This window comes from Eptatretus burgeri, chromosome 7, assembly GCF_056783735.1.
Source record: "Eptatretus burgeri isolate ZD-2024b chromosome 7, Ebu_testis_v1, whole genome shotgun sequence".
In the NCBI taxonomy this organism is placed as follows: domain Eukaryota; kingdom Metazoa; phylum Chordata; class Myxini; order Myxiniformes; family Myxinidae; genus Eptatretus; species Eptatretus burgeri.
Window position 1 is genome coordinate 65,694,515 of NC_140967.1, and position 60,948 is coordinate 65,755,462.

The window sequence follows — 60,948 nt, forward strand, 5'->3', positions numbered from 1 at the left end:
GAGAGACCATTTATTTTGCTTTATTGCTATACCCTGACTTACGAGATGCTGGAATGCAAATGCTGTGGAAATAAACCAAGATAGTCTTTCGATAAATGTAGTAAATCACCAAGATGCGGTCTTCAATGCACATATTGCAATGCAAATCTGTTGGGGGAGGTCTTACAATGGAGAAAGGTCGAACCAGAGGGTTTTCACAGAACACATGAGTGGTCAATCGAGCTCTTCAACCTGAACGTGTCTCAACCTTAACGCCGAGCTTGGGTTAAAACTCAAATTAACGAATGGTAATCTGGGATGTCACGATGACGGAAACAACCAATGTCCCAATCAACCAGGGGTGGACTGACGGAATTCAAGACTCTCGAGCAAAATGGGTCTTTGAGCCACCGCGATAAAATTTTGGAATCAGACTTTGTGTGAAATAAAAGTTTCGGAAAACAAACATTTGTGACAGGTCGTGTTACAAAATAAACTCTTTGGATGATACTCAACTAAAATACTATATAGATTATATATATATATATATATATATATATATATATATATATATATATATATATATATATATATATATATATATATATATATATATATATATATATATATGTATAAACATACCATGGTGGATACTAACTGTATAGCAATGCATAGTATTGCATAATCACACCTTCCATGGATTGAGATATGAAAAATCATCCATTATTACAAAAAATTATATATATATATATATATATATATTTATATATATACAATGTCGAGGCTCGTATAAGAGCTAAAGAAAGTCATATAAACAAAATAAAGTCATGATGTCTTTTATCTGAAGATTTTGCCGAGAAAAACAAATGATCACTTTAGCCATCTATATATTACTAAAACTCTCAACTTGTACGTATATATGTGTGTATATATATATATATATATATATATATATATATATATATATATATATATGTGTGTATGTATGTATGTATGTATGTTCCTGTAATACAGTCAAAATGGTACACTATAGCACAAAAATTTTCGGGCCACCTTACTCACCATTCACCTGCGGTGTGCAGTATCAAGTTTCGCTCAAATCTGGCAACGAAAAACAATTATTAAAAAATCAATTCCCGATTCAGTCAAGTTTTGGTACGACGATGCAGAAAGCGCAAGGACAAACCATGGAGAATGTGTTGATATACCTCGAGAAACCGGTTGGCCGTTAGATGACTCCTTGGGCAAATGCTCAAATTTTCTTCAAGTTAAACTTTGACAACTAAATACTTTTTTTTTTCCATAAACCGCTGTCACAACGGGAACCCAACTGGTGGTTCACGGGTCGTCGAGTTTGATATAAATTTAATGAGATAGTGGGACGTTCGGACCGACCAGGTCAATTCGCACCCTCGTCTGCTGAACACTATTTCTCTGTAAGATTAATTATCAAAACATACGAGTGAAGATGGTTAATAATTTTTTGGGACAAAGAGGTTTCTTGTTTCCCAGTTTCTTGTAATGCACATTTATGGCTCATAACCATTTTCTGTAAAGTTTGAAACTGTAGTTTTAACAGTGGTAAATATTGTTTGTTTAAAGCAGGTAAAATATGATTAATATACAGTATTATGTTTAAATATCCGTTCTAAAATCACCTTCCCCTCCTATCTGAAAACAGAAACCTTTTTTTTGTACGGGGGTGGGGGGGGGGGGCTTGATGGCCTGGGCCCTCTGTTGATGTCCGAATGCTCAGTTTGTCCCTGCAAGAAAATATATATATATATATATATATATATATATATATATATATATATATATATATATATATATATATATATATATATATGAAAGTGGCTGAATTTCTCCATCTGTCTGTCCCACTGTTGTTGTTTCATATGTAGCTGTGGCTGCTGCTGCATCATTTCTGGAAGTACAGCTGTGCCGTTGATGCAATGCCCCTGTTACCAATAAGCTGGTACTCATTTTGCCAACCTCAGAAGGATGACAGGCTGACTTATTTCAACAGCACGACAGTGGCTCAAACTCAAGACCCTAAGACCTTAAGCCAGCCACCTTAACCCCTAAGCCAACACCAGGCTTGTCTGTCCCTCTCTCTGTCTGCCACGCTCTTTTCACTGGGAAGTCATTACGGCGTTATGTTTGGTACTAGGTTAGGCATCCATGGATGTGCACGTCATCCCGGCATCCAGCACTCAAGCCGTCCTGGCACTTCGCTGAACACCTTAACCCATTGACAGTATTTAACTCTATCTGATGTTCGCAGGCGACGGGCTGAATGCCAGACACTCGGCGTTGGGATGACAAATTCGGTAAGATGGCTTGACGTCTGGGATGCGTCTAACACGAGGTTAGGCCTTAATTACAGCAGTGTATTATTGATGACTCAAGGAGAAAACACGACTTCGAAATGATGGATGAATGCTAAATGAGGCCTCTTGCGCATGTGCAGTGTTTGTGATTTCAGTAACTCGGTTCTGCACTTTTAACCTGCCGTTTGCTTGTGCAAAATCTGTCATTCAAATCGTCTTTTAAAGATTTTCAGCATTTATAAACGGAAGAGTGGCAATTTCAAAATAGTTAACCATAATTGTTGTGTTCCAGAAAGCAAATTGGACTCGCGGAAATCCATAGAAATATCCATGGATGAGATGGAGAGGTGTTGGGTTCGAACCATTTCCTGTTAATACAATTATCTATTGGTAATAGTGGTTAAAGATACACACAAACACATACACACAAACACACACACACACACACACACACACACACACACACACACACAAACACACACACACACACACACACACCAATGGATGCTTCTCCTTTCAATAATAGATGTAAAAATCTAGTATAATTCTCTTGTGGCCCCAGAACCAAAGAAAAAATACATATTTATTACAGCCCTTACAGCTCCTAATCCCACCCCATCCTCCCAAACATGATTAACAGAAAATATCATCATTCTAAACTTACCCTGTGCGTTGACAAGCTCCAGGTGTGACCTTCCCATCAGAATTAAGAGGCACGAAGATTTGGGTAGAACACGCCAGGCTACGAACCTTTGGCTTTTCACTGGCCCACATCATCGGGTGTTCTTGCAGTACCGGCCACAAGATATCAACGTGTTGGACAAGTTTATCAGAAAGTTCTCCAAATCTTTCATTGTAGAGAGGCACACCCCTTTCTCGTAGGTACACCATATGGCAAAAAGTATGTGGACACCTGCTCGTCCAACATCTCATTCCAAAATCATGGGCATTAATATGGAGTTGGTTCCCCCTTTGCTACTATAACAGCCTCCACTCTTCTGGGAAGGCTTTCACTCGATGTTGGAACATTGCTATGGGGATTTGCTTCCATTCAGCCACAAGAGCATTTGTGAGGTCGGGCACTGAGGTTGTTCGATTAGGTCTGGCTCGCAGTCGGCGTTCCAATTCATCCCAAAGGTGTGCGATGGGGTTGAGGTCAGGGATCTGTGTAGGCCAGTCAAGTTCTTCCACACCGATTGAGACAAACCATTTCTGTATGGACCTCGCTTTTTGCATGGGGGGAGGGGGGGATTGTCATGCTGAAACAAGAAAGAACCTTCCCCAAACTGTTGCCACAAAGTTGGAAGCACAGAATCATCGAGAATGTCATTGTATGCTGGAATATTAAGATTTCCCTTCACTGGATCTAAGGGGTCGAGCCCAAACCATGAAAAACAGCCCCAGACCATTATTCCTCCTCCACCAAACTTTACAGTTGGCACTATGTATTTGGGCAGGTAGCATTCTTCTGGCATCTGCCAAACCCAGATTCGTCCGTTGGACTGCCAGATGGTGAAGCATGATTCATCACTCCAGAGAACATGTTTCCACAGCTCCAGAGTCCAATGGCGGTGAGCTTTACACCACTCCTGCTGAGGCTTGGCATTACACATGGTGATTTTAGGCTTGTGTGCGGCTGCTAGGCCATGGAAACCCATTTCATGAAGCTCTCGATGAACAGTGCTTGTGCTGATGTTGCTTCCAGCGTCAGTTTGGAACTCGGTCGTGAGTGTTGCAACAGACGGCAGACGATTTTTACGTGCTTCAGAACTCAGCGGTCCCATTCTGTGAGCTTATGTGACCTACTCCTTTGTGGCTGAGTTGTTCTTGCTCCTTGACGTTTCCACTTCACAATAACAGCACTTACAGTTGACCGGGGCAGCTCTAGCAGGGCAGAAATTTGATGAACTGACTTGGTGGAAAGGTGGCATCCTATGACGGTGCCACGTTGAAAGTCACCAAGCTCTTCAGTGCTGTCCATTTTACTGACAATGTTTATCGATGGAGATTGCATGGCTGTGTGCTTGATTTTATACACCTGTCAGCAAAGGTGTGGCTGAAATAGCCGAATCCACTCATTGGAAGGGGGTATCCGCATACTTTTGGCCATGTGGTGTATGTTTCCAAGTATTTTCGGATTAAAAAAAAGCTTTGTGAGCCGTTTCGTGTTACAATCCTTATCTGGCACACATGATATACGTCGAGGCCGCCTGATGGACCTCATTACGAAGGGTGTCTGCACATGCATGCCCAGCAATCTGGGGCTGATTACATCATTTCGAAAGTCACGAATTGCATTCCCCAAATTGAAGAAAAAAACCGATGTACCGTCTGATCCCTGAGAATATAAAATGAATTAATAACATTGTTTTTTGTTTAATACGTGTATGTATTACTAAAACTAATGCTGGATTGTTAGCAGTGAACAAAATATTTCTGGAATAAATAAAAATTGCAAATATTGACGAACAATAAACTGTATTACTGTCCTGTAACGTCCATAACTTATGTTGTTCAATGACCATCAACGAAGCGATGGGTTCAATGCTAAGGCCAAAAAAAAAAAAATGTTGCATTGGCGTAACCCGCCCGACCCTAAAAATTCCGCCGACCCTACGTTTTTTTTTGTTTTTTTGCTATCGAAAAATTTTGCCGACCCTATTTTATTGCTATTTTTGTTGTTTTGCTATCGTTTTCAAGTATCTTGTTGATTGCGATCGCAAAAACCCGGAAGTGTTTCGGACAGAACCCGCCGACAAAAAGGGTGGTACTCGAGCCGGGGGAGATTTTGGGAGGGATTTATTAGGAAAAAAAAAAAAAAAAAAAGATCCCGACCGACCTACCCTATTTTTCAGTGACCCGTTACGCCAATGCAACATTTTTTTTTTTTTTTGGCCTAATGGTTAATAAAAATATTTGATAATTCCTGTTTTCTGTTTTCCAATTAAGCCTGTGTTCTAAACAATTATATTGTTTAGAACACAGGTTTAATTGGCTATTATTTATTATTAGGCTTCCAAGCTGATAGCTGGGAAGCCTATTATTCTTGTTGTTATTACAGTATTATCATTCCTATATTATTTTATTGTCACGCCGATTCAACACTGACATTTAATGAGGTTGATGGAGTAACACAGAACTGAAAATTTACTCTGAACAGATCGCAACTCCACCACAAGGTGCTGCTGAAAGCAGCTCCCAAACCCAGGCAGCCATTTACAATTAGGCCAGGGTGCCACCACAACATGGTGTCGACTTTTTGAAAAGTATAACATGGGATCTTAAAAGCATTCACCAGAAAATGCGAAGCAAATATGATTTGCCGACTTCGAGTCCCCGAATTAGGACAGCGTCACTCATCGCGTAACATCTCGCCTGGGAAGCACGAAGTGACTCGGGTGATAAATTTGTAGTTAGACTGGGAATCAAACCCAGGAAACACGAAGTGATAACATATAGTCAGGCTGTGAGAGTCAAGCACAGATTAAAACACTCAAAGCCGAGTATGTTATTCAGCTTTGTTTCTAAGATTAAATAAGTGCACATGAATTATTCAACACAGTAGACAGTGATAGGACCAGGGGCCATGGCCTGAGAGCAAAGAAGAGGAGAGTTAAGATGGTAGTAAGGCAGGGGACTTTTACTCAGAGTACCTAATGCATGGAATGGCCTCCCTGGAAAGATAGCAGCAGCAGAAACAGTGGATACGTTTAAATTATAATTAGATGGATACCTGGAAATTATGGAGATAGAGGGGTATAGGGATGTTGGCAGGACTTTTAGGTAGCTTCAGCATTGATGGGTGATTGTGTGAATGTGTACAGTGTTGTTGGTGGGGGTCTCGTCAAGGGGTGTTGTGTGGTTGATGTTGTGTGTTTTTAACCAAGCCCAGGCCCCCTCACATGAGGAGGAAAATTTTTTTTTTACAAAAACTACAAAAACATAAAAAAAAACATAAAAATAAATAAATACATACATACAAAAACCCATGAAAACACAATTTAAATAATGATCAATTTTGTATTTTCTTCTTTGGATCTTGTGTTGATAAATTAGTGCGGTGTTGATGTCACGCAGCATGATGGGCTGAATGGCCTCCACCTGTGTCTGATTTCCTTGTATACCTGTAGCTACCTCTGGGCAAGCATGTCACCTGTCTCTGGGCTCTCAGCTACATTTAGGCTGACCTGTGAACTTCCTCTTGACAAACCTGTCAGCTACCTCTATCCAAGCCCATCAACCACCTCCAACCTAATCTCTCAGCTACCTTTGGACAAATCTATCAGACGGGCACAACAGTGTAAAACGTTTGTACTATTTTCCATTTTAATATATCCTCACATCGTTTAGGAACCAATAAAAAGGCAGCTACTGCCAAACATTCTCCTAACCTAACAGAAAAAATACCCGATTGTCGTTCTTTCAACACGTGTTCTTTAAGAAAATACAGATAAAAACAGGTGAAGGTTGTATGTGGATCTACTTTACAATTCAGGGCATTAAGTCTGCTTGTTTGTCATTTAAAACAATTCCATTTATTGCTCATCAACTTTATGCTGTGTGCTTACTTACAAATCAACTGTCTATGAGATGCAATGACTAGAACCTTTCAGTTTCGTTTCACAGTAAAATGATGAAATAGTACTACGACGCTGCTCTGGGTTTAACAAAACAGTAGTTGTAAATGTGCAGCCATACACAGAGCTATAAAATGGCAATGGTAACGTTTTATTTTATACAATATCATATAATATCAGAGATATCTCTCCACTTGGCTCTGTAATCTGTATTTTTGTCTGTCTGTCTTTAATTCCTTTCAGCCCTCCAGCATGTCTGTCTGACAAAGACAGGGTAATCAAAGTAAACAGACAGGTAAACAAGTAAATAAACTGACGAAATAAAGTATTTGCATAAATTAGCACGTTAATAACATCGAGGTTAAAATCATCATGGTGCCACCGTCATGGCAAAGAAGGAAGCATGAACTGGAAGCACTCGGTTAAAGTGCAAGGAGTCGATAGCAAAAATGAAGTGATGTATGGGATGAAAAGATCTATTCATTAAACTACTAATTGTACCATGAAACCTGGGGACCAGATGAAAATGGCTCTTATGGGGGCGGCAGGAATTGCGGTCTTGGGAGTTGTGGCTTTGTGAAATAAGAAAAGCTTGGGATGTCAGAAGTCAGGGTATGAGGAAACCAGAAACCTGGCAGGTAGAGAAAGTTTAATGCCATATAGGCAATGTAGAAACTTAGCATCTTCTCAGTTCAGTCTCTCCTTCATGCTCTTCTTCGTGCCTATTTTCTCCGCCCGTTCTTCCGGATGCTTCCCGCCATGGTAACAGATCATGGGGAGAGCGACGGAGAGTAAAAACATAATCTACAGTTGGAAAAAGGTCAGGCTCACTCGCTCCCCAGCTCCCAGTAGCGAGTGCGCGGCTGTCTGAACCAAGCCCCCAGTCTCCAACGCCTAGTCCTTGATTATCTGATGCCAGACCCCAGTCTCCAGGCCCTAACCCTCTGTTCTCAATCAAACCCCAACTTCCAGACCCAATTCCCCAGCCCCTCCTGTTCTGACCTCTATGCCCTCTTATACCAATACCACCTTGATTTGCTCCCCTATCTCGAACATAATTTAGAGCAGCAACAGCAACCAAGTTGAGGAACAGAAAAGCAGAGCCACAAGCAAGGGTGTAACTGAGACCCCAGCTTTCTCCTTTTTCATGCTCAGCCTCCAGCTCTCTTCCAGCCACTCGTTCACCCCAGTTCTCCTTTGATGCAGGAGCATGGGGTCCGCGAAAGCATGGCCGTGGATAATAACGCCGTGGGGAAGAACGGGTGTTGCCTGAATGAAGGAAGTAGGGAAATGGGGGAAGGCAGAAAAATAAAAGTTTCACTCTTAAGAAAAAGACCAGTCGATTGGCACAACTCCCAAGACCGTTCAGTTTATGTACAGTAAATTCAAAGTATGGAAATATTTTTGCTATGATATTTATTGTTTATTTACCATGTCTTCAAAGGTTTCCCTTTGCTACTTGTCCATTCAGATTACCACCACTCGAGTGATCATTAATGAGCCGGCTGGGTTTTTATCAACAATTTTCAGTTCTCGGTGTGCAGACAACGACTGCTCGGCTCCTGCAAAACTAAACCGACCGATTTTTCTAAGACTGTCTGTTCTAATTGTTAGTTTTTACAAAACGTAGAACATCTTTCTCTTAAGTGCTGCATTGAAGAGTCCCATATGTTTCCCTCCGCCACCGAACGTGAAGGAGGTTATGTTTTCATCCCTTTCTGTATGTTTGGCTGTTTGTCTGTGTGCAGGATATCTCGAAGGTTGTGGACAGATTCGGATGAAATTTTGTGGACAGGTTCGGTGTGCGACAAAGACGAACTGATCAGATTTTGGTGAAGATCTGGATCCGGATCCGACTACTAGAATTTTTTTAAGTGATTCTTCACCATTGAGAGATAGGGTTAAAAAACGATGTATAGCATGGTATCTCAAAAATGTATTGAGCCAGATATGTTATTGTGGATCAGGCATTACAGGGGGGAGGTTTGTGCTCTGTCAAGTACCCTTCTCGTTTCTTGTGTTGTTGGGGTTTTCTCAGTTGGCCAAGATGTTCAACCAGTCTCCTTCCTTGTTTTTCGTCCCCTTCTCGCTGCTCTCTTCGCTGATTCCTCACCCCAGAACTGTTCTTGAAACTTCGTAGGTTCATTGTGGTAATTGGTTTACCACATTCCTTAATCACACATTGTGTTGCATTAAGCATTCTTATTCCATGTGGTGCCTGGTGCTGGCTTAGTGGTTAGGGTGGTGGCTTGGGATCCTAGAGTGGTTAAGGTGGCGGCTTGGGATCCTAGAGTGGTTAGGGTGGTGGCTTGGGATCCTAGAGAGGTTAGGGTGGCGGCTTGGGATCCCAGAGAGGTTAGGGTGGCGGCTTGGGATCCTAGAGTGGTTAGGGTGGTGGCTTGGGATCCTAGAGTGGTTAGGGTGGCGGCTTGGGATCCTAGCGTGGTTAGGGTGGTGGCTTGGGATCCTGGAGTGGTTAGGGTGGTGGCTTGGGATCCTAGAGTGGTTAGGGTGGTGGCTTGGGATCCTAGAGTGGTTAGGGTGGCGGCTTGGGATCCTAGAGTGGTTAGGGTGGCGGCTTGGGATCCTAGGGTGGTTAGGGTGGCGGCTTGGGATCCTAGAGTGGTTAGGGTGGTGGCTTGGGATCCTAGAGTGGTAAGGGTGGTGGCTTGGGATCCTAGAGTGGTTAGGGTGGCGGCTTGGGATCCTAGAGTGGTTAGGGTGGCGGCTTGGGATCCTAGAGTGGTTAGGGTGGCGGCTTGGGATTCTAGGGTCCTGAGTTCAAGCCCCGTTGGCCGCTAAATGAAAATACAGCAGGAGGTTGACTCAACCTGTCATCTTTCTGAGGTCGGCAAAATGAGCACCAGTGTACTGCAGTACAGGCATTTTAGGAGAAATATTTGGTCAACCTCCCACAAATTGCAACAAAAGCAAACTCAACAGATTTTGATTCCTGGATATGTCCTCAGTGATAGAAAAAAAGTCTGAGGGGATCCTCCGGGGGGGAAAGTCCTGAAATCATGGAAATCCAATATGGCCGCCACCCGGCTTCGGGGAAAATGAGAAAATTGTAAAGATTGATATTTTAAGATGTAAATACATGTTTTTCTGCATTCTAATTGTTTATAGTTATGGTCAGTGTATTGATATACAAGAGTAATTATAAAAAAGTGAAATGTATTGAGGGTAAAATAAAAAATTATAGCTTTTTTGTCCAAAAATGTCAAATTTTTGTCCTGAAAAAATATTTTGAATTGAGAAAGTTTGTTCATGTAAGAACATATGTATCCCCAGGCATAGATACTATATATTTTCAGATACAGGGACATTAATACTATCCTCTGGTGAAAGAATTAACACACAATATTAATTTGTTAGCACATGCAATATTGACCGGTCAGGTCAGGTATGGGAGCATGTGCCAGAGCAGCACGTCGCTGCGTCCACTTTCCGCCGGTACTCCAGGGGCTTCCGTCTGGCCATCCCCCAGGCAGATGCCAGGCCCATCCCCATCTCCTTGGGATGATGGTCAACCTGCTGCAACCACGAGGCACGTGGTCGGCCCATTGGCCTCCTCCACTCACGAGACTCCCCCGCTGAGAGAATCTGGTGAGCAGGATCAGCGTCAGGAAAACGAGCCACATGTCCATACAGCCGCAACTGATGCTCACGGACTATGCAGGTAACAAATGTCATCAGAGTCTCTCTCAGCAACCACTCGTTGGACACAAAATCCGACCAGCAATAGCCAAGGATTCTCCGAAGAGACCTGGTACCAAAGGAATTAAGTCTCCGTCTCAGATCCTTGGTCAGAGTCCAAGTCTCGCATCAATAGAGCAAGACTGGAAGTACCAAGGACCTGAAGACTAGGACTTTCGTCCTCCCGCACAGGTACCGGCAGCGCCACTCCCCATGATCCAGTGAATCCATGACTCCCCAGGCCTGACCCAGACGTCTATTGACCTCTGACTCACAGCCAGCAGAGACATGAATATCACTGCAAAGGTAAGTGAATCTCTCCACGACCTCAACATCCTCACCACAAACAGACACAGACAGGACAGCAGCATCCAAGATGTCACCGAAAGCCTGGATCTTAGTTTTGACCCAAGAAACCCGTAATCCCAGCGGCTCCGACTCCTCATTCAGCACCTCGAGGGCCCTCAAAAGGATGTCTAAAGTCTCCGCAAAGATGACTGCATCATCTGCAAAATCAAGGTCCGAGATCTTGACATTCCCAAACGATGCACCGCAGCTTGATCTCTCTGACATCCTCACTAAAATCCAGTCCATACAAGTGCTGAAAAGTGTGGGGGCCAGTACACACCCCTTACGAACTCCAGTAACAACTGGAAATAAGTCAGAGATGGTTCCACCACACTTCACAGCACTCTCAGTACCAGAGTAGAGTTCAGACATCAGATCGATCAGTTTTGGTGGCACCCCACGAAGACCAAGAATCCTCCAGAGGGCATCCCGATTCACTGAATCAAATGCTTTACAGAGATCAACATAGGCTGCAAGCAGCCCCTGCCAAAACTCTCATCTGCGTTCGGTGAGGACACGAAGAGCAAGGATACGGTCAATCGTTGACCTCTTTGGTGTAAAGCCTGACTGCTCTGGATGCTGGTGCTCAAGCAGATGGTGACGAACCCTGTCAAGAATTATCCGAGCAAAGACCTTGCCCGCCACTGAGAGCAGCGTCACCCCTCGGTAGTTGTTGCAGTCTTGGCAATCACCCTTCCCTTTCCAGAGAGGAACAACAAGGCCCCTCTTCCAATCGGTTGGGATGATGCCTGTGTTCCAGGCAGAGCACAAAACTGCATGCAACGACACGAGGGCAGCATTTCAACCAGCCTTGAGAAGTTCAGCATCGATGCCACAGATCCCTGGAGCTTTGCCCAGTTTCAACCGGTTCACCGCAGCCCGTGTTTCCACAAGCGAAGATGGACCACATTTGATTCGAGGGTCAGCAACAGGGATTGTAACACCCTTGACGTCCAACTCGACAGCTGGGGGATCAGCCTCGTACAACCGCTCAGAGTAACCGGCTCAGCGGGCCTTCACTTCAGACTCCTCTGTCAAGAGCCTACCACTCTCTGCTCGAACTGCAGTGCTCTGAGGGATGGGCTTGGATGAACGCAATGCGCGAATTCCCCTGTAAGCGGGACGAGAATCCCCTGTCCACAGGTCATGCTCTCCTCACAGATTCTCGCACATAGGCCTCCTTGTCCACCCTCAGTGCACGTATAGTTTTACGCCTCAGCTCCCTGAACAACTCAGCTCTGCCATTCAGCCTGGCCCTGTGACTCTGGTCAATGGTATCCAGTGTCCCTTGAGAGACAAAATTCTTCTTTGCCCTGCGGTGAGTTCCTAGACATCCACCGGCAACATCAAGGATGGTGGTCTTGAAGGCGCTCCACAACTCTTCAGGACCCCCCAAAGCACCCAGATCCCCAAAGTGTCTACTCAGCCTGTTCGCAAACTCCTCAGCTACTCTCTCATCCCTGAGCTTGCCAACATCCACCCTAGGCTGGGATGGTACCATTCTCCAGGATTTAAGGTGCAGCTTTAGAGTTGCTACAACAAGCCTGTGGTCGGTATTGAGGAACTGAGCACTCCGGTAGACCCTGCAGTTCTGGATCATCCTCCAGCGACCGTCAATGAGGACATGGTCAATCTCCTTTGCCACACCGCCAGCGTTGGAATACCAAGTCCAGCGATGAGCTTGTGGGCGCTGAAACCATGAACCAGCCACCCTAAGTCCATGACTTCTTGCAAAGTCAAGGAACTTAGTGCTATTCTGGTTCATAGTTCCTGACCCATGGGGACCAACACACACCTCATAACCATCCCTATCAGTTCCAGTCGATGCATTGAAATCGCCCAAGACTAGAAGTGCATCTCGTCTGGGGCACTGATCAACCACAGATTCAAGCGTGGCGTAGAATGCATCATTCACGGTGAGATCACTCGCCTCAGTCGGAGCATAAACAGAGACCAGGGAAATGACACCTAAAGAGTGATGAATCCTTAATCTCATAATACGCTCGTTGACCGGTGTTACCTCAATTATCACTGGGGTCAGCTTATTGGACACAGCTACAGCAACTCCTTGGGTATGGTAACCATCAGAGCGACCAGACCAATAGTAGGTGTAACCACCCACCATTATCTCGCCGCAATCCGGTCTCCGAACCTCAGAGAGAGCTGCAATCCCGATGTCCAAACGCTTGAGCTCAGATGATAACAGAGACACGTGATCATCCTCTCTTAGGGATAGGACATTCCAAGCACCCACCCGAAGGGACCGCCTCAGGTTAACCCAAGGAGACTGCCGTCTGGTGGACGACACCTCAGCACCACTCCGACACACTCTCCCGCAATCTGACCCAGGGATGTTACCCCGTGGTTTCCCTCCTATCATCAAAGATTGGGGGTCCCGAAGGCTTTGCCCCAATCCCGTCATCCGGTGAGCTGCCCTGCGAAGGGAAGCTGCACAGGAGGTACTCCCACCGAGTGGGTTTTCACATTTTTTTGCGTTTTTGTGTTTTGCGGAATGAAGGGTTTTACGGTGGCCGGAGTGCAAATCCTGCCACCAACCTCCTAATAAAAAAGTAACCCAACTGCAGGAGGACGTCCGCAGACACAGTTGGGCACTAGATATGGATGGCCGTTGGCTCACAAGGAGCTCCTCCGCCCTTTGACAGGTTTTGTTTTTAATCCTGCTGGGTGTCCATATCCAAACACCCTCCTCACCAGAAAACCTGGTGGGGGAGACGGTTTAGTCGCCGACAACCCGACCATGGAACAGGTTGGTACAGGTTTACATGGTACCTGTAGCAGGTCACAGATCTAACCTGACCTGACAATATTGAGAGCACATGCATATTACTCGACCCTGATGTTTGTCAGTGAACATGCATGACGCCACGGTGTCACTGCAGTAATCACCTTTGATCATCAACTCGGAGCCTATGGGAAGTGATCTGAAAGGGATTGTCCTCCGCTTGGGTGGCTTCCACGCAAAGATGAGTTTCCTCGGATGTATTGGACACCTAATGGTGTCATCCGGGCTTCAAGAACTGATGGAGTTGATATATGCCCCCAATGCAATGATTCATATGTTTTGTGGCAAGGCCATTGCTCGCGCAGTTCGCGCACACCTAATTGTTGATGCAGCCCTCAATGCCTTGCTTATGACAAATGTGCTCAATGCGCCTCTACCATGCCAACCTGAAACATCAGACGGCAATGGGAATGAAGATCCGGACTTAGCCAAAGCAGCTGCAAGGCCGCTACATGACCAGCATACAGATCTAAGCAATAATCCAGACTTCAACGAAGCTTGTACCCTCTATGAGAAGCTGATGGCTGGGACACTGTCTGTGGAAGAAGTATGCAAGTCTGACGTCTTGAAATGAATCAAAGACCACCTTCAGAAGCATGCTGAGTCTGCAAAGATATCTTTTAGAACTTCAGCGCTCTGGGTTCAGTATATGGACATGCTAGACATTCTACGCAAATACATCGAGGCAGAGCACACTGGGAACTGGGCACTACATCTACAGGCCATCCAGGAAATGCTGCCTTACCTGGCGGCCTCGGGCCACAACCTGTATGCCAAATCTGCGAGGGTGTATCTGCAGCAGATGTCCAACCTCAAAACTCAACATCCCAATGTCCAACAACATTTTGATGAGGGGTTCCATGCGGTTCGACGAAGTGATCGCCTGTGGGCAGGTCTTTCATTTGACCTGATCATAGAACAAGTTCTGATGAGAAGTTTGAAGACCAGCGGGGGGCTCACATGAGGGCGAGGAATGACAGAGCAACAACGGCTGGTATGGCTACTATCAATGCCTGCCTGTGCAGAAATAAACCAGGCAATGCAGGAGCCCACAGGTGTGAACTAAAACACTGGAGAGCAGAAGAAGGACATGACCAAGGCAAGACAATCTCATGACTGGAAGGACACACTATCAGCTCTTCAGTATTTACAGAAACGGAATCCGTTCAGTAGTGATCCAAGTCTGAGGAACATTGCCACTGGAGTTCATGCACACCCCACCGTCAACGTCGATACAGCCCATGCTGTAGGAGCCAAAATATTGAAATCTATGGATGGGAAAACACCTGCTGAGTACACATTTTAGAGGAAAGACCAAGTTGTCACCCTCGGCATGAAGTCATCTGTCAAGATTGATGGAGAGCAAGTCCAGGTTGACCCACAACTCCTCTTCCAGAGACTGATCACTGTTGCACAGACAGCAGAAGAACTGGAATCGGCCTTCAAATATGAACTGTGCAGCTATCCACCAGCCCTCTTTGATTCCTCTCTTCAGCTCCGAGAAGCTCACAAGCCAGTCTTTGCTGATGCCATCTGGGATCTGGTTGGATCCGATGTACCAGCCGATACCCCCAATGATGGGCAACAGCATGTTTTGGATGGCGGGGCACTTGTTCAATGCATTCCATGGTCTCGTGGATCTACATACAGAGACATATGCCACCAGTACACTGATTATGTAACGAAGAAGTACGGAGATGCCATAGTCATGTTTGATGGTTATGAGAGTACCAACACGAAGGACATGACACATCAGAGACGGTCTCAAGGGAATGCTGGCACTACTGTGACATTTACAGCTGACATGCGTCTCACAATGAATAAGGAACCGTTTCTTGCCAATAGGCAGAATAAACAGCGATTCATTTTTATGTTGAGTGAAGAGCTTCAGAAGAAGAACTGTGAGAAACACCATGCCTCAGGGGATGCTGATCTCCTGATTGTACTGAAGGCCATGTAGTCTGCAACTGTCACCAACACTGTGTTAGTTGGTGATGACACAGACCTCCTCGTCCTCCTATGCTACCATGCAAGCTTAGAATCCCATGACCTCTTCTTTTGTCCCGAGCCAAAGAAGAACACGAAGAAGCCTCGCATCTGGAACATCAAGGCTACAAAGAAAATGATTGGTACAGACATATGCAAGCACATACTGTTTCTACATGCAGTTCTTGGGTGCGACACGACATCTCGTCTTCATGGGATTGGAAAGGGAGCTTCCCTCAAAAAGTTCAAAGCAAACAACACATTCCGTGAGCAGGCCAAGGTTTTTGATACATATCCAGCTTCCATATGTGATGTGGCAGATGCAGAAGAAAAAACATTGGTGATATCTACAACGGAAAGTCAATTGACACCCTGGACACCCTCCGGTATCAGCGGTACTGGGACAAGGTGGCTTGGAGCTCCTCTCACATGCAAACACAGACGTTACCACCAACATCAGAAGCAGCAAAGTATCACAGCCTCCGCGTGTATCTGCAAGTCCAAGAATGGAAGGGATGTGCAGATGAACTTCTTCCGACAGACTGGGGTTGGCAGAAGTGTGACGAGGGTTTTGTGTCACTTCAGACATCAATAGCTCCAGCTCCTGAAAATATGTTACGTGTCATTAGGTGCAACTGGCAGGCTGAATGTAGCACCATGAGATGGACATGCAAGAAGCACAACATTGAGTGCACTCCAGCTTGTGGAAACTGCAGGGGCTCTGGCTGCACAAACACTCCATGTGACAATGATAAGGATGATGACGACATTGTCGAGTTCTAACTTTAATACGCTTGATTTTTCTCAACATGTATAGTAAGTTTATAATGGATGTAGTTTCTGAGTTTAATGCGAATTTTCATTTTCATTTTGAAACCTTCGTCAGGCAGATGTGATTGCCCCGAGTGGATTTGTGAATTTTGTCATGTTTCCATGATTTACATTATTATATTGTATTGCCATAGACTTGATTTTATCTTGTGTCTTCAACGTTTCTTATTTTTTTTGTCCAGGAGCCAAAATAAGTATCAGGTAAATTGTTTGTTTTTTTCGGGACAAAAAATTGACATTTTTTAACAAAAAAGCTATAATTTTTTATTTTACCCTCAAGACATTTCACTTTTTTATAATTATTCTTGTATATCAATATACTGACCATAACTAGAAACAATTAGAATGGAGAAAAACATATATTTACATTTTAAAATATCAATCTTTACAATTATCTCATTTTCCCCGAAGCCGGGTGGCGGCCATATTGGATTTCCATGATTTCAGGACTTTCCCCCCCCAGAGGATCACTTAGGACTTTTTTTTCTGTCACTGAGGACATATCCAGGAATCAAAATCTGTTGAGTTTGCTTTTGTTGCAATTTGTGGGAGGTCATCCGACATTTTGCCTGCACTACTGGTAAGGGGGGACACTGCATCAGCGGCATAGCCGCATCCCAACCAATGATGCAACCTGCAGCCACAGGCTGCACTCGACAGAGGAAGACATTCCATGTTGTCTGGATTCTTCTGATCAACATCTCTGTTCACCTGCCTCTAACTCCTATCTTGTACTCTCAACAAATAATTTTTTTTAACCCTTTGAACCAGAGTGGACGTTTTATCACCTGCTATTCAAACCTCCATATACCCGAGTGGCCGGTTTACCAACCGCTATTCAAACCTCCATACACCCGATTGGGCGGTTGACCAGTCACTATTCAAACCTCCTTATACCTGAGTGGCCGGTTTACTAGCCGCTATTCAAACCTCCATTTGCCTGAGTGGCCGGTTTACTAGCCGCTATTCAAACCTCCATATGCCTGACTGGCCGGTTTACTGGCCGCTATTCAAACCTTCATATGCCTGAGTGGCCGGTTTACTAGCCGCGATTCAAACCTCCATTTGCCTGAGTGGCCGGTTTACTGGCTGCTATTCAAACCTTCATATGCCTGAGTGGCCGGTTTACTGGCCGCGATTCAAACCTCCATTTGCCTGAGTGGCCGGTTTACTGGCCGCTATTCAAACCTCCATTTGCCTGACTGGCCGGTTTACTGGCCGCTATTCAAACCTTCATATGCTTGAGTGGCCGGTTTACTGGCCGCTATTCAAACCTTCATATGCTTGAGTGGCCGGTTTACTGGCCGCTATTCAAACCTTCATATGCTTGAGTGGCCGGTTTACTAGCCACTATTCAAACCTTCATATGCCTGAGTGGCCGGTTTACTGGCGCTATTCAAACCTTCATATGCCTGAGTGGCCGGTTTACTGGCGCTATTCAAACCTCCATTTGCCTGAGTGGCCGGTTTACTGGCCGCTATTCAAACCTCCATTTGCCTGAGTGGCCTGTTTACTGGCCGCTATTCAAACCTTCATATGCCTGAGTGGCCTGTTTACTAGCCGCTATTCAAACCTCCATATGCCTGAGTGGCCGGTTTACTGGCCGCTATTCAAACCTCCATATGCCTGAGTGGCCGGTTTACTGGCCGCTATTCAAACCTCCATATGCCTGAGTGGCCTGTTTACTAGCCGCTATTCAAACCTCCATATGCCTGAGTGGCCGGTTTACTGGCCGCTATTCAAACCTCCATATGCCTGAGTGGCCGGTTTACTAGCCGCTATTCAAACCTTCATATGCCTGAGTGGCCGGTTTACTGGCCGCTATTCAAACCTCCATATGCCTGAGTGGCCGGTTTACTAGCCGCTATTCAAACCTCCATTTGCCTGACTGGCCGGTTTACTGGCCGCTATTCAAATCTCCATATGCCTGAGTGGCCGGTTTACTGGCCGCTATTCAAACCTCCATTTGCCTGACTGGCCGGTTTACTGGCCGCTATTCAAACCTTCATATGCTTGAGTGGCCGGTTTACTAGCTGCTATTCAAACCTTCATATGCTTGAGTGGCCGGTTTACTGGCCGCTATTCAAACCTCCATATGCCTGAGTGGCCGGTTTACTAGCCGCTATTCAAACCTCCATTTGCCTGACTGGCCGGTTTACTGGCCGCTATTCAAATCTCCATATGCCTGAGTGGCCGGTTTACTGGCCGCTATTCAAACCTCCATTTGCCTGACTGGCCGGTTTACTGGCCGCTATTCAAACCTTCATATGCTTGAGTGGCCGGTTTACTGGCCGCTATTCAAACCTTCATATGCTTGAGTGGCCTGTTTACTGGCCGCTATTCAAACCTTCATATGCTTGAGTGGCCGGTTTACTAGCTGCTATTCAAACCTTCATATGCTTGAGTGGCCGGTTTACTGGCCGCTATTCAAACCTCCATTTGCCTGAGTGGCCTGTTTACTGGCCGCTATTCAAACCTCCATTTGCCTGAGTGGCCTGTTTACTGGCCGCTATTCAAACCTCCATTTGCCTGAGTGGCCTGTTTACTGGCCGCTATTCAAACCTCCATATGCTTGAGTGGCCGGTTTACTAGCTGCTATTCAAACCTCCATATACCCGAGTGGCCGGTTTAGTGGCCGGTTTACTGGCCGATATCCAAACCTCCATATACCCGAGTGGCCGGTTTAGTGGCCGGTTTACTGGCCGATATCCAAACCTCCATATACCCGAGTGGCCGGTTTAGTGGCCGGTTTAGTGGCCGGTTTACTGGCCGATATCCAAACCTCCATATACCCGAGTGGCCGGTTTAGTGGCCACTATTCAAACCTCCATATACCCGAGTGGCCAGTTTAGTGGCCGGTTTACTGGCCGATATCCAAACCTCCATATACCCGAGTGGCCGGTTTAGTGGCCGGTTTACTGGCCGATATCCAAACCTCCATATACCTGAGTGGCCGGTTTACTGGCCACTATTCAAACCTCCATATACCCGAGTGGCCGGTTTAGTGGCCGGTTTAGTGGCCGATATCCAAACTTCCATATACCCGAGTGGCCGGTTTAGTGGCCGGTTTACTGGCCGATATCCAAACCTCCATATACCTGAGTGGCCGGTTAACTGGCCACTATTCAAACCTCCATATACCCGAGTGGCCGGTTTAGTGGCCGGTTTAGTGGCCGATATCCAAACCTCCATATACCCGAGTGGCCGGTTTAGTGGCCGGTTTAGTGGCCGGTTTAGTGGCCGATATCCAAACTTCCATATACCCGAGTGGCCGGTTTAGTGGCCGGTTTAGTGGCCGATATCCAAACTTCCATATACCCGAGTGGCCGGTTTAGTGGCCGATATCCAAACCTCCATATACCCGAGTGGCCGGTTTAGTGGCCGGTTTAGTGGCCGATATCCAAACCTCCATATACCCGAGTGGCCGGTTTAGTGGCCGGTTTAGTGGCCGATATCCAAACTTCCATATACCCGAGTGGCCGGTTTAGTGGCCGGTTTAGTGGCCGATATCCAAACTTCCATATACCCGAGTGGCCGGTTTAGTGGCCGGTTTAGTGGCCGATATCCAAACTTCCATATACCCGAGTGGCCGGTTTAGTGGCCGATATCCAAACCTCCATATACCCGAGTGGCCGGTTTTTCTCCAGGGAGCCCAGAGTTGGCAGCTGAAAGTAAATGGATTTCAGGATTGAAACGTTAAACACCAAAGAAAAACCATTTGAATATTTCCAAACTTACTTTTCTTGCTCCTCAATCTCAAGTTGCTCGTTCTCTTTTTGTCACCTCAACCACCGAAGGGGAACGTTTTGTTTTCACCCCTTTCTCTCTGTTTGTCTGTTTGTTTTTTTGTTTGTGTGGCAGGATATCTCAAAAAGTTGTGGACGGATCCGGATGAAACTTGGTGGACCGGTTGAGTTTGTGAGGACGAATTGATTCGATTTTGGTGAAGATCCGAATCCGGATCTTGAGGCGAAAATTATTTAATTTTATAAGTGTTTCTTCACCATTGAGAGATGGGATCAAAAACGATATAGTTCTGTATCGCTTGATATTTCAACAATGTATTGGGCCCGATATGTTCTCATGGATCAGGCATGACGTGGTGGAGGTATGCACTCTGCCAAGTGTCCTTCGAGTTCCTCATGTGCTTCCCTGTGTAATTGGGATTCCATTTACTTCTGTGTAATTATGAGCTTTATGTGGTAATTATGATGTAATTAGTAATTAGGAATGTCACATCCTGGTCTCCTTCTAGTTTTCCTTCCCCCCTCCCCCACCCCCACCTTCTTACCTTCCCCCTGTCCAATTCTCTAATCTCCACTGCCTTTGTGCTCCTTCCCATTTTCCTTTTGTCCTTCCTGGTCAGCACCAAGAGCCAAATCTTGTGCATAATTTGAAAGATGCAGCATTGCTTTCTAACGGGTATTAAAAATCTACGTTTTCAGCCTGGCCACCTGTATTGTTTGTGATTGTGAGTTTACTTAGTTGCAGAGCTCAAAAGATATGGATAAGATTGCAATAAATGCTTGAAAGCCAAACCCACTTTCTACATCAGTGTATTACCCCTTCCCACACCTCTCGTACCACTCCCACATTTTCAGCCTTTCCCCCTCAGCCTCATAGGTTACTATCCACAGTGTTACAGACAAAGCCCTCCTCACACCCCTCTTGCCCCTCATCTGTCTTCCAACATTCCTTCCTCCCGTACTCATACTCCTTTCACTCACCCCAACCATCTGTATTCCCCTCTTCCCCCTCCACCTCATTCCCAACACCATCCAAATACTCCAATCTGCAAGTTTCTATTGTTGCTCCTTCCCTCAATCTGTGGGTTTCTAATGTCAGAGAGCTTGAAATACTTCTCAGATCTATCCATCCAGGTCACGTCTGCATCTTCTGACATTATCTGTCCGGCAGAAACCTTTCTCACGCACAATGTTCCCGGTTCATCCATCTTGCTCCATGGCAACGTCATCCTGTGCTTCGATGGACCCATCTCCCATCCTCGTCGTGGTGTTGCTGTCGATGTTCAGAACTGCCTTCGCTGTAGTCATTGCATCTCGCCCCACCTCCTCCTCGTGCCCGTCGAGTAGTTCTGGTGCTGTGCCTCTATCTTCGTGAAACGACCTTTTGTTCTTGTGTGTGGCCGAACTTCCCTCCAGCTTTGATGACTCAATCTATGAGACTCTTTCCTCTTAAACCATAATGCTCTTCATCCGCTCCTCTCAGCCCTTCTGATTGTGCATTTGTAGAAGTGTTTGTCTTCTTGGCAGTCATCACAGAGCTGCCAAAGTGCTAGCTACCTCTGCCACCGAAGGTGAAGGAGGTTATGTTTTCACCCCTTCCTGTCTGTCTGTCTGTCTGTCTGTCTGTCTGTCTGTCTGTCAGTTTATCGCCTACAGTTCACAATTTTAAACCAATCTTCATGAAACTTCACCACATGGAAGAGTTTGTCATGAGGAAGAAGCCTATTTTGTTTGAGGTCAAAAGGTCAGCAGATGCCAAAGGTCAACATCTAAGGTGGTATTTCTTTAGGTGGTAATCAACATCTAAGGTGGTAATCAAATCCGATTGATTTGAAATTTGAAGAGGATTTATATTTCAGGTCACTGAATTCAACCAACCAATTATCTTTGAGTTCGAATTTGTTTTATGGATTTTGCAAGTATCGTGTGCTGCACGACGTCTTCTTTCTTGTTTGTTTGTTTGTCTCTTTGTTTGTTTATGTGTAGGTTATCTGAAAAAGTTTTAAACGGATTTGGATGAAACTTGGTGGACACGTTGGGTGTGTGACAAGGAAGAAATGATTCGATTTTGATGAAGATCCGAATCCGGATTTGGATACAAGAATTATTTAATTTTTAAAGTGATTCTTCACCATTGAGAGATCGAGCCAAAAACGACGTAGTACTGAATATCATGATATTACAAAAATGTATTGGGCCCAAAATGTTCTCGTGAACAAGGCATTACGTGGCAGAGGTATGTGCTATACCGAGAGCCATTCTAGTTTCTGATAGTTTTTGAACATGTGTCTTTCACGTTCAATATTTATATTTCTCTGTGTAGAGATCTACAGAAACGGTTAACTTGCCTTGCTTGATTATTTTGCAAGGTGAAGGATTCAATATCTCTTTGCGGTTAACTTCTATATTTTACAATGTTGAAAAGTTTTGATATTCCTTATTTAACTTACTTATACTTATTACTTGCGCGATATGAGACGGGTCTTGCCTATAACTCCCACCTTGTCGCAATATCTTCAAATATGCTTGTGTAATCCTATCTTTCTTGTGTAATCATTCCATTTATTATCTCTGCCACTGAAGGTGAAGGAGGTTATATTTTCACCCCTTTCTGTCTGTTTGCCTGTTTGTTTGTTTGTTTGTTTGTGTGCAGGATATCTGAAAACGTTGTGGACAGATCCGGATGAAATTTTGTGGACAGGTTGTGTGTGTGTGTGTGTGTGTGTGTGTGTGTGTGTGTGTGTGTGTGTGTGTGTGTGTGTGTGTGTGTGTGTGTGTGTGTGTGTGTGTGTGACAAAGAAGAATTGATTCGATTTTGGTGAAGATCTGAATCCGGATCTGGACACAAGAATTATTTCATCGTTAAAGTGATTCTTCATCATTGAGAGAGATGGACAAAAACGATATATAGCATGATATCTCAAAAATGTATTGGGCCCGATATGTTCTCGTGGATCAGGCATTGCGTGGCGGAGGTATGCGCTCTACCGAGTGCCCTTCTTGTATCAATTGTGAAGCTATTGTAAATACGTATGCAGGAATTAAATAATTTGATTTATTTTTTTTAATGGGATGTCTGCATCCTTCAATTTGCCATCCATGGCAGATAGTTCAGCGAATGTAAATTACATTTTCAGTGACAATTGCAAAGGCTTATTGCTTGGCTCTTCCTTGTGATTAAATCCCAGTGAGGAGGTCAGTTTGACCTTCAGCGCTGCAACGCATAAATCCTTTGTGATAGTCAAATGGATATCTGGGACAATGCCAAGACCCAGCTCATTCCCGGCTTAATTTCTCAGAAGCTTCTACATGACAATGGTAACACATCAAAGAAAGACTCTTAAATTATATTCTTGTGTAGTTACCATCCATCAGAGAAAAACAACTCTCCATCTACATGCAAAATAATCTCACTATTCTCGGAAAATTGTGTTGAGGCTCACGGACAAATCAGAATGTAACAGAGTGAAATGAAGACAACAAGACAAGGGGGGCAACAACAGGGAGGAGAGACAAAATAGGAGAAATAAGGGATGTGGGGAAAAATGAGGACAAGGGGAAGACACAGGGGGCGAGCAAGATGGATACAGCGACAAACTCTCAATCACAGAGGTGGAAGGAAAAACTGGAAATGATGGATCCAGCTACCAACCCAGAAAGAGGCAGCCTCGGGGAGAGTTAATGGGGAGGTAGAAAATATCATGGTTGTGGGCAGGGCGTGACCTGAGATTGTGGTGAACAGCTAACTAGAAGCCCAGGAGTGGAAGAATTAGATTGAAGATGCTGGGGAAGTTGGTTCCACAGGTGGTGACAAACGAGGAACAAATGAGTGGAGGTGAGCAGTGAGTCTGGATTTTGGGAATTTTACCAGAAGGGGGATCCTGGCAGACCACTTGTACCCTGCAGATATCTGGAGTAGGGGAGGAGGGTGGGAGCAGAGCACAGAAAGGGCAGATGGTATAATACTGTAAATGAATCAGTAGAAGACAGAGAGATCACTGACGTGTAAGTGATGTTAAAGTGATAGGCCCAGAGTCTCAGCTTCATCGCAGGAGCTTCCAATGATATTAAGGACCTTGGTTTCCATGGCGTCGAGCTGAGCAAGGTGTGAGGCAGGGGCGCCAGTCCAGAGGTGAGAGCAGTATTCCATCAAGCTACAGAGGAAGGCCTTATCGGTAGATAAAGGTTCAGGTGTGTGAAGGAAAGACATTGCTTGATGGAGGATGCCCAGTTGGCGACTGGTTTTGAGGCCAACTTAAATACGCGGTTTGCCCAAGAAATATCATTGCTAATAAGTGAGGCCCAAAACTACGAGGGACTGAAGTTCTCAAAGAGGTTTGGCAAGAAAGTTCTGTCGATGGGAGGGTTCACCAGATGATCCTTTTCAGAAAAAGAGAGAGAGGGAGATTTATGAGGAATGAAATACATATTCCAAGTGTTTGACCAGTTCCTGATTTTATCAAGGTCTGCAGAGAGGGAAGAGGCTGCCTATGTGAAGGATGAGGGAGGTTAGGGCAGTGAGTGGAGTCATCAGCAAAAAGATGAGGAGGATTCTCCTGAGAGTCAGAGAGATCATTAATGAAGATTGGCAATAGGACTGGGCCCAAAACACTGCCTTGGGCCTTGACAGGGAGAGGAGATGAGATTATACCATTGGGCAGGGGTACCGATGGGGGGGGGGGGCAAGCAAGTTAACTACCCTTGGCCCCGGACTTAATAGGGCCCAGTAATTATTCCTTCAATTCTTCGTTTAATATAATTATTGTTTGTGATGATAAAACACCGGGGGCAGCTTTATTTGGAGTCTCCGTCAATGCCACTCAGGACGATTCCTCGGCACCCTCCCTCATAAAATAAATGATTGTGGGAACAACTTGCATCATGATAATCGTGGTAATGACGTAATGACACAAATGAACACAGGAGTGTTGGCCACACTCCATCTGAATGTAATGGGTTAAGAAATGAATCTGCATATAGGAATAAGTGAATAACAGCCCAATTTCCGTCAAACACAACATCTGCTAATGACGATGAAAATACGGAAACCTCCGCATACGTTGTTTTTAAAAAAAAAAGTATTGAAGGGTCCTGATGAAGGGGGCCCAGGTGGCCATTCTGGCTCTCGGCGGCCTTGCCATTGGGAGCAGCACATTGGCTATAAGAGTAGAGGAAGTCAGCAAGCCGTGTGTGGAGGAGGCCTTGGATGCCAAAGGCAGAGAGTTTGGATGGGAAGACGGGGTGCCAGATTGTATTGAATGCTTTGTAGAGTGATCTGAGATTGCCTTCGGTCAGATTTGCTTTCAAGGAGGAGAAGACAAGTTGTTTGAAGGCAAATTCTTTACTGCAGGATGTACCATAGGCTGGAGGAAGGGAATGATAACTGAAGATGAGATGGGATGAATCTGTGCATAAGATGGAACAGATTTCTACGTAAGAATATTCCAAGGCCGGGTTAATCTCAAGGGTGGCATATATAGGAGACCAGTCCTGTCGAGCGATGGCTGCTTGCAGTCCCTGCCAGTCAGCCTAAGTGAACTGTTAGACTCGCTGTTGCTAAGGCAGCTCTCTGTCAATAGCCAGAGAGATGTTGTCTCCCACCAGCATATGATCAGATTAACCAATTGGAGCAGAGAAAGAACAGGAAACATAAGCAGTGAAGTTGTTCATTACCATGTGCAGAAGGGAGGTTTTTGCCATCGGCAGAAATCCAGGTCAGAAAGTTTACAGATTGAGTTAGTCCCATGGAGTCACAGAAGTTCTTTGCTGAAGTATCATGGCTGGTGAGAGAAGTACCAACACTCAGCCAATTGACATAGTGACATTTCAGATCACCACATGCTGGAGAGAGAGAGAGAGAGAGAGAGAGAGAGAGAGAGAGAGAGAGAGAGACAGAGAGAGAGAGAGAGAGAGAGAGAGAGAGACACAGAGAGAGACACAGAGAGAGACACAGAGAGAGACACAGAGAGAGACACAGAGAGAGACACAGAGAGAGACACAGAGAGAGACAGAGAGAGAGAGAGAGAGAGAGAGAGAGAGAGAGAGAGAGAGAGAGAGAGAGAGAGAGAGAGAGAGACACAGAGAGAGACACAGAGAGAGACACAGAGAGAGACACAGAGAGAGACACAGAGAGAGACACAGAGAGAGACACAGAGAGAGACACAGAGAGAGACACAGAGAGAGAGACAGAGACAGAGACAGAGACAGAGACAGAGACAGAGACAGAGACAGAGACAGAGACAGAGACAGAGAGAGAGAGAGAGAGAGAGAGAGAGAGAGAGAGAGAGAGAGAGAGAGAGAGAGAGAGAGAGAGAGAGATGAGTCGTTAGACGTTGGTCCATGTGTGCTGGGAGAGAGAGAGATGTAAGTGGAGTCATCACTGTTAGGAAGGCAGTATAATTCATAGACAAAGAAGATGTGGGAGTAGAGGGGAAATTGTTGCCAAAGGTACTCCTGGGGCTTTGGAGCTATAAGAGAAGTACATGGATGGTGATTGATGTAAAGTGTAACTCCACCGCCATGACGGGGTTCAAGCCTCTCGAAATGGAGGAGGCAATAGCCAGGAAGAGATACAAAAGAGTCAGGAACTTCCATGGGAGGAAAGATTCTGTTAAGCAGATGATGTCTGGTTTATCAGCAGTGGCCTGGATTGAGAGATGTATCAGATTGGAGCAGAGGCCTCAAAAGTGTTTAAGGTCCACGCAATTATGGACAGAGGAGGAGGTGCTGTTGGCTGGGGGCAGGAATGTGGAGATGGGGTGGGGGAACTTGGAGAGGGGGTGAGGCAGGGAGTTCAGCTGGGGAAGCTGGGAGGGCATGGGGCAGGGAGGAACCTGGGATATGGTAGGGTGAGGGGAAGCTGGAAGAAGTGAGGGGGAGATGGGAGAGGGTATGGTGAGGGGGACAATGTGGTGATGCAGAATATGGGAGGGGCAGGGAGATGGAGAAGCTGTGAGGGGTTGAGTTGAGGGGATAGCACAAGGGGAAGGGCAAGAGGTGGAGGGATACTGAGGAGGGGAATATAGAGAATGGGTGGGGTTGGGAGGAAGTGGCCATGTAGAAGATGAGGAAGGGGGGGTGCTGACTTTGAGGAGTTTGAGACACTGTTTATGGAGGAGTTGATGAAAGGGGAGTTGATGATGGTGTGCAGACAACCTCTGCAAAGTGGACTTCTCATGATTCCCAGGTTAGATATATGGAGACAGACATCATGGGAACATCATGGGAGCAGTGAAATGAATGGTTGCTGAAGCCATGGTGAAAAGTAATGCTGTAGGTACAGGTAGGGTGTGAGCGAGGTAAAGAAGAAGAGGAAGAGACAGTGTTGAGGAAGAATGCAAAATGTGTTTGTGATGGAGAAATAAGGCAAGTGGAGCATTTTAAAATGGTATTAAAATATTTTAAAGTAAGAACCAAATTAATTCAAATATGAGGAATGTTCATCCAATTGGGAGGTATTGAGAAGGAAGAGACAAGGAATGAATGAAGGGAAGAAATACAAGCAGAATGAGTTTGTAATTTTCTTTGAGGGCAAAAAAACTGAAGCAAGGAGAAGGAATGAGTTAAAGTTGAGGAGAGTGAAAGGACAACACTTGGGATAAAGAAAGTGGAACAAGGCATGCAGGTAGCATCAGAGCAGACAGAGAAAATTTCCATGCCCACTAGCTGAGGCATTGGCGAATAGGCCCCATATTTATCGGGACACAAATTCAACAATACACCACAACGAGGTATGGTTAAACATGGAAAATCGGATGGAAACACAACCAACAACACAGAGACAAAACTAGAAAGGTGCTCGTTTGAGCGCACACCTCCGCCAGGCTGAACAGTTTACATTTCATATCACACGGATAGGTCGGACCTGAATCCAGACCTTAACCACAATCGAATTGGTTTGTTCTTGTCACCTACCCAACTCATCCACCTAATTTTATCGGAACTCTTCCACAACTTTTTGAATCTGGGATATCGGATATCGTTTTTGATATGGATATCGTTTTTGGCCCCATCTCTCAATTGTGAAGAATCACTTTTAACATTGTCGTGTCTGAATACGGATATGGATCATCAACCAAGATCGAATCAATACGTCCTTGGCACACATCCAACCTGTGCACCAAGCTACGTGGGAATCCGTCCACAACTTTTTGAGATATCATGCTACACATCATTTTTGGCCCTTCCTCTCAATGGTGAAGAATCAATTTACAAGTTTAAAAAAATTCTCGTATCCGGATCCAGATCCTTACCAAAATCCAATCAATTCATCCTTGTCACACACCCAACCTGTCCACTGTTTCGTCCGTATCCGTCCATAACCTTTTTGAGATATCCTGCTCACAAACAGACAAGACAGGGGTGAAAACATAACTTCCATTCACCTTAGTTGGTGGAGGTAAAGATAACAGAAAGACAACACAGATCTGGTGCAGAAAAATGTTGCTTTGATGAACTGGAAGGAGGCACGACATGAGCCAATGTCCAACCTGGAACATAGTCGAGAATATTTTGCATCCACATTATTGAAGATGAAGAGATGTTTTTTTTTTCTTCCTGAATGATGGTACACGACACCAGACTATGCTTCCTGCTGGATAAACCACCCTTTTGGCTCGAGGTTGTGCATTATGTACCAATAAAATATCTCCTGTTTTCCCCCTACTTAGTCTTACCTACGATTACCTTCCTTACCCTTGGCCTTACCAACACTCACAAACACATTATCTTCCCTTAAATACTCACAAACACAGTATCTATTTCTGCTCCACCTTTCTGTGTTTGTGCAAGCACTAACTCGTTAAAAAAAAATTTCCCATCTCCCTACTTATTATTTCGTATGCACCAAGATCCCATTCTTACTTACCAGTAGCCATTAGCACCGGCACAAGCCGGGACCAGAAGGCAAGGCGTGTTGCTCGCAGATTGAACCGAACTCTAATTCGAGAGCCCAAAGTCAAGTACCGGCGCCTGGATGTTGAAAATCGTGGCCAGAGTGGTTCAAAGTGACGAGGAGGGTCAGACTTTTTGGCCCAATTTCCATCGTCAAGCAAGGAAGGCTTTAAACCCTGAGTCACAAGGGGCACATTTGGGTAAAGTTCAGATGAGGTTTGATCGAGGATTGCTGGTTGGAAATTTGTCCTCTTTTCATGACCAAGTATCTTGGAATTTTCCAAATGAACATCAATGCCCACTTTGGAATTTTCCATTTGAAGGTCGACATCCGCTTTCTGTTCTGTGAACACCTCTCCAGCAGAATCTGTGAGTGGAACTCTGAGGTTTGGATTTCTATGGGGAGAAGGGAAAATATAGGACAACGAGAGAATGCATGGGAGAGGAGAGAGAAGTGATAGTGGCAGGATAATTAAGTACAGTGGAAATATGACAGAGTGGGGCACAAAACAGCACGGTAGAGCACCGTTTTCTGTTACACTCGGATTTATTGCAGGTGATGTTAATACTGCACAATGTTGTCGTGCAGATAACTTTTTTTTTAATGTCATTGCATTTGCACTTACCCTGTTTTCACAAAGTTGGTCCAATACATCATGATAAGGAAACTCAGCTCTGCATCTCGCTCTCCATAGCTGCATCCCCCACCGATTCCACTCGGCTGCCCATATTCCTTGCTGCTTCCACCACCACCCTCTCTAATTTTGCTTCGTTTCCATGATAGCCAAGGTAGTCCAAACATATAAGCCAATTCGTCTCCATGTCCAGCTTCTCTCCAGCTCTTGCGGTCTCTCTCCCACCGAATATCATTGTCCCTCTCCACCTCTCGACGCTCTCTCTCAGACACTTCTCTCCTCAACCTCCTACTCTTCACTCTGCGAGTTTTGCTTTGATTGCACCTACTTGTTGTCATTATAAGCTTTTCCTGCTGCATTTCCTTCTCCCTTTTGTCTTTACTTCTCTTCCTTGCTCTTACTTTGTGCACAATGTGTTTCTTTCTTTCTCTTTCATCGTTTTCATCCTCATTTCTTTGTGTTGTCCTTCCACCATCTTTTTCTATATTTTGTTTCTCACTCTCCGAATTATCCCTTTTAAACCCCTCTTCACTCCTCACTTTTATCCTTCTCAGTCCTTTTCTCTTTTCAATCCTCTCCCTCCATCTCTCATTGATTGCAGTCATTATTTTATCCCAATTACCCATTTCTCCCTTTTTACTCCATTGCTTCGTCTTTCTTTGGTGTCCCTCTCTTTCTTGTAGTGGTAGTTTCATACTCGCCATTGTCTTGTTCACCTTTTTCTCTTCTATCCCACGTTTTTTCCTTCTGTTTGGCTTCTCACCATGCCTTCCACCTCCACAACTCCCAGTCAAGGCATAGAGATATATAACAGAGCCAAATCGTGCTCGAAGTTCAGCTTCTGCCATTGCTGGTGAAAGGAAAAGGGCGTCTGACAGTAACGCAATGGTTTGCTCTCTCCATCGACTCATCCTTACTCGAGATTTTTCCTTTTCTTTGGTTGTCCTTGAATGCTCCCTATCAGCTTTCTTCTTGTCCCACTGTGTTACTTTCTTCCTTTCTTTCTCCCTCTCTATACCTTCCTCCACTAACTTACCACTCCTTTTCTTGAAGGTGTCACTCTCTCCATTATTCTCACGCTCCATATTTGTCTGACCTATTCTTTCCTCCTGACTATTCATCTCCCCACTCCAAGTCCCTCCTTCTCCAGCAGCTGCCCAGTCTGTATACATAAATCTGACTGCTGCTCCCAGTGCAGTTCCCGCTGCAGACTGACCAGAACCACTGTGTCTCCGAGTCACCCATTGGACAGCAGCCTCAAACCGCACTCCCCATGGATCATGTGGATCAGGTACAGGGGGCGATGGAGGTCGAGAAACAAGACGGCAGTGGAGGGATGGAGGAAGAGAAGCAGTAAGTGGCGCGGAGAGTGGTGCAGGAATCTGGGGAGATAGTAGTGCTGAGTGAGCCACAGAGAGAGCAGTGGGTTGCTGCCGAGGCACGGAGATGGTTGTGGTAAAAGAAGCAGTCAGAGGTGCTTGAGGATTTGTGCCAAAATTTGAAGTGAGGGAGTTAGGAAGAACAAGTGAGTTTTCAGTGGAGGCAAAGTGTTGGCTGGAACCAGCATCAGGCAGAGATGATGGTGGTATATTTTTCAGTCCAATGCCAGGTAAAGTAGAAAGTGCAGCATCCTGTAAGATGTTGTTTTCTTCGAAATCTGGTTCGAAACCTTGAAGGATATCAAAGCCTTGGCGGATTTCGTGATCTGGTTCTTCTAAGTTCTTCGTGATTTGTCGCCGAAGTCGTGGTCGAGACAAATCTGAAGGTGGAGCCAAGCGAGCGGCTTCGCTTGTGGTTACACCCATCAGCACCTCGTGGTTCAAAAACTCACCACTTTGAAGCAAACCCTGAAAAATACCATACATCACAGTGCACAATAATTAACTACAGTAAGCTGTACTCGAAAGGGTGTCTCAAAAAAATATACAACTTTTAAAATGCTTCGTTTGATCCTAAAAAAGCAGTAATTTTGTCAGTAATGCTTCATTTCTTGTTGCAGAGACCCTGAAGTTTATTTCGATACCAAGCAAGCGCCAGAAAAATGCCAAGACTGACTGTACAACAACGGCCGAAAATTGTTGAACTTTGGCACCAGATGAAAAGTATCATACAGGTGCAACGTCTTTACTCGAGACATTTCGGTATCCACTTGCACCAGGCACCAAACTTTCGGACAACAAAGTGCACCATCGCAAAGTTTACCAATGTGGGAACCATCTGTGACCTTCACAAGGGTCACAGTGGTCGGAAGAGGACAGGTCGTCGTGAAGAAAATGTGGAAATGGTGAGACAGGCGGTCGTTCAGAATCCAAAAAAATCGATTCGATGACTTTCTGCGGAGACAAACATTCATAAGAGCACCGCTCAGAGGATCCTTCGCCAAGACATTCATGCCTTTCCATAGAAAATTCAAACAGAAACGGTGCTTACTGATCAACAGAAACGCAAACGACTAGACTTTGCAAATTGGCTCTCAGGAGAGTTGGAGGAAGATGCAGACTTCCTCAAAAAACTTCACATGACGGACGAATGCCATCCTCGCTTGTCCGGGGAGGTAAACAAGCAAAACTTTCGGTACTGGGGAAGTGAAAATCCTGGCAATGCATCAACTGAACTGGTGCCTCGATCTGTTCTCAGTCACCATGTGGGCGGCGGTTGGTTGTTATGGGATAATTGGTCCATACTTCTTTGAAGATGACCAGGGACGCACTTTCACGGTAAACCAGAGGAACTATCGCGAAATGATTAAGGAATTCTATCTGCCTGAGCTACGTACTCAGGCCCGTAGGAGAAACAACCTGATCCAGATGAGAACCCAGTGGTCCCAGCAGGATGGGGCACCGCCCCATACAGCCAGGGAAACAAGGCGTTTTCTCAACCAACATTTTGAGGGCCGCTTTATCTCCCTCTACGAAGACGTTGAGTGGCCACCGTATTCCCCTGATCTTACTCCTCCAGACTTCTTCATGTGGGGGTATCTCAAGGACAGGATCTATGGAAACCCTAGGCTTCAGACTCTTGATCAGCTGAAGGAAAACATCCACCGAGAAATCCAGAACATTCCTCAGGAAACGTTTCCCAAAGTGATGGAGAACATGACAACGCGTTTGGAGGCAGTGATCGGACAACGTGGAGCCTACGTCGAACATGTGGTCTAAAAGAAAACGACGATTCTACACCAAAATATAAATTTTGGTGGCAATTTTGACATTGGTCCAATAAACTTCAACCTTTCAGCTTTCTCTCCAGCCATATATCTTTTTTAAAATATATATGTTATGACCATCCTCTTTGCAGATGAAAAGTTGTATATTTTTTTGGGACACCCTGTAAAGACACAAAAGGATTATTATTGTTAATGCAGTATACATTGTGAAGTGAAAGAGTACACAGGGTTAAAAGTGGAGAAAAATTCCATCTGAAATATACATATAAAAACATGGATTTCATATCACATGCTATTTCATATCGCATCCATACTCATGATCTTTTCTGCCATCATTAACCTTCCCCAAGCTCATCTCTTTCTATGTTTCCAGGTTATTTGGTCCCCTCTCCCGACCTCTGCTGCCTTTCCCCCCTGTTTCGATTTTTCTAAATACATTTTTATGTTCCATTTCTGCTTTTTCCACAGTTTTCCTTTCGATTTCTGTGATTGAGAGTTTGCACATGTATTCGAGTTGTTCACCCCCATTGTCCTCCTCCTCCTCTTCCCCTCCCCTTGTTCACCCCCTCAGCCTGGCATTGGCTTATCGGTTAGGGTGGCTGGCTTAGGATCTTAGGGTCCTGAGTTCGAGAACGTGTCGGCCGTTGAATTAATACCAGGTGGGGTTGACGGTCTGTCATCCTTCTGAGGTCAGCGAAATGAGCACCAGCGGATTGGTATAGGGGCGCTGCATCAGCGGCATAGCCGCGTCCATAACCAATGATGTAACCAGCAGTCTCAAGGCTGCACATGAGTGTTCACCTCCTGGGTCCTCCTTTCCCTCCCCTAGCTCCCATTCTCCCTCGTGTCCTTCCTTCCAGGTCTCATTCAACTTTGTCCCTCTACTCTGCTGTTGGTATTCCCCCCACCCCTAGTTCCACTGTCCTTTGCGTTCTCGCTCCTCCATGAGCCTCGAATCTGTATACAAGAAAAACCACATCGTCCATGTGTCTGTTTCACCTCAATTTTCGCATCATACTCCCGAAATAGGTTAAGCAAGCACATCTATGTCTGTACATGCATGCTCAGAGACAGACTTTCTAATTAAAATTTAATAACTTAAGCCTCATGGTGAAAGATTATTGCAAAGGAAATGCATTACAAAGAGAAATATTGTTTCAGAGTGATATCATTGGGTCATGTGACTCATTAGTAAACTTCTCAGTGGGAGTTGGTCCTGGGTGATGCTGTCTGGCATGAATAATTGCTCTGATGAAACATGCAGAGAGTTTTTTGTGATGACATTATTTTATAATTACCTTTTGCTTTTACTTTCTAAACAATATAGCTTTGGCTATGACATCAGAAGTTGTCCCAAAAGGCATCTTATTCCAAAGCCTGGCAATTGCATCATTGATGTACGAGGTACAGACAAATTGAAAGAAATAGAAATCTTTGCAAGAGTAAGTAATGGTTGCAGGTAAAAAATGCAAAGGGAAAAAACAAGAAGTAATTGACACAGGGATAATCATAAATTACAACTACCTTGGGTGAGGATCCCAGGAAAGCAAAATCGATGGTTGGCTGGAACGTTGTCAGCGGAAACTGTGCAGCAGCCAGTGCAACATCACGAGCCGGTGCTCGACGGAGGCAGAGCAGCACCGGGCCATGGAGAGGACAAGAGAGAGAGACTGCAAGACGCTCAACGAGGGAGTACAATGTAGATCGGCGTGGAGCGGGTGAAGGAGATGGAGAAGGAGACCAGAGAGAGAGTGCTCCACCGGACTGCAGTATTAGTCGGCTAATGAGGCCTATCAAAGAGACAGAAGGAAGGCATTAAGGGGAGAGAGAAGGGTGGCATGGAAATTATAAAACAAATTTAAAATGGAAGAAACTGAGAAAGATGTTTTTTGAACCCAACTTGCATTGACAGATGCTCAAAATTAATTTCAATTTGATTGTATTTGTATTGGAGGACAGGAAAAGTCGTGAAGAATCAAATATTTTGGCAGTGAAAGAGGAGAGGTTGAAAGTTTTGGGTGTTGTTGAAGTTCCTTCTGAGTTTGTACAACTTTTTTTTTTTTAACAAAAACTGTGAAGGAAATTTAAACGAATTTACTGTTGCCAATCATCAGCATCAACCTCATGAAGGAGTTGAACATATTTTTTACCCTCTGTTTGTTGGGAGAGAGAAAGCAGGGAAGCAGCTGTAGCTCCAGCCCCCCAGCCTGCAAGAGTTACCCCCTCCCCAGGGTCAAAAGTTCCTCCACGAGTGCGTCTCGTCCCACTTGATACTTTCACTCCACTCCTGCCTCCGCGACCCCCAAAATGCGGAAGGTTTTGATGGACCCAACGCAATGCAGCCGCAATATCATGGAGACCCGCATTCCCTCTTGCTTCCCCCTCAGGAAGGAAACCTATGGAATGGTAAGTAGAAAAGGTCCGAAATAGTAAATATTAACAAATCACAACCAACCACAACTACCAAATGTGTTGTGCATTCTGGGGTGTGTTCCATGACCAAGCAGTTTGCTATCGCTTGCCAAGCCAGCCGTTCCTTACCAACCGTTTCAACTCAGTGCTTTTGAGCCACTTGGCGAGCGCTCTGCAAGCTCATTGGTAATGGAACACACACGCCGGGTCAATGGAGTTTGCCAAATCTAAAATCAATAACCCGTCTTGGATACGTTGTCACACTTGGTGGCTTTCAGCACAACATGATGTGTAATACACGAGCTAGCTATCGTGTGCAGCCTGTGGCTGCTGGTTGCATCATTTATCATTTTTGTGGGCGTGGCTATGCCACTGGTACTCATTTCGCCAATCTCGGAAGGATGACAGGTTGCGTCAACCCCACCTGGAGTTAATTCAACGGCGGGCAAGGGCTCAAATTCAAGCTCCTAACTTCTTAAGCCAGCCACCCTAACTGTTAAGCCAACACCAGGCTTTATAATACTCGAATTCAAATCAATCAGATACATAAAGGGCTATCATTATCTTTTAATCCACTGAATTTAGTACAAGTGCAAATCTATTTGGGTCACGTGATGAAGCCATGGTAATTGTGGCGATCTGTGATGCAGTTCTCCTACTTATACCAACCAAAGGGCCCCAGTCGGTAGTTCAAGGTGACAACGATGATGTCTCCAACGGTGGCAAGGATCGAGGGGTCAAAGGCCCGTGCTGAGCCCGTCACGAAACCCCCACCATGGAGGAACACCATGCAATCTCGTGGAGGACCTGGAAGAAGAAATGTGACTTCCTTTTGTGTTTTCAGCTTGAATTTCAATTCCTTTTGGAGGCAGATTTTCTGAGTACAATGTTATTGTATTTCAATATCACTGCAGACTGAACTAGTATGAAGAGCTAGACAACATGAACAAAGCTTTCTCGTTCGAAAAGTTTCCAATGCAGTGTTTGTGCATTGACAGCGGTCAAAGGTCAAGAGGTCTGATACCATGTTCCATGCAATTTTGTGGTTCAGAGTCATTGTAATATTAATTTATTTGATGCATAATGGAGGTGGCAGGATATTCCATTTAATTAATACACCAGTGTACTTTGGGTTTGACTGTCTGGTCCCTAATTACATTAATCTCACAGACAGATCCACCTAAAGCTGCAGATTGGTGCAATTCCACGAAGCAACGCCGCATCATACGGAGCATGACATTCTTTAAATATATCATCAAGTCCACCGTCAACTCTACAATTTACACTCAAAAGGGTTGCTATTCGAAATGGTACCCTGGCCGACGTCTTTATACTTTGTCGGAATATAACAAAACAACAACAACAAAAAAAGAAGACATTTTTGTGTACATAATCGAGGTTTGTGGAAGAGCTAGCGCATCGTGGAAGGGAACGAAATGGAAAGGAGGAAACACCAACAACGAACAAAGTAGAAGTGAGAGAAGGAGAGAGATCAAGTGGAGATCAGAGAGGACCACATGGGGTGAACAAACTGCACACAAACTGAATGAAACACAGCAAGAAGGTGAAGGTGTGGATGAAACAGGAAAGGAACTAAACAACTGCCAACGAACTAATTTGAATCACGTACTTCATCACGCATCACAGTAATGGACCCAGTAGCCTCACATTCAGGGATAAGATCATGCTCTGAATCAGTGTATCAAATAAACTTTGGTAAATATAAGGGTCAACATACTGGACTATGTATAAATGGTTGCAAAAGGCAAATAGCTCGAGTTTGTAGCAATTGCAATGAAATGCTGAATGTGTAAGTAAGAAATGACAAACTAACTCCATACAATTTAATTTTTTTTTTTTCAATCAACTCTAAAAGAAATGTCATCACATTGACTCTACCGCAGTAAGTGCTCTCGACCTCTTGGGACCTGATTTTGTCAAAAAAAAACAAAAAACATTTCAATGGAGGGATCTTTAAACAGATGAAACATGATCATTGTACCGGCTGTTGCAGGTGCATATATGTTGAGGTACAAACAATCTTCATCGCCTTCCCAATCTTCATCGCTCTCCTTTTCATCCTCGGTGTTATTCTCTGCACCTTGTGCTCTACCCCATGGACCCTCCCCCCCTCCATCTCTTTCCAAGACCTCTCCTTTTGGGAGCTGCATGCACGGGGCAGAAAGAACTGTGGCGTTTCGGACACCCATCCAGGGCGAGATATTACGTGGAAGCGTGAACCTTAAGTCACCCAGAGGTGGGGATGCATAAGGGACCGATAAAAACCGAATAATAGGGGAAATAGCCAGAGCTGAGGGAAGGGAAAAGAAAGAAGGGGATGGGAGAGCAGACAACAAAACAGGACATTGATGAATAATTAAACATCACATCCAAGAAGGGAAAGAATATATATATATATATATATATATATATATATATATATATTTTTTTTTTTTTAAAGAATGCATTTAAAGTCTGGATATTTAACAAAATATTGGTGGCAAAGTCAAAGATAAACAGCAGGAATAGGAATAAAATTTGAAGTCAAGTTGTACACAGAATTATTCACAGAGCTAAACAGATATGATTATACAATCCACAAGACATGTAAGGTACATGCTTACTATGACTTGATGAAACGTGCAAATGTTTCATTGAATCTAAACTAATCTAAAGAAAAATAACATGTGATGAATGATGACAGCTAATGCACCATCACATCTATTGCACAAGGTTCTGCAAAGCCGATGATGATATTACTGTCTGGGAGGATAGCTCAAGGGTACCTGGTGCTATTATTACCTCCAAGAAGCCACGTTTTAGACTCTATCCCGAGCAAGCTCGCATCCAACACTAAACCTGGTCGAGTATTCAAATTTAAGGCTCATGGAAGAGCAAGGTGACAGTGGGGCTATTGTTGGATACAAAAAGCAAGGGAATTAACCAACAGAATAGGAAAAAGAGGAGGAAAGGAAACATAGTAACCTGCAAGTAAGACTGGTAAGTTAGGAAGGGTTAAAGAGGATAGAAAATATTGTGGATAGGGGTGAGGGCATGAAATGAGATGGTAGTGCCCTGTTTGTTTGAAGCCCTGGAGGGAGAAATGTAAACGAACCGTCTCTGGAAGGCAGTTACACAAGCACGAGAAAATAAGAGACAAAACCCTGGATTTGGGGATTCAAACTAGCAGGGGTTACTGTAATAAGGCATCTATCCTGGAGGAGATGGGGATGGTCAAAGGTCTGAGAGCAGAGGCGGATAGACGGGAAAAGAGATGGTACAAAGTAGAGAGGCTGCTGACCTGCCGGCAATGTGACAGCAACATGCCTTGTGCTCGGCCTCATCCCGAGAGATGCCAATAATGAGAGTTCATCTGAGGATCCTTTTGGAATGACAGGACAAGACTGAGATTTTCCTGGATTTAAACACATATTCCAATTCTAAGATGAGCATCTCTTCAATTTGGATAAGACAGTGACTCAGCTGCTGTCTGCCTGTCAATTGAATGGTGTACTATCGACACAATGTGGAGTCATCTGTGGAAAGGAAGAGATTTTTCTTCCAGAGCTTGAAAGAGATTGTTTATGGAGATGACGAACAAGACATGGCCAAAAACGCTGCCTTGTGGCACTCCGGCTTCTACTAGGAGAGGAGAGGGTTCCATTAATGCCAGATTATGCCGAATGCCTGAGAAATGGTCTTAACCTCTCGTTTGAAATATATGACCTCCAACCATTGGTGAGAGAGGAGGAGAAATATGCGCGCCGTTGAGTGACTGGGATGGAATACAAAGAGTCAAAGATCAGGTTGTTTGAAAAGAGAAAATACTTGGTGTCAGCTGCAATGATGGATTCCATGACTGTTTGTTATGCTAAGTTGCCCCACAAGTGGGGCAACTTAGCTAAATATAGCATAACAATTGTGCATTTTGTGAGGAAAGCACCAAATTTGGCATACTAGTAGCCTATCATATTATGAACAGATTTGGATATTGGGCCATCTCAAATTCAGCCGCGGATGGCGGCACTGAAGAATGTTTATTTATTGTCATGTATGCTCACATATCTTTGTTCAATCCTGACTGGGTGTTTGTTTGGCAACAGCCACCTTTGCGGTTGTGATTTTAACCCAATATGGAAACCTCCAACCAGGTTTTCTACTCCTGGTACGTCCCTCCCTCCTGGACCAAGTAATGACTAACTTTCAATCCAATCTCCATTGTTCATCTTCTGTCTCTATTATTTTTTCTGATCACTTTTGAGTCAAGGCCCATCTCTCACTGGCTATTGTAAAGAAGCAACTTCATGAACACAGGCCAATGAGCAGGAATATCAATCTGCGCTCACACAAATGGATTAGACCACCATCTCCACAGTCCCTGATATTGATTCCCCCTTGAAATAGTTTCACAAAAGTCTACTTTCTCTAATACAATCACAATCAGCATCACAATCAGCAAACATGCATAGAAATCAGCAAACTGCCCTGCATAAAAAAGGTGCAAAAACAGATCCCTGCAACTACAGACCAATCAGCCTTCTCCCAATCATCAGCAAGGTTATGGAATCCATCATCGCTTCAGACATTAAATCCTTCCTCTTCTCCAATGGCTTGATTTCCGATCATCAATTTGGTTTCAGACCAGGTCACTCTACCCTGGATATTCTGCTTCTGCTCTCCCAACAATGGATGGAGGTCCTCAATGCCAGACATGAAATCCGAGCCGTATCCCTGGACATACCACGTGCTTTTGACATGGTCTGGCACCCTGCACTACTCACCAAACTCTCGTCCCATGGTATCCAAGGCCATCTCCACTCATGGCTCGCAGACTTCCTCTCCTGTCGCAGTCAACGTGTGGCCCTAAATGGAGTTCTTTCATCCCCTCTTCCTGTTCAGGCTGGAGTTCCTCAAGGTAGCATTCTGGGCCCTGTTCTTTTTCTGGTTTTCATCAATGATCTCTCAGACTCCCTGGAAAATCCTCTTTATCTCTTTGCTGATGACTCCACCCTCTGCCGTACCATCGGTCATCCCTCAGACCGACAAACAGCAGCTTCTTCGCTCACTGCAGATCTGGATAAAATCACAAACTGGTCCAACACGTGGAACATCTTTCAATCCGGACAAATCTCACACTCTCACTATGTCTCTCCCAAAGGACCGTTTAGAACACCCCCCCCGCCCCATCCACTTTCTCAACAATCCTTTGGAAGAAGTCCTTTCTTTCAAGCTTCTGGGTCTCACTATCTGCCATGACCTTTCCTGGGAAAGCCACATTTCAAACCTCGCCTCCAAAGCCAGTCGCCGACTGGGAATCCTCCGTCGTGCAAAGTCCTTCCTCGACCCACCTGAGCTCCTGACCACTTACAAGGTTTTCGTCCGCAGCCTGATGGAGTACTGCTCTCCCCTTCGGGGTGGTGCACCTGCCTCCCACCTTCTCGGCTTCACGCTGTGGAAACCAAGGCATTTCGGATCATTGGCATCTCCCTCGATGAGGCTGAGTCTTTGGGCCTCTAACTCTCTCACCACAGACTGGATGGTGGTCTTTCTGTCTTCTTCCATCTCATCTCAAGCCTCCCCCCCCTGCTCTCTCTCTCTGTGATTTGTCCCCACCACATTTCCACAGGGCGCTCAAGGTCCGCCAACAACCCCCTTCTGGTAAAACTACCAAAATCACGAATCACTGCTCATCTTCACTCTTTCATTCCTCTTTTTTCCCGCCTTTGAAATAAACTCCTCAATCTAATCAATCCCATTCTTCCCTCCATGCCTTCAAAACAGCTGTTCACCACCACCTCTTATCATCCCCCATCCAAATCCTCGCTCTTTTCTACCCCCGATAATCCTCCCCAAGCCCAACTCCTTAAAATTCCCTGCTTTCCCTCCTGAAAGTCCCTTTAATGTCCATCTTGTATACCCCGTGTTACCCGCCCCATCCCTCTCCCTTCCACAGATCTCCTAATGTCTCTGTTCCCCACTGTTTTGTCCTTCCCACTCCCGCCCCTCTTGTCTCATGCCCCCCTTGCTGTGCGTTGTGTGTTACCTCTTACACGAGCCTTGACAAGGTATACAAAAAAACCCTAAAAATACACCGGTTTATCCCATCCAGCCAGAGGCTTTCTATCCATCCTCTTGACCCAGCAAACTGAAGCCTGTGGGGAGGAGGTTGAAGTAAAGCAGCTTGCTTTCTCAACATGGAAATTCATTCCAAAGGTTCGCAACAATTGTTTGTCCATCCTGAGGCAAGCCAGAAAACATAATCGTACAAATATCAAGGCTCAACTCTCCAACCAGTCTCCTTCCTCCAAGTCATGGTGGCACCTTGTCAAGCCTGTCTCTAATGTATTGGTTAGGGTTAGGATTGGTTCCACCATCCCATCTCTCACCTCAAATGGCGTTACTGTAGACTCTGCCCGAGATAAGAGAGAATGTCTAAACTTTATTTTTGCCTCCAAATCTTGTGCCCATCTCTTCCATTTTCGTGTGTTTTCTTTGCATATCTTACAATGACATACCCACTGTCTTATGAACTCTGTGTCCTTCAAGTCTGTGTCCGTGTTACACAGTCGAAATTATGAAGTGTAGAGAAAGGGGTTACGGTTACCCAGCCATGAATTTTTATACTCCCCAATTGTAACGTCCCAACCACTGAATCAAATCACCGACACTAACAAGTCAAACACAATCGAGAAGAAATACCACGTATAAAACCAATTGATCCCATTCCATTAATTAATCACAAACAAGTTAGCAGATCCCTGGATATGACCCACAACGATGCGTAAGTGTGTGTGAGGTTACCAGTCACTGAACAGTTAATATTGAGCAGTTCTTGATCAAAATCCAAAGTCTTCAAAAAACCAACAGCACAATCCTCGACTGTCACTAGTTGTGGATGTTGAGGGCAGGAATCCACAAAAATGTCCACAACAGCAGAAGACAAACCACAGGAAGTTTGCAAGAGAGACAGCCTCTGCTCTTGGCTCATGGTAATGGCTCGGGTGTAACAGTTAGTGTAAAGGCAATGACTAAGGATCCAGAATGTGAGAGATGACAGACCATACCAGCATCGCCACCCAAAAGAGGCAAGCCACACAACAATGCAAGGTACCAACGGTGGAGAGAGAGAGAGAGAGAGAGAGAGAGAGAGAGAGAGAGAGAGAGAGAGAGAGAGAGAGAGAGAGAGAGAGAGAGAGAGAGAGAGAGAGAGAGAGAGAGAGAGAGAGAGAGAGAGAGAGAGAGAGAGAGAGAGAGAGAGAGAGAGAGAGAGAGAGAGAGAGAGAGAGAGAGAGAGAGAGAGAGAGAGAGAGAGAGAGAGAGAGAGAGAGAGAGAGAGAGAGAGAGAGAGAGAGAGAGAGAGAGAGAGAGAGAGAGAGAGAGAGAGAGAGAGAGAGAGAGAGAGAGAGAGAGAGAGAGAGAGAGAGAGAGAGAGAGAGAGAGAGAGAGAGAGAGAGAGAGAGAGAGAGAGAGAGAGAGAGAGAGAGAGAGAGAGAGAGAGAGAGAGAGAGAGAGAGAGAGAGAGAGAGAGAGAGAGAGAGAGAGAGAGAGAGAGAGAGAGAGAGAGAGAGAGAGAGAGAGAGAGAGAGAGAGAGAGAGAGAGAGAGAGAGAGAGAGAGAGAGAGAGAGAGAGAGAGAGAGAGAGAGAGAGAGAGAGAGAGAGAGAGAGAGAGAGAGAGAGAGAGAGAGAGAGAGAGAGAGAGAGAGAGAGAGAGAGAGAGAGAGAGAGAGAGAGAGAGAGAGAGAGAGAGAGAGAGAGAGAGAGAGAGAGAGAGAGAGAGAGAGAGAGAGGAGAGAGAGAGAGAGAGAGAGAGAGAGAGAGAGAGAGAGAGAGAGAGAGAGAGAGAGAGAGAGAGAGAGAGAGAGAGAGAATGATTGCAGCTGGTTAACATTGCAAGGTTCCTCTGAGGCATGTCCCAGGTTCTTGCAACCTGTTTTCCATGGCCTGTTTTGCAGTCACCAATCCATCCACTCTAGTGTGTCTCTTTTTCCCAAGTAATGACAGTGGATCACAAGAGACTCCTTTCTCCATGTGACGGAAGGTGATGTCTAGCTTCAGGAAAAGACAAAAACGGGACAGTGAAAAGCTGAACCTCCATCTTAGCATTCTCCATACTTGTTTTATACACAGATCTACATTCCTCAGTCCATCTGCACAATCCGCTGCCACCCAGTCCTTTCAGTCCCAGTCGAGGTTTGGCACCTTGGCTTGACTTCTCTTTCAACATATCTCTCCCACCATGAAAAATTCTTCTTTTTATAATCCAGGTCATGTGACCTCACTCATGTGGCTGTTGATGCCAAATTGGTCAGCCAATCAACCATAATGTAACCAACCACAAACAAGTTCATAATATTTGTTCTTGTTATTGATATTCACAGAATTGTTGACCATTTTTCCTTAATTCTTTACCATTCGGTAGGTTTGGTCCAATTTATCATGTCATTTACATTGGTAGTTCATAGGCATATCAATACAAGCCTTAGCTTCTGAATTCAGGTATTGTAATGTACTCGATAGACAGGGCCGAAGGCTCTGAAGTGGGAACAACAGCTTCAATTCGGACATGGGCATAAGCACAGGATCGGAACATGGGCGGGTCACATGACTCTGCTTAACCACACCCCGGTGCACCCATGTGTGCATGCATTATCATAAACTACTGATACATCTCATCTCCCTCCCCCTTTTTATTTTTTATTTTTTTACAAATCAAGACACTCAGGAGAGTTACAGACACGAGCTGATCTTTTAAGAGCTAGTGGAGGGCTGTCCTTGCTTGCAACTGCTGTGGGCTTCTCAATAAGGGGTACAGGGTCAGGAAGGAGTTCAGGTACATTGATGGGTGAGAAGCTTTAATGAGGAAACACCTCAGGTTCAAACACAGGTGGTGTTGATACAGGAGTGGGTGACAAAGGAACTTGAGCCGGTTCAATGTTTGGCTCCCCATGACGTAACCTGAGTTGGTCAACGTGTTTACACATGTATCTACCATAACAAAACTTCACAAGAAACATCATTCAACCAATGTTATCGATAATGATGCCAGATAACCAATTGGTTCCACAACCGGAGTTCAACACATATACAGGATCATTGATCTGGAAGTTTCGGTATTAAGACGTTTGGTCGTGATTACGTTTCTGTTGATACTTGTTATTCTCGACCTCGACCGTTAGGTCCGGGTGCACTAATGATAACCGTGTTGTTAATTCACGACCCCTAAGAAGCTTGGCAGGTGAGCGACCGGTGGTTTGATGTGGTCTGGTGCGGTAGTTGAGCAACACACGAGCTAGATCAGATTGAATGGAGCCTTCCTTGATGCGGCTTCAACCATTGTTGATGATCTGAACAGCACGTTCAGCTTGACCATTACTGGCAGGTTTGTAGGGGGCAGATGTGTAGTGCTTAATGCCATTCATTTTACAAAAGTTCTGAAACTCTGAATTCGGAAATGATGATCCATTATCTGATTCCATGGAGTTTGGAATACCATATTGCGTGAACATGGTACGTAGAGCTTCAATTGTTACAGCAGAGGATGAGGATGCAAAGGATTCAGGCAAACAAGAGCTTCAATCCATTTGGAGTGGGCACCAACTAGAATAAGGAAAAGCTTCCCTTGAAATGGACCAGCATGGTCGATGTGGAGTCTGGACCATGGTTTTGATGGCCATGACCACAAGGCCAATGGAGACTGTGGCGGTGTCTTGGCATGGGCTTGATAAGTGTAACAATGGTGGATACTGGACTCAGTGTCACTGTCCAAACCAAGCCACCAAACATGGGCTTGGACAATAGCCTTCATGGTGACTATGCCTGGATGAGCATTGTGGAGTTCACTGATAATTTTCCCAGGGAGTTTTGGCGGAATTATCACTCGGCTACCCAAAAGCAGGCAGTATGCATCAATAGAGACCCCATCCCTCCGGATGAGGTATGGTTTCGCCCCTTCTGGTAGTGATGCCCAATTACCTGACATAGCACAGCGTTTCATTTGTGACAAATCTGGATTGCTACTGGCAGCAAAAGCAATCTGCTTTGAGGTTACTGGTGCCTCATCGTTAATGACGTTAGACATGAGATGAATGATATCGCCAGATTGTGGAGGTTCTGGGATGGTTAAGGGAAGCGGCAAGTGACTGAGCCTGTCAGCACAGTACATTTCCTTACCTGGGCAGTAAACCAATGAATAGTCATAACCAGCATGGGTTAACACCAAACGTTGTACACAACCTAATGAAGTGGGCAGAATGGCTCTGGATTCTTCCAGGAGACCTAATAAGGGTTTGTGATCAGTCTCAATGGTAATCTGTCTTCCAAAGACATACTGGAGCATCTTTAAGGTGCCACAGACACACGCTATCACCTCTCGTTCTACTTGAGCATAGCGACGTTCAGTGTCAGATAATGGTTCGTGATGCATACACAACAGGCTGCAGATTACCGGTTCCATTTGTTTGCAACAACGCACACCCAATGCCATATGAAGAGCTATCACAACTGAGAACAAGTTCCTTGAATGGGTCATAATGGACAAGTCACGGCGAAGAGGATAGCATGGTTTTAGCGGCCTTGAGCGCTCTTGTTTGGGTAGCTTCTCAGGTATTCAATTTCACATACCATAAAGGTACACTTCTCACACCTGAGGCATAACCCAGCTTGTGACAGCTGATTGAGGACTTTGTTTCGGTTCTCTAGGTGTTCATGTTGTGACTTGCCAGTCACTGGTATGTTGTCCTGAAATACAATTGTCTTTGGTACAGTTTTCAAGAATGTCTCCATCTTGCGTTGGAAGGTTGGTGCAGCAGAGCATATGCCAAATGGGTATGTGTTTTCCATGTAGAGTCCTCGATGAGTGTTGATGCATATATAGGGCTTGGAATCATCATCCAGTTCCATTTGAGCAGAGGCATTGGTCAAATCAAGCTAAGTGAATGTATGGCCACCCATGAGAGTGATGAACAGGTCCTCTGCTTTGGGAAAAGGGTAGCCATCCAGCTTTGAATAGCAGTTGATCATTATTCCGTAGTCCCCACAAATGCGCACTGTTCCCTCTACTTTGAGTATTAGAACGATAGGTGCTGCCCCAGTCGGAGTACTCGGCTGGTGAGATGATTGAGAGTACTCGGCTCCACTCTGCAGGCGGTCAAGCTCACATTCGGTCATTGATTGCATCATGTTGGGCACAGGTCTCGCCTTATGGAACAATGGCTGAGCATCTGCAGAAACATGAATCCTCACTTTGGGTCCTGAAAAGGTGCCAACACCATCACTGAACAGGCCAAGGTACTTGTTGAGCATGGTATCGTATCCAGCATCAGAGTTGGAGAATCTGTTTACGTCACTCCAATTAAGTCTGATTATTCTAAACCAATCTCGGCCTTAGAGGGTTCGTCCTTCTCCATGCACTATCAGTAGTGGGAGGACATGAGTGCTGTTTCCATATCCTTCAGTTACGTTAGCTGAGCCAACTACAGGAACCACCTCCTTGGTGTATGTTCTCAAGTCGGTAGATACAGACCGGAGTGCAGGAGCCTTTCTCGGAGGGTAGATGGAGGTGAACTCGCTCTCGCTCATAATTGATCTGGAAGCGCCGGTATCAACATTCATCCTCACCGGGACCATATCGATTGTTACATCAACTATAATTGGAGCATCAGAGCTCTTTGTTTCAACAGAGAAAACCTCATAAAGTTCCTCCCTTGACTCTCGGCTGCAGAGTGAGGGCATCATCTCACCAGTCGAGTACTCCGACTGGGCCGCACCTATCGTTCGCTGCATCAGGGTTCATAAACATTATCATCATTATCATTATCATAAACTACTGAAACAGATCAGGTATGCCTCCATATTTGTTTCTGTATGTGTTATTTTGAATGTATCCTTCTGACTTCACAAAGTTCTGAAAATATTGCCTTCATATGTTTTTGTTTTACTGTATTTATACTGTATTGGAAACTATGGAAATAAATATATATTTTTTCAATTGAAAATATTAAAATCACAGGCACGTCAGTGGTCTGTTTTCTACCATCTATTTTCCAATATTGATCCCTCTGTTCTCCGAGTCCTCAGGCCCACACTATTTACTCCAGGATTCTTCCTGCAACAGTCTCATAGTTAAACTTCTAAACTCCAAACTGACTGCACACCACAACTCTTTTATTCCTCACTTCTCCCATCTATGGAACCATCTTCTAGTGGCTGTTCTGTCTAATTCTTCCCTCCAAGGCTTCAAGATGACTGTTCACCTCCTCAAGTCATCCACACATTTATTCTTCCCTCATTAATTTTTACCAAGCCCACCCTTCCTTTGTAAGTTATTGTGGAGGTTGTTCCGTCTCATTCTTTCCTGCAGGGCTTAAAGCAGCAGAGCACCACCTTCTGCCATTCCTAATTCTGTCTCACTAATCTTTATTACCCCCCATTAAAGGCCCGGTCACACCTTGTCGTTTTAGCCAACGTATGCCGATTTTTGAGTTTTTTTTCTAAAACGCTGGCACACGTTGAATACGTTATGGGTAAGTTTTGATAACATTGAGAGCACGCTGAAAAACACTGCCATACGTCGTACGTTGGCTTTATACGTTGTACTTTTTGGTTGTCCTCAAGTTTTTTCATGCTTGAAATTTCACGACTATGCCGGCGTATGACTCACACGTTCCGCTACGCTGGCCACGAGTTGTATGCACGGTCTGCGATCGTTGACAGACATCAACACATGCTACTTGTAAGTTAATCATAAGTTGAGACACGCCGAGGTAATGTTTAGCGTACCCGAAACTTATTTCTAACCTATGATTAACGTGTTGTTGGCACGTTACGCGATTGTTGTCATACGTCGACAGACGTTACTTTTAAGTTACTCATAGGCTGAAAGACGTCGGTATAATGGATCGTCCTTGAGTCAGCGTCCACGGCCACGGCCAGGACACTTATTTGCAGCATTCTTCAAACTTTTCTTCGGCATGACGAGGATGTTCACACTTCGATGTCTAGCTTGGCTATGATTCCAATTGTCCATCGGCAGCGTCTATTTAAAATCGTCGAGTTTGAGCGTTTTAACACGTTCAGAAGAAACGCTTCAAATTTCAAAACCCCAGCGTCAAAAAACAAAGGCGAGTGACAGCAATTGAAATCGTTCATTGTAAACAATGAAAATAGCTGAGTGGTACCGTTTAAAAGTCGTTGAGTGTAAAAAAAATCCAATTGTTGAGCGCAAGCGTCTACTTTCAATAGTGGAGATGCAGCCATTTAAATCGTTGAGTGGCAGCCTATGAATAGCAGACCCCACGTCACCGGCAAAGATAAACTGCCGCACGATATGGATAAGTTAGGCTATCGTTGGGCATAGTTTGTGAACGCCGGCTTCAGAATAATTATTCGTTGGTATACCGTAGCTATAAGTTATCGAAGTGCTCTATGCACATTATTAGTTCATTGTGCATTTGTCCAACCCGTTATGAATAGACCTAAATCGTAAAAACAAGCCATAGCTCATTGTTGAAAAAGCCCCATAAAAATTAGCCACGAAGAACTTCGAACAATGGTGTAAAGATGTCTCCTACCCGTGGACACGCGGATGCAAGGAGGATCCATCATAACCCACACCCTCCCCCTCACACTCACCTACGACTGCCAACATGAACAAACTACTACTAATACTAATACTAATACTAATACTAATACTGATACTGATACTGATACTGTTACTGCTGACATGGATATCGACTCAAAAAGGACTCGAAAACACTGTTGGGTTCCCCTTTTATGAACACCATTTTTATATACCAATTCCCAAAACCGCTGGGAACACGTCTTTATATGGCAGTTGTAACCTAGAAACACGTTCATTTATTTTTTTTGTCGACCGGAAGACGTCATTGGAATACGTCTACATACGTCGATGTGTGTTGGGACTACGTAAAGAATTGGTTCAAAGCACGTCAAACATAAGTTAGAAATAAGTTTCGCGTAAAAAAGACATTACCGCGACGTGTTTCGACTTATGAGTAGCTTATAAGTAGCCTTTGTGGACGTGTGTAAGCGTCCACATATCGTGTGTAAAACTTATCCCCATCGCATGCGGAACGTGTGTCATACGCCGAGTACATCGTAAAATTTAGAACATGTTTAAAATTTCTTGACGTACTCTACTTACTACGACGTATGATAGCGTACTTTAGCGTTGTACTCAGGTATACCAAACTTACTCATACCGTATTTGACGTGCCCTAACGTTTTAGACACATTTTTCTTCGGTCGGCATACGCTGGCAAGATCGCCAAGGTGTGACCGCGATGTTGACACTTCCATTTCTACGGCAGTTATGATTCGAATCGTTGTGCGTCAGCCTTTTAATAGGCTACGTCACGACATCGTCGGCGATGCGTGCAACGCGCTATGCCTAAGTTAGACTATCGTTGGGCATCGGTTGTGTAGGCCAAAAACAGGTTCAGCATTCGTTGGTATAAGTTATCTATAACACAACGAAACGTTCTGTGTCCGTTACTAATGCGTTATACATAAGACCAAGTCGCTATGAATACGTCCGAATCTTAAAAAAAAAACATCAAAAGTTCAACGTAAGCCAGCGTTTTAGATACATTTTAATACGTTGCCATCGCTGGCTAAAACATCAAGGTGTGACCGGGCCTTAACATTACTTAACTCAATCATTTTTGTTGCTCGTTTCAGTTTCCTCCCCTCTGTCCGATCTTCTTTTCTTGTTTATTTATTCCCTTGATCTTTTTGTTGGTAAGTTTGCTGAAATTTTTGCCCCACGCACACGAGGTGAAAAGCCGGGTTAGGCAATTGATCACTTCTGTCTGTCTGTCCGTCCGTCCGTCCATCCTCAAACATCAGTTTATGATCGAGGAACAACTTAATTGCAATTGAATGTTATATCTTGAACATGAATCTGAAAACAAACCTGTAGTTTAGTACTTTGACTCTCAATTTGTCCCTACGCACATGTGCAGAGAGGGGCGAGATAATTATTTTTACTCTGTCTGCTTGCCTGGAAGTTGTACAAAATTTAAAATCATTCCAAACAGGAATCTTACTGTTTTTAAGGATGTCATAAAGGACACAAACATCAGGCACGAATAACTAATGTAACGTGTTAGATAAGGTGGTGTATAAGATACTGGCAGCTCCAGCTGTAACCTTCCGATTTTTTTTAAAATGACCTTTAAAATCATTATTATATTTCAATTGAATGATATACCTAAACATTGTGTGGGGTAAGGTGTTCTATGAACTCTCGAATTGACTGTGTTAAGTTTTGGAAACCATCATCGGAGGCATCTCAGAAATATAATGTCTGTCTTGAGCAAAGATCAGGACAAAGTAATGTCCCCATTCTCACACAAGGTGTACATGTCAAGTACAAATGAATATTGTCACATTACTTGTGATGAGACCACAAATGGAATATAATGCAAACTAGGGAATTTCTTCCATTAAATATGTCAATTAATGCAAACATTATTTCGAGTTGAATCGAAGTTCAGCAAAAATTGTGATCATATTATCTAGATGAACTACAGTGTGTACATGGTGACCTAATGCCGGGGACACCGAATGGTGATCCCAGAGGTTGTGGGTTCAAATGCAGAAGAAGGAAACATTATTAATGCTTTGGATCCCAAGCATCTGGGAAGCACGCGTGTTTCAGAATTATCACGTCATGGTCAGATTGCTTGTTAAAAACCGAGCTGCCTCACTAATTACATTCAGCAAGGGAGTAATCTGCCTGCGTCTCCCGGTCTGGTCTGCAAGTGATGCCAGTTCATAATGTGTTTGATGGGTGCAGCTCAGGAGGGGACTGAAATGCTCCCGATGAACGGTCACACTGCCCCCACAATCCCCCTAATGGACCATAAAAAGAGATATTAAAGAGATATTTCACAAATCAGACAAACAACAGCTTCAGAAATAACAAGTTCCATGAATATGATGAGGGCGGAATAAATGCCTTCACTTTCGAACTGAATGAGGAAAAGAGATCTAGTTTGATTTGTTGGAAAAGGTAAGGTGGCGGAAAGAAGAAAGAGATTCGAGATTTACCGGTGCAAGGACTTACCCTCAAAGTCTGCTCTCTCTCCTCTCAGCAAGCCAGACGTTGTTTTTACAACAGGGAAACGATCACCTCGTTCTACAACCTCAGCAAAGCTAAATTCACTTTCTGTACCTGCGGTATCCTTGCCATTACTAGTCAGATGACCTGCCACCATCACGTGACCAGCAGCCAAGAGTAGAAGAAGGCATCTTGGCTGTCGCAGCCTATCAAAATGCTCCCTTTTCTCCATTGTAGCCCTGGTAGGACAAAAAAAAAAGCAAAAAATTTCTCTATTACAATACAAATACTCCAGTAATAATTATCATTATCAACAGCATTGCATCAATCCATGTATGGTACAAGCAACAATCAGATGATGTTATATTTTAACGTTGAACTGAAATAAGTCAAAATGTAAAAAAAGAAAAAGAAAAAAAAGACAATGCTAGATCTGATCATTATCAATTTTTTTCACTGAATGTCGTATTTCACTTTCTAGCCGGTGGTCTGTAGTGTTGAAAGCAACAAGGTGTTTTTCGTAGTAATCGACTGGCTTATGTTAAAGATAACCGAAGGAAAGGAAACAGATAATATATGGTTGGCCAATAACGTTTGAGGATTTGGACTATGCCGAGGATTTAGTGCATATCTCAAACATTGGTTTGGAAAGATTGAAGAAAAGACAAAAACGTTTCAGAACAAAAGCAAGAAAAGTAGGCTTGAAAAATCAATGTCACCAAAACTACATTGATAAGAATCAATAATGAACCTCAAGAAGATCTGCTTTTGAATGAAAATGAGTTTGAAGATGCAGAAACATTTGTGTATTTTGGAACAACGTTGGATAAAAATGGACTAACCGAGAAAGACATCGAGACCAGCATCAATAAAGCAATGGAAGGTCTCACCCAAGTATAGACAAGTAAACACCTATCGTTAGCAACTCAAATTGGGGCTGATAGGATGTCCTAGAGGTAAGCATACTCACCTCGAAGCTGTCTAGCCTGGGTTCGAATCCAGACCCAGCTATAAACTGTCATCCAGGTGTTTCACAGGCTGGGTGATTCATCAATGTATGTGCGCCGTCCCTTGGATGGATGTTAAATTGGTGTCCTGTCTGTCGACATTAGTTGGTGGACATTAAAGATCCTACGGTGTCGTTTATGAAGAGTAGGTGAGCTATCGCCGACACCATGAACAAATAACAAATCCCTGTCCTAACCAGCATCAGTTCTTTTGTGTTGTTCAGTGTTGGAGGACAACCAAAAAGAGAGCACAAACTTTGAGGATTTCAGAAGAGATGTTTGACGAGAACTTTTAAATCACCACAATCGGTGGGGTAATGGTTGGAGCATCTAGTCTGATTCTGGGAAGTCAGTGGTTTAAACCCAAGCTGAGTTATTCCAAAGACTTTTTTTTTTAAATGGTACATGCTGCTTCCTTGCTTGATGTTCAGCATTTAAAAGGATAAGAGCATGGAAAATCCACACACAGTGCCTTCAGAAAGTATTCACACCCTTTGACTTTTTCACATTTTGTTGTGTTACATCCTGAATTTAAAATGGATTAAATTGAGATTTCTTTTTTTGGTCACCGATCCACACAAAATAGCCCATGATGTCAAAGTGAAAATTTTTGAATGTAATCGTTTACAAACAAATTAAAAATGTAAAACTGAAATGCCTTGCGTCAATACGTATTCAACCCCTTTGCTATGACACTACAAATTGAGCTCAGGTGCATCCATTTTCCCATGATCGTCCTTGAGATGTCTCCACAACTTGATCGGAATCCACCCGTGGAAAATTCAATTGAATGGACATGATTTATAAAGAAACACACCTTTCTATACGAGGTCCCACAGTTGGCAGTGCATGTCAGAGCAGAAACTCCACCACGAAGTGAAGGAATTGTCCGTAGAACTCCGAGATAGAATTATGAGGAGGCATAGATCTGGGGAAGGCATAGATCTTTTATACCGACACTCCAATTTCTCGATTGAACAATTTATTTTATGTTGAAAGTTCCCAAGAGCACAATGAGCTCCATAATTAGGAAATGGAAAGAATATGGAACTACCCAGACTCTTCATAGAGCTGGCTGTCAACCAAATTGAGCAACCAGGCAAGAAGGACCTTGGTAAGGGAGGTGACCAAGAACCCAATGACCACTCTGACAGAGCTACAGAGTCCCTTGGCTGAGAATGAAGAACCTGCCAGAAGGACAACAATCTCTGCACCACTTCACAAATCTTGGCTTTATGGGAGAGTAGCCAGACAGAAACCACTCCTGAGAAAGAGGCATATGACAGCACGCACGGAGTTTGCAAAATATTCTGTGGTCTGATGGAAGAAAATTGAACTCTTTTGCCTGAATGCAAAGTGCTACATCTGGTGGAAATCGAGCACAGCTCATCACCCATCTAACACCATCCCTACCGTGAAAGATTGTGGTGGCAGCATCATAATATGGGAATGTTTTTCAGCGGCAGGGACTGGGGGACTTGTAAGGGTAGTGGGAACAATGATTGGAGTCAAATACAGGCAAACCCTTCAGAGTGCAAAAGACCTTAGACTGCGGTGAAGATTTTTGTTCCAACAGGACAATGACCCCAAGCATACAGCTAACGCAACACTGGAATGGCTTCAGAACAAGAACGTGAAAGTCCTTGAATGGCTCAGACAAAGGCCAGACTTGAATCCCATTGAGAATCTGTGGAAAGACTTGAAGATTGCTGTTCACTGACACTCCCCATTCATCTTGACAGAGCTTGAGCAAATCTGAAAGGAAGAATGAGAGAAAATCCCCAAATCCAGATGTGCAAAGCTGATGCAGACATACCCATGAAGACTCGAAGCGGGAATCACCGCCAAAGGGGCTTCTACAAAGTATTGACTCAGGAGGTTAAATACTTCTTGATGCGAAACATTTCAGCTTTTCATTTGTCATTAATTTGTTAAAATTTCTAAAAGCAAGTTTTCACTTTTTCATTATGGGGTATTTTGTGTCGATCGGTGACAAAAATTTTAATTGAATCCATTTTAAATTCAGACTGTAATACAACAAAATGTGAAAAAGTCAAGGGATGTGAATCCTTTCTGAAGGCACTAGAGGTTGACATCCATGAGGAAGAGGAAAGTCCTCGTTAGGAAATGCCCTTCTGAGTGCGGTGAGAAGGGCGGTGCCATCGTCGTGGTGTGACTGGTTCCCAGAGTGAGCTGGAACGTGACGGCACTTCCCCAAAGCTCAGTGGCTGTGTTTGTCTCATCTAGCAGTCGTGTGTTGTGCGGCGTGTATTCGTCAGTGTATGTCGATGTGTTTGAGATGTATGTGTGTGGCATCTCTACCTACTATGAGCCTTCGTTGATGTTAAAAAAAAACGTTTTCTGGCCAAATTATTATTATATTTTTTAATCTCAAATTAATAAGCAAGAAGGACAGGCCAAAATTTATCAATGAAGAAATAAAAAACAGAAGATGGAGGTGGCTTTGACATGCAAAGAGGAAATATGAAGACAATTTGACAAATGTTTTGGACACCAAGAAGGGTAAAAAAAAACAAAAAACAAGAGGAAGACTTTCCAAACAGAACTAAAAGCTTTCAATGGATGGAAGTGAAACAAATAGAAGAGTTAGTGATGGATACAGAGAAATGGTGAAATTTTATTGCAGCCTCATGAAAAAGACAGGATGAGAATAAGTCCTTCAGTAAGTAGATATTGTAACATGAGAAAAACTCATCATTAAGCAGCAAATGCACCCCTTCATTGAATTTATCAATATTACTTCCCTTGAGGGAGCTATGTCCTTTCCATGATTGGCCAAAATCCATCTGACATCACTGTGTGTCTCACAGCCAATTGCGTGTTTCACAGTCAACATTCCACAGAAACAATACAGGAAATTAATTTAATAAAACTATGACACAATGCTTTTTTTTTTTGTTAATCACCCAGAGCACCAACTCACCTGGCCTGCTCTTTTTGGAAAAAAACACTGGCGTTGGCTTAACGTCCGCACAGGATACGGACTGTCAATGTCGCTGAGTCCGTAAATTAAAGGCAACATTAATTCCATAACCGAATGAGAATATTGCACTGTACACCTGGATTGATGTGTGTTGCATTTATCTACAGTTCAGCCACGAAATTATGGTTTATTCCGACTCGAGACACAGCTGGCAATTTTATTTCGAAATGAAAACAAATATTGAGATTCTGCATCGTCAAGGATTTAAAACCGGGACAGAAACTCCGGCAAGGGGCATAATAACGCACCATACAGCGAGTTACAAACATCAATTTCAAATTATTATTATTATTATTATTATTATTATATGATGCTATGCTGGGGTTGTGGCTGGAAAATTTCACCGAATATTATGATAAACCATTCCATTAATGTGGATTATAAAAGGCTATGATGCATTATGCTCTATAATCACACAATATATTTAGGAATTCTATACAATACGAGGATAACGGACTATACATTTGTACGCAATTATGTTTGCCAATTTTTTACGCATATATTCTGATGAGTTATTGCATATTTGGCTGACATTGGCTTATTCTAGGATTTATTAGTTTGCATGTCACATCAAATTAAAATTGTATATTATAATGCTGTATGTCGTGTAATCCCTTGATATTCGGGTCTGATCATAATACAGAACATATAAATATCATTCAGAGAGGTGTACATGCGAAAGGGGGGAGGAGGAGGCGTAAATGAGGACGATAACACAGACGTAGAGAGGACGAGCCACAGAGGAAGATAGAGAGAGACAAGACTGAGAAAAAGAAATACATTGACAGAGTCATTGACAAACGGAGAGAGTTGCTCACCTCCTTTAATCAGGCGCAGAGGTGGGAGAGCGAGAGAGCGACATGGCGTCGGGAGAGAGAGAGAGTGGACGGAAGATAGGGAGGAGGAAATGTATTCAGGATGAAATAGAATGGGGAGAGGGGTAACGGAGAGGGGAGGGGAAGGGGATCAGAGGAAGAGGATAATAAAAGAAACCTAGAGAGGGAGAAAGGAGGAGAGAAAGAGAAAGGGAGGTGGTGAGGGTGAAATGATGGGGGTGAGGGAGGAGGGGAGGAGGGAATACATGGAGAGAAAGAAGGACGTGCTGAGAGAGTAAGTGAGAGATGAGAAAGGAAATGATTTTGAGTGCAACAAGCCCTAGGTTACATAAAACGATTTTTGAATCCTTTGCGCTCCTTTATCCCCGTCCACAGCTGTGCCATCAGTACTCGACAGACCAACATTAAACACGGGTCTTAGAAACCATTTCCATTGCAAATTCAGATCAGAGTCAAATGTGTGCCGCCTACACATCCTCCAAATGATGAGTGCCATTAATAGGGAATGTTGGGATTACATAGACTCATTTATCCTGCTACACAAACTTCACTTAACCAACACATTGGACTTAAACCAAACTCAGTAAATTCAAAATTCCTGCCATGAATACCTTCAATTAATCCACAAGAAAGTGGGAATAATTGGGGCCACGAAAAATCACTAGGTGTGTGTGTGTGTGTGTGTGTGTGTGTGTGTGTGTGTGTGTGTGTGTGTGTGTGTGTGTGTGTGTGTGTGTGTGTGTGTGTGTGTGTGTGTGTGTGTGTGTTTTGTCTCATGGGCAAAGATCACATTGGGGTGTTGGTGTTGCCTTGCCTTTCCAGCAGTAGTCATGACAGGAATTTGATATTTGTTTGGGGTTCCAGTGATAGCTCACCTACTCATTGTGAAAGACACAATGAGGTCTTTAAAGTCCACAAACTAATGCTAGTAGATGAAATGCTAGGCTTCGTGTCCATCCAAGAGATGGCACTCTTTCTAATGAAATATAGCCTGCATGCAAAGTACCAATGCAAAAATGTTGTTGGGTCGGAAATCAAACCCGGATGAGACAGTCCAAAGATGAGTGTGCTACATCTGCACCATCCAGTCAGATATGCATACTGTTGCAGCAATGGCCATAAGGGGTAAGATGCTAAGATAGACTAGTTATTTCATCAACAAAGGTCCAGCGTAAGTGTGTGGTTTCTCTGCACAATTCATGGACATGTGTCTAAGAGTGTTCAGAAGCTAAATCAATATGGACCTTCCCTTATGTAATGTGTATAATGCCCTCCCACCATTCCTCCCCTATTAATCCTTCAAATTGTTGCCCTTTGTAATGTCTATGTGTTTCTTTTAATAAATAATTTATGGCTCCGCAAATCAACAAATCCCCCTGAAAGGAAGGTGAAAGCAGGGCCTTGCAAACTGTGTGTAAAGGTGAAGAGCGAAACTGGGAATGGCAATATCGTCCACCCGCTCGAGCCACTCAAAAGTGCAGAAGCAGGTAGAAGCTAAGCGACGAACACAGGTACTCAGTGTTGTGAGATGAAAAGGGCCAAGGGGTGGAGAGGAAACCGTCAGTCTGAGTTTGAGGAGAGAGAGAGAGAGAGAGAGAGAGAGAGAGAGAGAGAGAGAGAGAGAGAGAGAGAGAGATATATATATATATATATATATATATATATATATATATATATATATATATATATATATATATATATATATATATATATATATATATATATATATATGCTTGCAAGTGAGTCGTTGGGCAAAAAAAATTAAAAGAGAAGTAAAGCACCAACAGTGAACATTGAGGATGACGGTCCAAGAGTCGATCATAAAAAGCATCCATGTGCAATTGGGCTGGACCAACAAGCCCGGATGTGACCCTGCCTGCCATCTCACTCCCACCGAGACCACCAGCACCATCTTATCGCCACTCTGCACCAGCCACACATGTGGAGAAGGTTTCTTTCTGCCTCATGACCTTTATTTATGTCTTAATACTTGTGAGTGACTGGGCCCTAAGTTATATCATGGAAGCTGTTGAAATTAAGTGAGCACGGAGGAAATTATTTAAACTAAGAGAATAACTTATTGATGCATTTGCTTCTTGTTCTTCCCTCTCCTTCATTTCCTTAATAAATCCTGTCCCACTGGCATGTCGGTCTGGAGCGCAGTTCGAATTAGAGATGGAAATTAATGGTGTGGGTAAAAGCCTGGTGGTGGCTTAGCAGTGAGAGTGGCTGGCTTGGGATCTTAGGTTCCTGAGTTTGAGCCCTTGCCTGCCATTGAATTAACACCAGGTGGGGTTGACTCAGCCTGCCATCCTTCTGAGGCTGGCAAAATGAGTTCTAGTGTACTGGTAATAGGGGGAATTACATCAGTGGCACAGCCGCACCTTCAGCCAATGGTGCTACCTGCAGCCTTGTGCTGCACACGAAGGAGGAAGAGGAGGTGAAGGGAAGACTGTGGCCATTATAAAATTGTCACGAAAGCCTTCATTAGGAGGATAAAAATGCAGCAGTTCATTACTGGTAAGTACTCGACCCTCATTTCCTGATAAACCAGATGAACCGGCTGTTGGTGACAGGACTCATTAAGTGTCTGTACGCGTCGAAAACCGAAGTGAAGATCTGTTCAGGTTTCCCGGCGGACGGCGGACGGCGAACAGCCCCTAAGGACTATCCTTCACTTAGTGACTGACCAGGTGGAATCTTTGTCCTTGAGTCCACCCAGGGTCAACCATAATATTGGTTTTCAGGAGTGAGATCCAGACCTGAAGTTGGTGATTGCTGTTAAGTAAAGCCCTTTGAAGGAATAAAATAAAGAAACATTTGTTTTTTGGTGGGAAATTTTTAAAGCCAACTGTCATGGAGACAGAACCACACGGTAAAGAGGCCCAGAAAATTAATATCGAGGGAGAAAGCACGGTAGAGGTGTGCTCACCATCCAGTCCCCGCTCCCCAGGAAGTTCAAAATACACCGCCCTGACTCCCGTTGACCCAATGTTTTCCCCCAGAGCAGAGACAGGAGGCTGAATGACCATGACGGCAAGTCCCATGGCCAAAATGAAGGATGGGCAAGCTGAATTGAAGGCCAACCTTACGGCCCCACAAGAGAGATCTGTTAAAAGCCATAGGGGAGAGACTGGCTGAGCAAATGGCAGCTGGCCAAGCCAGAGTCAGGGAAGGAATTAGGGCCACAGTAAAAGATGTAATGGCTGCTCAGGGAGTAGTAAAATGGGGAATAGCAGAACAAAGGGGCGAGGAAAACGAGAAAAGACACAAAGAAAGAAATCGCAAACAGGACAGAGGAAAAGAAAACAGAGATTGAGAGGAGATTACAAATCGTGCCACAATAACAGATAGGGGGAGTAGAAGAGGATGTGCCAGGATGTGTGGGGTTAAGATGTGAGGTGTACATGACCCCACACGTGCATGAAGAGTTGGACGAGAGGCAAGATTGCCAGGTGACCAGGAATGTGGATACCTCCAGGAATGGTGTAAATAGGGAGAAGTCCACTTAGTGAAGGTCCGAATGGGGACTCTTCCAGGGAGTGTGTATGTGCGTGTGTGTGAGAGTGTGTGTGCTTGGCGAAGCCCGCACACAAACTGTCTGAACCAGAGCCCAACATCAAGCCATTGGTGTGCGAAATGTGCACTTCTGTGCATTCCAACCCGCCGATGGAGGACGGTGATGTCGTTCTGCCTGTTTATGAGGGCAGGGGTGAGTGTGAGAGTGAGGGCATGAACACAAGCAAGCATGAGTGTGAAGGTGTGAGTGTGGTGAGCATGGGGCATCCAGAGGTGCATAGAATGGACAAAGAAAAGGAACAATCGCCACCAGGAGAGCCGTCATTAGAGACAGACTGGTTAGGGACAAGAGCAGGGTGGCTCTATGTAGAGTTAATGGGTCAAGTTTGGGTGGAGCTGAGGGAGAAGCCGGGGGTGCTAAATGCTGAAGCACACGTGCGTGTAGCCCCCTGGAGTGTAGTTAGGAGCTGGAGGTCATGCTCCATCTGGGTCTTTTAGAGAACCCAGAGTGCCAAAAGAAGACAGCACCAGGGTGTGTGCACCGCATGGACCGCATAAGCCTTAGAGAAAATGAGGGGCCACAAGGTAAATTGGGCGAGAGATGTGTCACCCCACAAGCCCTGTAGAAAGAATGGGAGGGGGACAGTGACAGGTGGATCATTCCAGTACCGCCCACGAGTATTAGCATAAAGATGGTGGAAATGGGACCACTAGGAAAGGGTCCCATGTGGGCCCCATGGAGGGCCCATGTCAGAGCTGGATGTGTTCGCCATGGTTACAGGATCTCCATTGAGGCCCCACAGTGGCTTACAGAGCACTACTGTATAGGGCAGAGGACCAGAGAGCAGGCTGACAGACCACAGAAATAGAGGGGTATTAGAGACTTACAGAATTGACATCTTTAAATTGTAATGAAAGGGGAATTAATTGGTTATGAAAGCTCAAATTGCAGATGGTTGGATTTGGGTTTCAATTAGCTTGAATTTGGAGGAGAATGCCTTCCTCCTACTTCTTTATTTTGTCCTGAGATTATGGATAAATGGAGGAATGAGTGATGAGATGAGTGGTGGATGTAATTGGAGTGTGTGGATCC

The 60,948-nt window shown here is 44.4% G+C and overlaps 1 protein-coding gene across 1 annotated transcript; it reads right to left on the reverse strand.

Annotated features, from left to right (window-relative positions):
- Positions 1-6,821: 6,821 nt before the first annotated feature.
- LOC147023438 (uncharacterized) lies at positions 6,822-56,527 on the reverse strand. The gene is made up of 9 exons (XM_085888856.1): positions 56,319-56,527; positions 51,496-51,728; positions 37,410-37,718; positions 36,077-36,214; positions 35,146-35,391; positions 34,520-34,785; positions 29,821-31,676; positions 29,169-29,590; positions 6,822-8,158 (listed from the first exon to the last, which is right to left on the reverse strand). Exons 2-9 carry the CDS (start codon positions 51,719-51,721, stop codon positions 7,566-7,568), a joined length of 4,056 nt encoding a protein of 1,351 aa, XP_085744982.1. The 5' UTR covers positions 51,722-51,728; positions 56,319-56,527; the 3' UTR covers positions 6,822-7,565.
- Between the last annotated feature and the right edge of the window lie 4,421 nt (positions 56,528-60,948).

Excerpts from the sequence above, each read along its gene's own strand:
- LOC147023438 (XM_085888856.1), bottom strand. The coding sequence starts at position 51,721 with ATGGAGAAAAGGGAGCATTTTGATAGGCTGCGACAGCCAAGATGCCTT. Across the intron at positions 35,392-36,076 it reads CTACCGACTGGGGCCCTTTG|GTTTCCTTCCTGAGGGGGAA; the intron begins GTTGGTATAAGT and ends ACCATTCCATAG. Across the intron at positions 31,677-34,519 it reads TCCTGGGATCCTCACCCAAG|GGTTTGCTTCAAAGTGGTGA; the intron begins GTAGTTGTAATT and ends GGTATTTTTCAG.